Consider the following 50754-nt stretch of genomic DNA (forward strand, 5'->3'; position numbering starts at 1 on the left):
ATGATCATGCTCTAATTCTCTTCTTTTCCTTTTTCCTTTTGCATGACATCCGGGATTGCGAGGAGTCTCGAATGAGACTCGACTTTGCCGCGAGATCAAACAATTATATTACCTCCTCTCGAGTCAGCCCACCCGCAAAAAAAAAAAAAAACTGGGCTGAGGCCCATCACAGTGGCAGCGAACAGCAGCAGCCTCAAAATGGGCTGAGCCCATCAATTATATTCGCCCATCTACTTTATTTCATGCATTTAATTTGTAATTACATAACTAACATTTTACTTGTTTTATTTGCTTAGATTAGGTGAACCTTAGCGGAATTAGTGGGGTTGGTTTTAGTAAATGGGTAGGAAGAACCAATAATTAATTCCATAGTTCCATTTTCTTCTTTTATATTAAATTATCTATAACACCTATAATATTTATCTATATTAAAGCAATTGATTTTCAAGGGCGTGAAGCCATGAACACATATTTTGAATTATGTTTCATTCTTACTATATTGGAAATCTTAAGGTATTACTGATATATAAACATGAACTCAAATATATTTCATAAACAACTCTTCAAGTTTGAATCAATCACTTACATCTTTTAGCTAGGCGTAGTTAGTAAACATAATAAAAAGGAGAAAGAAAAATCCTATCTTGTCCGTACTCTTAAAACAAAATTAGTCAAGGCCTCCCCTTTTGAGTTATTTTCAACTATGTTTAAAACGTTACATATCTCGCGCTCTTTCAGTTTATAACTAAACTCTTTTATGTATATTATTATAACTAAACTCTTTTATGTATATTATTATTTCTTACAAGTCCTATTTTAAATAGCATTCTTATATATCTATCTATAACTTTAGCAATACTTACAAAACTATTTTCTTTTCTATAATATTATACTTACACTTAGCCTAATTAATTGTAAGTCCGGTCGGTTAACCATTATTAATGGAATTTAAAGGATGCCTAATACCTTCCCTTTAAGTTAGTTGAGCCCTTACCTAGAATCTTAAGTTTCGTAGACCTTAAAACAGAGTTAACTTTAAAAATAACTTTAATGAACTTTAGGTGCCCTAATTCACCATAATTATTTATGTGGCGACTTCTAACTTTAATTAACCCCGGAATTACCGGAATGTTGTAAACTATTTTGACTTCGGTTAAAATAGGGTATAACAAATATCACAGCTCTGCATAGTCCAACCAAAGTTATGTGACTGGCTACCAACTCCTACCATTGTTTCTTGTTGAAGTGTACCTCTTTGAAGCCCAATATTCATAGCGGGAAGATACGTAGTACCCCGAATATCAAACTCATCGTCAGTGGGTGCTTCAACATTAGTAGAGCGTTTAACAGTTGCATACATGTCAAGTGTGGCTATACTGATATGATTGCTAAATATATCAGGACTTCGAAGAAATAACGATAAGGAGTCATCGTCCGAAATAAGAGTTTCTTCGTAAATGGGAAATCCCCTAGCCGTAATTGATGTTGGATATCGTTCAGTGATAACCACTGAAAGGTTAGGATCAGATATGGCCATTTTGCTTATGAAAACACGCTGTAGACGATCGTATTTGAGGGAAATTGGAAACCTTTGTACGGCTCCCGGACGACGGTTATATCTCACTGAACCTTCTTCGTACACAACTTCACCACCCCAATATAAATTAACTCTTACATAATTTTACGCCATATTATTTTCAACAGAATACAAAAGTAAAAATTAATGGAGAGTGCAAGAGAGAAGTTGGGAATTCGTCAAAAATGAAGTCTACAATAGAGAAGTGTAGAATTCAGGGAGATATGCAGAATACAAATCTTAACTGGTATATAAAACAAATGATTCACGGACCTTTGAATGTCATAATGCTGTTGTTGAAAAAATATATTTACTGTTTGATTTTACGCAAAGCACGCTTGATTTGACGATTGCATGGCAGATTCGACGACTGCATGCATTCTGCGATTTTACACCAAAATTTTTACAAATTATTGATCGGTTTTGTTTTTACAGCTGCATGCGTGATTTGACGACTGCAACGATTCCCTGGCGCAATTTTTTTTTCAAGAATCAATTATTGCACGAATCAATTACCAATCAATAAAATTTTATTGTTGTAAAACGTTGGCAGGCCAATGATGGCAGGCCAACGTTTTTGCAATAAAATATGAATTGTTGTAAGAATTGTTGCAAAACGTTGGCCAGCCCACGTTTTACAGCAAAAATTTATTGTTGCAAAAACGTTGGCTGCCAACGTTTTACAACAAATTAATGACACACATTAAAAAAATGTAGTCTCTAGTTAAACCTCAGCAGAGTAAAATATACAAAAATGAAATGAACCTGATTCTATACAATCAGAAAATGCCAAGAACTAATGAGTTATGACTTTGGTTTATCAAACAGGTGGACCCCAGCATCATCAAACCAACTTTTTCACAATTCATCCACAGTAGCAAAAAGACACTGGCAAATAAAAACAGAAACGTGTCCATCTTTTTCCAATTGAATAAAGTTTAAATACTAATACTTCAACATGAAGTTACCCACTATACAATAAAAATTTAATTTTTACAGTGTCCCTTCCCCCCCCCCCCCCCCCCCCCCCCCCGTGCCACACCGAGTTTGCCGGTGCTCTCGTTTTGATCTACGTTGGTGAACCTCCTCTTGTATCACACCTGCATCCTGTAAATGCCATAAAAAAAATAGAAGTTATTTTTGTATGATAAATTTTCTTAGCAATTACTTTGATTGTCTACGTTAAATCGGGCAGCATCTCCCCTGTAACAAGGACTTCCTCCAATACCATATACTAACACAAACAACCAAAGCAACCAAGACAAAACACCACATAACAACCACAAGTCTCCAAAAACTTTGAATTAAAAGCTAACCTGTGGCTCTAAAGTTTGTACATCCAGCACAGGAATGTGTGAGGATCCAACATCAAATGCCATGGGAAACTATGCAAAATAAATAATATAGACTCATAAGGTAGCAATTACATTAAACAAGATACAAGCTATTTGAGTGGTTAGAATACTCATGTTGGTAAAACTCAGTCTCCTCCCAATTGAAGAACTCTGTCCAGTGAATGCAGGTAAAGGCCCCTCAGTCATCCCATAAGAGCTGCTTGTCTGAACACCAAACTGTTGGGCCATAACTGCGAGGTTAATAGGCTCAAACGATGCGAATGCCTGAAAAGGCCCCTCACTTTTGATTACCGTTGGTGATTGAACCTCGGGAGCAGACGTCGATGAGCTGGACATAAAATCTATTATTGGGTGATATGCATCATCAGCTGCAGGCATCGTTGAGCTGGGCATATCTTGATCAAAACGAACCTCTTCCTCATCAACCAACTAGTGATCCATGGGACCTCGACCCCGTCTGTTACCTGATTGGCGTCCTCTACCACGCGCCGCAGGTCTTGGTACATTAGGACGTTGATGACGAGGCACTTGCACTGTAGGCGGCTCACCATACTCTACCGGTGGTGTATAATTGGGAGCGAAACTCAATATCGTCCCCAGAGAAGCAGCAGCCATGGACTCTGTATTAATGTGGCTAAACATCTCTGCTATTTCCTTTACTTTATTAGACTTGGTTGGATCTTGGATAGTCTGCCGAGCCAACCTGTACGATTCTTGATGTCCTAAAGCCTAAAAAAAAAAATTACAATATTTGATAGTGGTCTAAGACACATATAAAGACATCAAACATCTAATGGAATGTAATGTACGTACCAGTTCCTCATGCCTGCCTGCCATGTGTTGGTATCCTCTATCCACTTTATGCGCAGGATTTCCTATGAAAGTGCGCGAGTGACGTCGATACCAACAAAAATACTCTATTAATGACTCTGGGTCTTGAGTTTCATACTCGGCCAGAATTACCCTTTGTCGATGATTTTCCCATAAAAAGTTCGTTTCTGCAAAATTTTGTTGATCCTCCACTGTTATAGCATACCGCTTGTCATGTTTGTAACGAAAAGGATCAATCTCAGCACATGGTCCCGGAATATGTTGCTTCCTACCGAACTGTCTGAGAACGCGGTCTACCATGTGCCATTCTCGATAGATCCCACAAATAAGGGGAACCTGCGCCATCCAAATATCTCGGCCACGCCGACACCACTCAGGGAGTCCATTAATGATGGCATCTGAATAAGGCTGCCACACAAACTAGGATAGAAAGAACATAAAATTACATGATAATAAAATAAATAAATTACACATAAGCGTAACTATTATATCAAAACGCCATTAACAACCATAATTATGACAAAATACCTGACCATCTGTTAGGTTGTTCAATACATCCCTACATATGGGTAGCACAACACGTGCCTCATTTTCTCGAGCTTTACGATGAGTCCACTTTCGTGCAAGAGCCGTGTGTGGCTGAAGGGCCCTGGGTGGTGGCTGCATCGGTATGATTCGCTCCCAAGCCCAAACCTATATTAAAAATTTAAAATAAATATATAAAACCTTATAACTATCAAATAGGACAACCAAATAAAATTATATAATTTTAAAGGTCACGTACCTGCAATAAGGAAATGAATCCACACACATCCTTGGCTTTCCTCAACGAAGCGCGGCATAAACAAGTATACAAATATGACAATGCAGCCGCTCCCCAAGCTTGTCTACTCATTGCTCTAAGGTCACGCATGTCAAGCAAATAGTCTAAATTAAGTAAGTCACCGGACTTATCCGGAAATATCGTGCCGCCACAAAGCCATAGCAAGTACAACCTAACCCGCTGTTGCACATCAATTTCTGGGGTCTGATCTGTAATTTAATTTAAGCCTCTAATATATTAAATTAATTTATGTTCTTCTAACCTACTAACACCATTAAAACAATCCAGATCGGGTGCCCAACCAGTAAGCTCATGGATCAATTGTTGCCACCCAACAATACCTATATTTCTAGCATTAAGATCATTCAAGGGATTACCATCAACAACCAAGCCAAACATGAGCTCAATATCTTGTAATGTGATGGTCGCCTCACCTGTACGCAGATGAAAGGTGTGCGTCTCAGGACACCATCTCTCTATAAGTGCAGTGATGACTGCCCAATCATATGATACACATCCTACCTCTACTACTCCCCTAAATCCACACAGGCCAAAGTAGTCAAGGATGCGAGGATGAAAAGGATGACACCTCACGTGCTTCCAAAATTCGGTATCCGCGCGGCGAGGAAACAGGCATCCGGTCGGTCCTCTCAAGGAACCATCCCACACAGCCTGTGATCGATGCTTCTCCTGGAGTGTTAACACATCGTACACTTCTAGCCCTGGATGTACGCATACCCGTGGAAACTCCATACCTTATATAAAAAAAAAATGAAGTTTAGATCAAGCTATTTGGAGTAACTCACTATTAAAAAAAATATATTATTCCAATTTTAGCATAACAAATATGCACTGCCTCGATAAAGCCAACTTCCATACGCCTTATTTAGAAACCACTGATAGTGGACCACATTAATACCTATAAGGTATAGACAAAATAATTGTCCACCCACTTAGACTTAGGTCCCATATAATAAAGCATTATCATGACATTTTAAGTATTTTTTTTGGGCTACTGAGGCATCAATTAAGTTTCACTTTTCTGGCTATATAAATATCACATTAAAGGTACAATGAAATATATTGTATAACAATCCATAACAAAATATATTGTATAACGTGGATCAGTCCACATTTTATAAATATCCACAAAAATAACAGCAACATAACAATCCATAACAAAATATATTGTTCAGTTATTCAGATCTTTTATATAACAATCCACAAAAATAACAACAACATAACAACAAATTTCTTCAAAAGTGCTACTAAACAAATCGGACCTTTTATATAATAATGCTTCTAACAATCATATCTTAAGTTCAAATTAAAATAACACAAACATATATCTTATTAAAATACACAAACGTATTAAAATAACACAAATAAAAAATAACAGTTAAGATATATAAGACAAACAAATCTACATCTACTATAAATATACAATATTATATGAGTTAGAAAACATACCTTAATTTAAATAGCAACAACAGATAAAGATGAAGAAGTTGCTCCAAAAATTAGACTGTAATGCAGGATTTAAAAAAAAATGGAGGAGAAGGAAAAGGAGAAGGAGATGGAGGTTCTGTAAGTTCTTAATGGAGGAAGAGGCGGAGGCTTTAGCTGAAAATTTTAGGGAAACAAATGTGAGTGAGTCGTGGACAGTCCACTTTACAAATATGTATTGTTATAACGTGGACTGATCCACGTTATACAAAATATATTGTATAACGTGGATCAGTCCACGTTATACATTTTTTTTTTTTAAGTTTTCGTTGATTTGGTTCTGACAACCGATTTTTTTTTTTTGGGGTATAACGTGGATCAGCCCACGATATACCCCTTTTGGTATATAAATTTTTGGTCATCCCTTTTTGGTTTATACCATATATTTTTATATCCTTTAGACTCCGGACTCCTCTTCTATGTATATGCTAAGAGAAGCACTAAACAAATGAGAAAAAAGAGGGACTAAACTAGAGCTTTATGCTCTAGTAGTAGCGGTGAGTCCTACATCCACTCGGGGTGGGTTAATTGTTCTCTTCTTATGGTCTTGGACAATTCTCACCACTTGAGCTAACTTCTTGGGTTGAGTTAAGCCCAATCTCTATTTCTTTTTCAAGCGAGACTACTTGTAAAGCACTACTGGAGCTTATATAAAGACTCATATATGTTGTCTAGTCTTTTTCCATATAGGTTCTGATTTTCTTGATAGAGTTTGTCTTACATATATATGTTGATATCGACTCACACTGTTACGGGTCTGAATAGAACATTTGATAAATGACTGTACGTACTGACTGATGAATTTAATATCTACTCCCTCTGTTTTTTCAATTTATATGAATCCATTTGACTGGGCATGACATTTAAGAAAGAGGGAAGACTTTTGAAACTTGTGGTTCAAAATAAGCCTTGAAAATTTGTGTGGCGGTAAATCATTCATAAAGTGAATTTGTTTCCAAATTAGAAAAGAGGTCATTTATTTTGGCACGGACTAAAAAGGAAATAGGTTCAAACAAATTGAAACAGAGAGAGTATATATATATATATATATATATATATATATATGGATCATCTTGTTTTCATTATATAAGTAGAGGATTCAGCATAATTTGACTTTTTTGCTGGTTGTGGATTGATCACAAGCTTTCTGCACTTTCAATTTATCCGGGTTTGGAACTGACTATGTTTTGCAAGGCTCACATATATAGCAAATCTCCAATTAAACATCGTCGACTAAGTCTTTGCAAGCAATTTAAAAATATGCATTTCATGTACTACTACTCTTTCCAGGAGTCCAAAACTATTCAAAGTAGATAAATTTCAACAGGAGATCTTAAAAGGTACTCACTTGACTTTATGACATGGTGAAATTAGCAAACTATTCTTACACTTTATGCGCATGAGCTTTGGATACAAAGAAAGCAACTATAGGAAATAGACTATAACATGAAAAAGATTTAACTTATATTCACTGACATTGTAAATATATTTTACTCTATCAGTGTAATTTAGGTAGCAAATTCATGCAAAGGTGTTTCTGCCGAATTAATTTGTTTAGTCGAGGTAGACATGAATGCTCTTATAGTTGGCTTAACCTTTACACCAGCCTTGACAAACAGCAAGAACAACAACCTGTATAAAATTATGATCCCCAGTAAAATGGCAAGATCCACCCACTTTGAGTAATCCATATCCATTTTAAATGTATTTCTCCGAATATCTTCCCCTCTGATCAAATGAATTTTATCCTTGTGCTCGCCATAAATTTTGAGTCCTTCAAACTCATTCTTGAACAGTGCCTCATAAGCAGAGGCGGATGGAGCTCTACAACTTGGGGTTCAATTGAATCCCAAACTTTCGATGCGGGGTATAAATTTATGTGTAAAAATTTACTAAAGTTACATAAATAGTAAATATGAACCCATAGCTTTAGAAATATAATGGTTTAGTAATAAAAATTTAAAATGTTGAACCCCTAAAATTTAAATCCTAAATCCGCCTCTACTCATAAGCATACTTATGAAACGCGACATAGTGTAAAGGATACTTCCAGAATACCTTGTAAAGGGTACTTCCTGAATACCTTAGGCAAATCACTTGAAAATCCAAAGAATTCGCCACTTAGCATCATAATTCCTTGTATTCCTGCCCCAGTTGTTAATCCCATGAGGAAATTAGGCACAATGGTTGCTACAATCATCATCAGGCTCTCAACTAACACCATCCAAGTGAAGAGGACTAGCACAAAGAAGATGAAATGCTCAAATCCATTTTGTAGCCCGGTGAGAAAATACGAGATAACTCCTGGAATAAAACATACCACTAGCAAGTACGGCACAGCAGAAAGTGTATTGGCATGAACCAGAGCCATAATGACCATTTAGTTTCTCTCTTTGAAATACCTGTGTTTTTTTTCATGTTTAGGAAACCTCTTATTAGAATGAGATAAAGGAAAAATGAAAGAACTTAATGTGAAATATGTGATCTACCTTGAAGTTTTCCACAAAAGAGGAGAATCCACCAATGGCCATAAAAGTGATGAATGTAGCCACAAACATAAGCATGGAACCTCTTGCCTATTTACACCATGCAATAAAGAGTACATAATTGGGCAGTTTAAAATATCATGGTAGAAGTGAAGAGGAAATGTTATGTGTCTCTCTCTGATATTACCTGAACTGAAGCTTTAGAAACGCCAAAATCAAAGTAGATAGTGCCAAGACCGACAGCTATTACAACATAAACAGCTAAACGTAGCCAGTAGCATCCAAGATCACGGAACATGTTCACATATGACCTTCTTGTCAAAACAAGGCTTTGAGTTGTGAAGCTGGCATGGGTTCTTTTTTCCAGTACTTCACCTTCCTGTACATGATTTTGAATGTCGTTGAGTAAGCAGTGGCTGTTATCAACCTGTATTCGAAAAATTATTTTAACCAGAAACTGAAAACTAAACAAAGCAGATTCTGAAATTTAGAAAAACAGTATGTTAAAAATATAAGGAATTAAATCGAGCCCACTGAATGCACAGTGTGTCCTTAAGGAAATTATTCCCCTCAATGTACTCGAGGTTGTGGAATATATCCTCCCAGGATAGAACGATTTACTCACCATTGTAGCGGTACAGCAACTCCGGTGACGACGAACCACTCGACGGCAGTATATCACACGAGAATTTATTTTAGTGCAAGAAAGAAGAGAGAAGTTCAGAATTTTCATAAGGAAAATCTGATGGACTGGCCAGATTTATATAGCAATTGGGTAGAGTTAAGTGAAAAGGTGCAACTCAAAAGTTGCAACTTTTCAGTTAAGTTGTATCTTTTCAGAAAAATTTCCCATTCACCTTAACATAAACCCAACAGTAGCAGAGTGGTTTGGAAGATACCATGACAATTTTATGCTTATACGCCTATGTCATTAGAGGTAAGATTGTAAGTTTAAAATTAAAGAGTTTCCAAATATAGAACATTCTGAAAAGGAAAGAATGTCATATAAAATGAAACAGGGAGAACAACTGCTAGAAGCATCTCCGGCAAGTAACCTGGGAATTGACAGTTGGAAAATACCATGTGCTGATTAATCATAAAAGAGTTTCAGATTATGGACCTGTTTGCAGATTTGAGCAACTCGGGTTTGAACTTCTTTGTACTTATCGGAAGCTTTGTATGACTTTATCAGGACATTAATCACCTCTTCTGTCGATTTCCTCTTGGTTGGACCTTCTTCAATGTCCTATTATTTGGAGACAAAAGTTCCATTTAAATCAGTTGAGGAACATTCTACGTATTCTAACACTAAAAGATCGAAACTTTCTACCTGATCAAAATCGCTGTTTATTGTTTTGAGAAAATGATCAGATGGATTCTGGAGCGTCGGGCAAGGAAAACCACTCAATGCAAAAAACTGCAGTCATTTATAAGGTATTACTATCAATGAAACTGATTAACTTTGAGCATACCTGAAATTTAAAGCGAGTCATTTCTAGTATTCAAAGCGGATTTAACTTATCCACGCTAACAGTCTTGTCAGTAACTTTGACCTGTCGGAACAGGTAAAACTCCTTATTCCTTGTTACTAATTCTACTTTTTATGGACAATTATCTTTTAGGTGACCCGGTATATTTTTTTACATTTATATAAGTCAAACTCATTCAAATTATATGCTTACTCCAATTGCTGCACTAGCAGGGCCAAAGTACACAGTTCTTCCAGAAGACAAAGGGCATAAAGAATGAAATAGACCGAAAACTTCAGCACTAGGTTGATAAATTCAGGCAATAATAGTTCTCCCTTGACATTGGCTTGCAATTGTTTTCATGACATAATAAGACGCTGCACTATCAAGTCCACTTGTTGGTTCATCGAGGAAGAGAAGCTTTGGGCGCGTTAGAATCTCTAAGCATATGCTGACTCTCCTCTTTTGTCCTCCGCTTATTCCTTTTCCGCTGCATCCTCCAATTCTTGTTTCCATGGCATCTTGAAATCCCATTTCCTTCATAGTCATGTCCGCTATTTCTTTTTTCTCTGATTTTGGCATGGAAGTCGGGAGTTGCAGTTCAGCAGAATAGTATACGAGTTCTTTTACTGTGAGAGTTGCAAGAAGAGTATCTTCTTGAGTCACATAGGCCTGATTGCATTAATTGTTCACCTTATGTTAGTACAAAATACTCATCTTGAGTCACAGAAGGATTTTTTTTATAATATACATGCTCCTACATTCAAAGGCCATGCATTCTCCTAGACAAACATACATTCAAAAATTTAAACTGATACTAAATGGTTTATTTTGATTGAGTAACTACATTATTTTGTCCAAATTTACTAACATGATTGTTAACATTCAATTATATGAATGTAAGACAACTGGTTACCTTAAGGTAAGCCTCCTCATGACTATATTAGGAAACACCTTACGATTATACAAGGTTCACCTTTATAAAGTGGCCTAAAGGGGTACTTTCTCTGTACAAATTTATATATGCTCTTTTCCTTTTGTAACGTTCTAAAACATTTGAAACCCTTACACTAATAATATTGTCCAATACAACTTTCACATCTTCAAGATCAATTGAATTTGTTTATATGTTCAAGTATAATGTGAATGTTTTATTGAACTAACTCTGCATCCGTTACTCAAATATTGTTACTTCTACCGCTGATATAAATTAAGTAATATGTTCAAGCAAACACCATCATATGAGATGAATCAAAATACGGGAATATATAAAATCAACGTGGGAGAACAGTGTCCATCTTCTTTCTCACTTGCACATTTTTTGTTTTGAAGATCTCCAACAGATAATACGTTGCTATCACAAATATTAAGAGATAATCTGATATTAGGACATCAATTAGTTCCCCTGTTTAATTCACAATCACAGAGGTTCCATATGCCAATGTCTATTCGCGGCCATTGATTAGAATATCTCCACTCTGCTTTGAGCTCGATCCTAATCTCCCTGATATAACATCAATATACATAAAGAGATGGTCAAAATAATACTAGTTTGCCCGAAGTGTGGTTGATTGCTGGGGTTTAACTTATATAGACTAACAATATAAAAGAATTTGTGACTATCAAATCACCTATCGGATCCCTAAAAAGTAGAATAACAAGACAGGTTGCCTGCTATAACAGTTAAAATACACTAATAGTGTAAAAAAAAAATTACGCTGTCAGTAGTGTATATAAAATGATCTCAATGGTGAAATATATACCTGCTATTGCGTCGAGAAGCGTTGATATGCCACAGCCAGAAGGGCCCATGATAGCCAAGAGTTCATCAGGCCTTGCATAACCTGTTAAACCTTTAAGAATGGCTTTGCTGCCATCTTTAAAACTCGAAGTCCTCACCCACAGATCTTACCATGTCAAGAAAAATCCTTCATTTTTTTGTCCTTGATTTGCCATGGTAGCAGTATATATTCAACTTGTAATCGTTGTCTATATGATTTAGGGAAGACTTAAGAGTGAGTGAGTGAGTTTATTGTCACTAACCTATATGCATGTGTCTGCATGTATATGCTAAGAGAAGCACTTTTTTTTTTTTTTGCTAAGAGAAGCACTAAACAAATGTGAAAAGAGGGGACTAGTGGTTTGTTCTGGTGGTGAGACCGCTGGTAAAGCACTACTGGTGCTTGTATAAAGACTCATATAAGCAGCAGGGTGGCTTAACAAATCGGTAGCCTAAAATCAAATTTTAATAAGAAATTTTAAATTTATCTTATAAAAGTTTGTATATTTTTATTCGATTTTTTTTTTTTTGGTAATGATAATATTGTGCGGACCATCGTCTTCGTATCTTAATCATTCACTCGATTACCTATTAGCTTACTCCATTGAAGAACATATTTGGTAACTCTACTCACTAAAGCTTAGATAATATCTTTATAAAAATTAAATATTGACGATTAAGATTAAAACTAAATTCACATATTAATCTAATAATCTCAATTTTGAACTACATGTCAAACTAATTTCATACATTTGGAATAATTCACGTCTACTTTGAAGTGAAAAAAAAAAAAGAATTAATCCAATCTTTAGAAGAAATAATCAACTCTAAAAGATACTACATTTAAAATTCGTGAGGGTTCAAGTCCCTCTATTCCCAAAAAGACAATTTGGCCCCCAACTGTTTAGCTGACCCCCTTTCTTTAGCAGTTAAAGATTTATTCTTAATTGTCAAAGTCGTCATCAAATTGTTCGTTTCATATATTGCATGTTTATTATAAAATTAAGGTCATTTATGAATAACCTCTATCACATCCTTAAAAGAAATAAAAGCTAAATGAACACTTTTTTTTATCCGGAGAAAATATAACATTTGTGTGACTATATAAATTTCCCATTAGGAATAAAATGGATGTTAGAGTAAACTCTTTGTAAAACAGACCAAACAAGAAATAGGTTTACATTAATTTAAATGGAGAGATTAGTAAATACTCCCTCCAGATAAAAAAGAGCGCCCCCTTAGCCATTTGCACACTCTTTAAGAAAATACTAACTCATATAAGGACAATTTTGGAAGAATAAGGTTATGTGTTTCTTGATTTGGTAAGTGAACACTCTTTTAAAACTTTAAAAAAAAAAAAAAAAAAAAAGGACAACATCCGGAGGGTAAGTTTAGCTGTCACAAAAAGACAAGTGATATAGCACTATATATGATTAATTTTGTGATGAGGAAAAAGCAAGTTTTTTTCCATTCTTTATTAATATGTAATAGGTAGTTAATGCTAAACTCTGATACGACATGCTTTCTTCCCATGTTTGATAAACTCCTCATTTATAGATCAAAGGTAACTATATAATTTTAATTCAGAACTGAAATTCTGTTACCGCAGTTTATCTGAGCTAACTGAATTTCTTATAAAGAACAGTGACTTGCATGACTAGTAAAGGGTACTCACTTGACTTATGACATGGTGAAATTAGCTTCTTACACTTTATGAGTTATCAGCTTTGAATACAAAGAAAGCAACTATAGGTAACAGACTATAATATCATGAAAAGGATTCAACTTATATATACTGACATTGTGAATATATTTTACCCTATCAGTATAATTTAGGCAGCAACTACATCCAAAGGTCTTTCTGCCAAATTGATTTGTTTAGGCGAGGTAGACATGAATGCTCTTATAGTTGGCTTAACCTTTTCATCAGCCTTGGCAAACAGCAAGAACAACAACTTGTACAAAACTAGCATCCCCAGTAAAATGGCAAGATCCACCCACTTTGAGTAATCCATATCCATTTTCCATGTATTTCTCAGAATATCTTCCCCACTTATCAAATGAACTTTACCCGTGTGCTCGCCATGAATTTTTAGTCCTTCAAACTCGTTCTTGAACAGCCCTTCATAAGCATACTTATGAAATGCGATATAGTGTAAAGGATACTTCCAGAATAAGTTAGGCAAATCATTTGGTAATCGAAAGAACCCACCGCTTAGTATCATAATTCCTTGTATTCCTGCTCCAGTTATTAATCCCATGAGGAAATTAGGCACAATGCTTGCTACAATCATCATCAGGCTCTCAACTAACATCATACAGGTGAAGAGGACTAGTGCAAAGCAGATGAAATTTTCAAATCCATTTTGTAGTCCGGTCAGAAAATAAGTGATAGCTCCTGGGATAAAGGATACCAGTAGCAAGTATGGCAGAGCAGAAAGTGTATTGGCAATGACAAAAGAACCAGAGCCATAGTGACCATTTAGTTTTTCGCGGTGAAATACCTGTTTTTTTTTTTCATGTTTTAGAAACCTATTATTAGCATGAGATCAAGAAAGGAGAAATCAAAAAGAAAATTGAAACAGATTAATGTGAAATATGTATTCTACCTTGAGGTCTTCCACAAAAGAGGGGAATCCACCAATTGCCATAAAAGTGATGAATGATGCCACAAACATAAGCATGGAACCTCTTGCCTGTTTTCACCATGTAATTAAAGAGTAAATAATTGGGCAGTTTATAACATCAAACGTTACTGTGTGTCTCATTTACCTGAATCGAAGCAATAGAAAATCCAACATCATAGTAGATAGTGCCAAGACCTACAGCTATTACAATATAAACAGCTAAGCGTAGCCAGTAGTAGCCAAGATCACGGGACATGTTCAGGAATGATCTTCTTGTCAAAACAAGGCTTTGGGTTGTGAAGCTGGCATGGTTTCTTTTCTCCAGTACTTCACCTTCCTGTACAGTGGCAGAGTCAAGAACTTAAACGAGGGGGATTCAAACAAATGCAAGAATGTAACACCTGGGATTCAAACGTGCAAACTAAAACGGTTTTTTGAGCAACTTATGCCACTACATTAGAAGTTTTATGATATATATACAAATTGTTTTACCCTATTTGCATAGAATAATTTTCTGACGAATTGAATCCCCTTCATTACATGTAGATTCACCGCTGCCCTTAATACTATTAAGTTGTCCTCTCTAATAGCTATACTAGAAGAAGTATCTTCAGAAGTAATGTGGGAAATTGACGGCAGTGGAATATCAGGTACTCATCAATCATACAGAATTTCAGATTTTGCACCTGTTGGCAGATTTCAGCAACTTCACTTTGAACTGCTTCGTACATATCGGAAGCTTGGTATGACTTTATCAGGATGTTAATCACCTCTTCTGTTGATTTCCTCCGAGTTGGACCTTCTTCGATGTCCTATTAGTCATATCCAAAAATTTCATTTAAAGAAATTGTGGAGCTTTCTAAGTATTCTAAATCTAAAATATCAAAACTTTCTTACTTGATCAAAATCACTGTTTATTGTTCTGAGAAAATGATCAGATGGATTCTGGAGCGTCGGACAAGGATAACCACTCAATGCGAAAAACTGCACGTTGAAAAGGATTATCAATTTGGCCGATTAACTTAAGTCATTTCAAGAATTCAAACAACATGCTCACCTCTATTGCTGCACTAGCAGGTCCAAAGTACACAGTTCTTCCAGAAGACAAAAGACATAATGAATGAAACAGACTGAAAACTTCAGTACTAGGTTGATGAATTGAGGCAATAATGGTTCTCCCCTGGCATTGACTTGCAATTGTTTTCATGACATAATAAGATGCTGCGCTATCAAGTCCACTAGTTGGCTCATCAAGAAAGAGAAGTTTTGGGCGCGTTAATATCTCCAAGCATATGCTGACTCTCCTCTTCTGTCCTCCGCTTATTCCTTTCCCGCTCCATCCTCCAATTCTTGTTTCCGTGGCATCTTGCAACCCCATTTCCTTCATAGTCATGTCTGCTATTTGTTTTTTCTCTGATTTTGGCATGGAATTCGGTAGTTGCAGTTCCGCAGAATAGTATACGGCTTCTTTTACTGTGAGAGTTGCAATTAGAGTATCTTCTTGAGTCACATAGGCCTGATTGTATCAAATGTTATGTAATTAGTACAAAATATGCAGGTACTTGTACATAATGAGTAAAAACTAGATAACAGTTGCTTTAAGACAAGTTACGCCATATCTCTCTCTCCCCCCCTCTCTCTTTTAAAGCTAAATTCACTCTTGTAATTTGTTTTTGGCGTGGAAGTAGAATTCCGTGATTAATTATATGTCTAAAATATGAACACCATATGCAAAATGGAATAATAATTTTAAGCATCTGCACTATTTTGAGTAGAATGCTCAAAATAGTTTAAGAAAGGCAGATATCAATCATTGTTGTATGATATACATGTTCCTAAATTCAAAGGCCATGTATGTTCATAACTAACATATTTCAAAATTTAAACTGATAACTGGTCAATTTTCGACTTACTAACTACACTATTTTGTCGGAATTTACAAACAAATCTGATTATTAACATTCAATTATATGAAAGTAAGACCACTAAGTTACTCCAAGGCAAGCCTCCTCATGACTGTTTTAGGAAAAACTTACTTAGTAGGCGTTTGGCCATGAGTTTTGAAACCATGGTTTCAAACCAGCGTTTGGACGTGCGTTTGAAACCATGGTTTCAACTTTTTAAAATATAAAATTTAACCCATAAGTTTATATTTTGTAAAAAAAACTCATAAGTTGATAGATATTTTTAACAATTAACCCCAACAATCATTTACCAATCTCATTAACTTCCACCAAATTTTATTTATGTCTATCAACCTTTTAATTTTGTAAAAAAATACCCATAGTTTAATTTTATTTATTGAACTAAAATTTGACCAATTGATGTTGTATTTTTAGAAAGGTCTTCTAATATTAATTTTGAGCCGGTTGTTATGAATTAGCATATTAATTTTGTTATGAACTATGACTTGCTCATTTGGTAAGATTGTATAAGAATTGAGAATGTTTTGATGATTTTCATAATTTGTGGGGTTTTCATGTTTATAAGAGAAAATACTCCTTAAAATATCCAAATTACATGTCCAAACATGATTTCAAATCAGGTTTCAAACCATGTCCAAACAGGGCCTTATACAAAGGTTCATCTTTATAAAGTGGCCTCAAAGAGCACTTTCTCTGTTCAAATTTATACATGACACTCTTTTCCTCTTTTTACCTTCTAAAATATTTGAAATCCTTCCAGTAATCATAAAATTATTCCAACTTTCACAACTTCAAGAATTGAATTTGTTGATATGTTTAGATTTTTTAAAGTATAATATGATTTTTCTTTATCAAATTAACTTGTCTTCCCTTACTCTTAACATATTTTTACCTCTACTTCTGATATAATTAATAATATATGTCCAATCAAATACCATCATATTTGATAAACAAAGGCAATAGATAAAATCAACTAGGGAGAAAGCTGCTCCTCTTCTTTCTCACTTGCACATTTTTCTTTTGAAGATCTCCAACGGACAATACACTGCTGATAATGTTTATAAGAGATTATTTCATGTTAGGTCCCCAGTAATTGATTCTAAAATAGGATAAAATTCTACTTACAGATGTTCCATATGCCAGTGTCTGTTTGCGGCCATTGATATAAATATCTCCACTCTGCCTTGTGCTCGATCCTAATCTCCCTGATAACATCAATATACATAACATAAGTAGTGTGCTAACCAAAATAACGCTACTTAGCCTGGGTGGGGGTGCTGCTCGAGTAAAGGTTTTATATACTGAAAGTATAAAAGAAATTTTTACTATTATGTCAACTAAAACGTGGAACCTGTAAACTTGGAAAATAAGGCATGTTACACGCTAGAACATGCTTAAATATACAATCTATGCAATCAGCGTATATTACTATATATAATAAGGGACGATACAAAGATTTTATAGTCCTTAGTTAGATTTCAACCATTTCGTTGTGTGTTTGCTAACTAAAAGAATTTTCCCTTTTAAATCTATCCTTGTACTTGTTATTTATTGCAGGATATATCAAAATATGTTTCAAATAAATCAAGATACTTCCAAACCTTTTTTGGTAATATTGTACATGGCCCCTTTGTTCAATTTTTTGTAAGTGAAATATGTACCATAACTTTTTTGTCATACATTTAGCCCTACTATATTCCTTTATTACTTAGGTTGCCGCATTTAATTTGATAAATACAGTAAAGTTTGAGACCCTTTAAAATGCTTAAAAAGTTATGAATAGTAATGATGTCATCTAAAAGAACCAACTATCCATAAAGATAAATAAATAATAGTACTCCCTCTGTCCCAATTTATGTGGCACCGTTTGACTAGACACGGGGTTTGACACATTTGTGAGCAGGCAGTTTTAGACTTTTAAAATTTATGGTCCAAAACAAGTTTTAGATATTAGTGTGGTTGTAATTCACTTCATAAAATTAAACTGTTTCTGAATGTAAAAAAGTGACATTCTTTTTTTAACAGACTAAAAAGAAAAGTGTGCCACATAAATTGTATTCCCTCCGTCCCAAAAAATTGTCCTCTTTTGACTTGGCACAAAGTTTAAGAAATAAAGGAAGACTTTTGAAATATGTTGTCCAAAACAAGCCTTTGATATTTGTGTGGATGTAAATCATCTCATAAAGTTAAATTATTTCTAAATATAGAAAAGGGATAATCTTTTTGGGACAGACTAAAAAGAAAAGGAGGACAATCTTTTTGGGATAGAGGGAGTACATAGGGAATAGTAACTTTGAAGAGCTCATTTGGTACTGAGAGAACTCTGTAAATGATATTTTCACTTTGTAAATTTTAGGATTATAATTAGATTTATCCCGATCTTATCTCTTAATAATCTTTTTATGTTGAAAATATAAATTAGGTATGATATTTTAACATAATTTTGTATAGTAAAGAAAATCAAAATTGATCCTTCAGAAAAATAAAAGCGAGAAGGAACAAAATTATTAGGTACGTCGTTGCATTAAGACAAGATTTACTTATTAAAATTTAGTTGATCCTAACATTCTTGGACTGATAGCATAGTTATAATATTATTATGACGTAAGTTATTAAAATAATATTCCACTTAGACTTTAAAAAAAGAATGGAAAAGAAATGTCATTTCCTCACATGCATCTTTTGAAAAGAAAAAGAAAATTTAAATTAAGAAAAGTAACAGTTTTTGATATTTTGTATGATTTAATTAGAGTTAGCATATATTAATATCATTTTAAAGTGTCAATTTTTAAAATTTTAAATTTTATATTTATTTAAAAGTAAATTTACCAATTTCTCAACAGGAGAATAAACGTAAAATATATGGTTTGATATTTTTTTTCTTAAACCAAATTATATATTATTATTATTATTATTATTATTATTATTATTTGTAAAAAGTAGTTTATAGTTCATAAAACGTGGTTTTTACTAAATCGTGCATATGTAAATCACCAGTCCTTCGAGCAATTTTTTTTTGTTCAGATTTTGCATTGAATCTTTGTGTTTTCTGGTGCAATAACTTTTAGTATAATATGGTATCAAAGCTTTCAAGAATTAATATATTAGGATCTTTGATTTTTTTTTTTAAAAGGTTTATTCAATGTTCTTAATTAAGTGGAGGAAAGAGGGGGGTTTTCGGAGGAGAGCAAAAAGGAGAGAGATGTAACTGTGTCTACTAAGTATCGGATCCTTAATCTATTTTTAATAACGTTTAACAGTTTTAATAATTTTGTAACCTTTGAAGTTTAATTTTGTTATTTGTTTTTTCTAACTCTTAAACCATTTTAGTTTAGCTGAACATAGGCTTTTATGGATATCAATATGATATCTTTTTAAGAAAATGATGCAAGAATTTGTGGTGAAGAATTAAAAGGATCCTTTTTACTTATCGATATCTTACCTGAAAAATAATAGATTTCTTTGAATCACTATGAAGAAGAAGCACTCTTATAGTCAGTTTGAAATTAGTTTAAATACTTCCAACAATGTTAGTTTACAATATATCAAATTAACTTTTTCTAATTAAACTATTATAAAGTTTCTTACATTGATCTTGGGCCCTGACTCAACATGGCTTCACAAGACTTGTAAGTTAAATGTGCTGAAGTACCTGATATTGACTCGAGAAGTGTTGATTTGCCACAGCCAGAAGGGCCCATGATAGCCAAGAGCTCACCAGGCCTTGCATAGCCTGTTAAGCCTTTAAGAATGGTTTTATTGCCACCTTTCAAGCTTGAAGCCGTCACCCACAGATCTTCCCATGCCAAGAAAACTTCGCCAGTTTGTGGTACAATTTCAGATAACTCGACAACACTACTATTTGGCCCTTGATTTGGCATCGTATATAGTAGTATTATCAACTTATACTAATCCTGGTTTCTCTATGATCAAAATATGACTTGATGAGGAAGTTTAAGAGTAATTTAGTTTATTTTCACTAACACGAGTCTCTATTAAAATACTAAGAGAAGCACTAAACAAATGAGGAAAAAAGGAAACTAAAGTAATGGTTTATTCTGGTAGTGAGAACACTGATCAGTATATAAAGACACATTTAATAACCAATCTAGTCCTTCATTTTCATATGGTACAGTGTTTGCTGTGACTTGTGAGTTTGTCTTCTTTACTATCAGTTCACACTGTTGTACTACACATACGTGTTTAAATAGAACAATAGTGAATTATGTTTAATACTAACACTAGTTCGGGTTGGTCGTATGAATCCTTTCAGTCCAACGTAACTTAAGTAAATAATTCAAAATAAAGGGAAAGTATAAGTCTATAACCTCATTCACAACGAAATTCTGCTTTAATTACGTCACTTGTTATATGTCAAGTTTATTAATGACTCATTCTTTCCAATATTAAGAGGTGTAGTTTCAAAAATTACAATAATAACACGATTATGCTAAATGAATAAAAAAAAAATACGAGCAATTACATAAAACCACAAGAAGTAAATGTTGGGAATGAGAAGAAAGGAAATGAAAAATAAATAATATAAAAAGAAAAATACATTTTAAAAAATAAAAAAAAAAGAAAAAAAATTAAAATAATAGAAATAAAAAAAAAACAAAAGAAATTAAAATAATTGAAATAAAAAATAAATTAAAAGAAACAGTAATTATACCCTCTCAATTACACTCAATTCTCACTAACTGTGTAATTAATTGGGAAAATAAATAGGTCAAACTGTATAATTACACCCAATTACAATTACCTAGGTGCTTTTCCAAACAGGCCCTAAAAGGTAGGCTTTCAATTCTAAGATTGTGATTTTTAAAAAAAAAAAATTAAAACTTGGCCCATTAGTTTAATTTCGCAAAAAAAAGACCCATAATTTTAATTTTTTTATAAAAAAACTCATGCTCAACATGAAGAAATTGTCCGAATCACGTGGGATTACTATGTAGTACTATTGTTGAATTATTGGATTTGTGAATCTTTGTAAAATTATGTGTATTTGAAAGTTTGTAATAGCATATAATCGCAAGTGTTTATTTATAAAAGCAATGTGGAGATATACAATTTGTTGATGCAACACCTTAGTATATTCTTATACCTTCTTCGAACTTATGGTTTGCTCATTTGTTAAAATTATAAAAATAGGAAATTTTTTGATAGCTTTCACAAATTGATTAGGTTTTCATGTTTATGAGAAAAAATAAAAACCTCTAAGATTCAAAATGTATATCCAAACAAATTTTAACTTCAAACAATCTGATTTTAAATTATGATTTGAAATCATGGCCAAATGGTCCCTAAGATATTCTCGTAGATAACAGCGTCAATTATCAAAACTTCTGGTCTTTGTTGAGTCATATGTTGCTTTCATCCGCATTTCACCATTTGTTTCCAAATCGAAGAAAATAACCACCTCTACTTCATTGTTATTTTACGTAGCTCTCTTATCAACAGGTTCGATTTTTTTGCCCTATATAGCAAACACAATACACTACTAATGTGTTACTCTCTTTAGAATATATGACCTAGTTTGACTCGATATATAATTTTAAAAAGAAAATTTGTATGGTACCATTCTTCTAGAAGTAACATACTACTAATACTAATAAGAAAATAATATCAAGAGGGGAGTACTAAATAGAGTTAGCCGCCCCACAAAAAGTCAAATGACATAGTACTATGATTAATTTGTGATGGAGAAGCCATTATCACGGACAGTTTTGTTGGTTTTTGAGAAGAAAAAAAGAAAAGAAGATATTTTCGACTCTTTGTGATAATCCGTACGGTTTTGTTGGTTTTTGCGAAGAAAATACAATAAGATATTTTTGACTCTTTAACGACAATCTAATTCGAGATTAATGTAATTCTGTTCAAGATTTTTTCGACTCTTTGCGACAATCTAATACGAGGTTAATGTAATTCTGTTCAAGATTTTTTCGACTCTTTGCGACAATCTAATACGTGGGCCTAAAACGTCCTTGAACTATCGTTTTTAGTACAATAATACCCTTCATTCACCTTTCGGGCCAAAAAATGCCCCCAACGTTAACGTTTTGGCTCTAAAATACCCTTATTGTTAACTTTCTCCTCTAAAATTAAAATAAATGAATTTATTATTATGTGGCGCGATTTCTATTGGCTAATTTTGAATTGATTCAAATTAATTAAAATTCCAATCCAAAATCCGGATCTGTCTAAGACCCATACCCGCCCCGCCTAAAATTCCCATTTAACTAAGAAAATAAACCTCAATTCCCATTGTGTTAATTGTTCGAAATCTCATTTGATCTTCAAAATGTTGATCATCGGTTGAACTCAACTTCAAAATCGATACAAGCCACCTTAATCCAGCTTCAGAGCACTCCTAAATTAAAATACAACTTCACAACTATGCTAAGAACAATAATATGAATCACCCACTTCAAAATAAGCAATAAATTGTGGATCGAAAATTCGAAATCTCCATTAGAGGTTCATTCGAGCTTCAATGGTGTTTAACAGATTTTAGAAATAGATTTTTTTTCTTATCAATATTCAGTTGATTTACAATGAGTTCTAAGTTTCAAATCCAACAACAATCAAATTTAAGCTCAAAATCGCACATTTACTAAAATCAAATCGGAATAGGGCCAAATATACGCCTGTACTATCGAAAAAGGGTCAGATATACCCCTCGTTATACTTTGGGTTCAAATATATCCCTACCGTTGTACTTTGGGCACAAATATACCCCTCTATCGTTAAAGTTGACCAAAGTTAATATTTTAATGACAAAAATGCCATGTGGCATGTCAACTCATTAACCTAATCCAATTTTATCCCTCCCTCCTTTCATGTCATCTTTCACCATTTGCACCTTCCCCTCCACCACTACTACACCACTAGGCCCCCACCATTTTCACAAAGATTATATTTGACCCTTTGCCAATATATTTGGACTCAAAGTATAATAAAGGTTATATTTGACCTTTTGTCAATATATTTGGACTCAAAGTATAATAAAGGTTATATTTGACCCTTTGCCAATTGTACAAGGGTATATCTCACCCTTCTCCGAATATCAAATTGCATTGTCATCACTCGAGATGATTTAAACGTGGTTACTTTAATTTTAAAGAACATATTCTAGAACTTGCGTCGAAATTGGAGATTTTGCTACTTCACTGTCAATTCATATATGTCAATAATTCTCAAACACAGAAGAAGTTTATTTACGTCAATCACATGAGACCTCCTATCCTACATTACAAATTTTGTAATTAAGTCCTGGAAACTTTATTATTTGTTGAGTAGGTCTAAATTTGCTAATGTACTATCCAAATTTGCATAATTTTTCCATCTTTTTCATGTTTTGGTCCATTCACATCCTTATTGTTAGCAAATCGTCTCATATTACACTTTTCATTAATGGAGCTCCAATTATGTGAACTGAGTGGACTTGTACATATCCAAATTCTTCGAGAAAATAATTTGATAATGTTTTAGGATTGCTTTCTAGTTGGAGCTCTATTAGAGCTAAGGGCAAAAAAAAAAAATCTTTCCTTAATGGGGTAATATTAAATCAAAGTTTAACAGAGGGCAGAATTAATCCTCAATCTGAGATAGTGCAGAAGCAAATTTGACAAATAAATCTTATTTATTTCTACAATAATACAAACTACCCTGGGTAATTGTAATTATATAGTATTTAATTTGTTAAGTGGCGTTGCTTATACAGCAATGCGTAACAAGTGATATTGGTATTAATTTTTAGATGGTTAAATCTTCTATAGTTGTTCTTGGTGTTGTTCAAGTAATCTTTTGACAGACTCCCGGTTGTTATTATTGTAAAGCTTTAAAAGTTGGAGTTTTAGTGCTTAATTGGAGATTTCAGATGTGTAGCCAGTGGCGGAATCAGGATTTTAACTAAGGGGGTTCAAAAATATAAAGAAGTTGAGAAATAAAGAAGCCAAGGGGGTTCAATATTTACTATGTATACATAAAAAATAATTTTCACTTTGTATAAACTGTGTAATTTTTCACCTAAGGGGGTTCAAGAATGAACCCCCTTGACCCTTACTGGCTCCGCCCCTGTGTGTAGCTACATGATCTTCTTCAACTCTTCCACTAAAATATTTTTGACACTTCTGGGAACACGTTGTTGTATTAACAACCCATTGAGGATATCATCTTTGAGGCTCATATATGACACTGTTTAGAAGTCGCACCGGTAAGTATGCACTTTGCTTGGGTTGGGTTGGGTTTAGGGTGTGTCAGGTCCTTAATAAATTCAAGCACTGATTTTATTTTATTTTTTATTTGTTTCTAAAAACTCACTGCTGCCACATCATTAATTAGGTACGAGAAATTATATTTCTGACTAAAATGACCATGAAGGCTAACTAGGCAAAAGTTAGATAACTTTTGGGAGACAACAAAGGTAATTGACTCTGATGGCCAATTACTATAAGTTGAATGGCCATTTAGGCCATTATCTCATAAAACAAGTTATATACATTTATGTCGCCATAAAAGCTTCTCATTTGGGATAAACTGTTTTCAAATAAAAAACGGTACACTCTTTATGAAACGGAATGAACAAGACATACGTTCACATCTATTGAAAGAGGGGTTACAAAATAGAGTTAGCTGCCACAAAAAGACAAGTGATACAGCACAATGATTAATTTGTGATGAAGAAAATAGCAAGATTTTTCCCACTCTTTGTTAACATGTAAAACGTAGGTAATGCTAAATTCTGATCTGTCATGCTTCTTCCTATGTCGATAATAAACTCCACATTTATATATCAAGGTTATCACATTTACATAACCTTAATCATAACTGAACTCCTGTTAGCAACTAACCTGTCTGTTTGTTTTATCAGAGCTATTGGATTTTCTTATAAAGAACAGTTACTTGCATGACTCTACTAGGAATGGGTCAAGTTTTAACTTAGAATTCATATATAATCAGCAGTAAGCACCAAGAGCAATTCTTTAAATCAACTTGCTAGCCTCAGACTTAACAAATAAAGGTGATGAGAATTGCATAATGATACCTAAAATAAGTGCACATATCTACTTGTGTCATCAAAATCCATGCTAGATTTATGGTAATCATCATCTGCTGGACTTTGGAGCGGGGAGAAAAAGAACAAGAACAGGAGATCAACTTAAAAGGTACTCACTTGACTTATGACATGGTGAAATTTGCAAATTATTCTTACACTTTATGACCATGAGCTTTGAATACAAAGAAAGTAACTACAAGAAAGAGACTATAATATAATGAAAATGATTTAACTTATATAAACTGACATTGTAAATATATTTTACTCTATCAGTACAATTTAGACAGCAGATTCATGCAAAGGTGTTTCTGCCGAATTGATTTGATTAGGCGAGGTAGGCGTGAATGCTCTTATAGTTGGCTTAACCATTTCGCCAGCCTTGACAAACAGCAAGAACAACAATCTGTACAAAATTACCATTCCCAGTAAAATGGCAAGATCCGCCCACTTTGAGTATTCCATATCCATTTGCCATGTACCTCTCAGAATGTCTTCCCCGTTGATCAAATGAATTTTACCCTGGTGCTCGTCATGCATTTTTAGTCCTTCAAACTCATTCTTGAACAGTGCCTCGTAAGCATACTTATGAAACGCAATATAGTGTAAAGGGTACTTCCAGAATACCTTAGGCAAATCATTTGGTAATCGAAAGAACCCGCCGCTTAGTATCATAAGTGCTTGTATTCCTGCTCCAATTATTAATCCCATGAGGAAATTAGGCACAGTGCTTGCTACAATCATCATTAAGCTCTCAACTAACTGTCACACCCCATTTTAACCCCGGAGAGTCGCCAAGCTGTCACACCCCATTTTAACCCCGGAGGGTTAAAATTAGAAGTACGACATATTGGAGATTCCTATTTTTTGTTTGTGTTAAGGAGTCGCCACCTAATTATTTATGGTGAATTAGGACACCTAAAGTTACTTAAAGTTATGTTTAAAGTTAGCTGTGTTTAAAGTCTGCGAAACTTAAGATTCTAGGTAAGGGTTCAATTAGTCTAAAGGGAAGGTATTAGGCACCCTTTAAGACCCATTAACAATGGTTAACCGACCGGACTTATGATTAATTAGGCTAAGGGTAAATATAGTATTATAAATGTTTGGGAAAGTTTTTTAAAGTAAAAGGTAATAGTGTTATTAGAAATAAGACATGTAAAATAATAAGTTGTATAAAAAAATATGTCTATTGTTACTTTGTAAACACGACTTATAAAAGTTATTAATTTTTAACGAAATGTAATAATAATGTTAAAATAATACTTGTAGAAAACGTAGTGATTTGATAAGAGTTTAATTATACATAAACCAAAAGAAATGGGATGAGTGATGTTTATATATATATATGGAGAAAAATGACTAAAATTTAAAAGAGTTATTTAATAAAAGTTTTAAAGGTTGTTTAGACAAATATGAATTTCAAGTGTTGGAAAGAAACTAAAGTGAAAGAGTTATTCGTTGAATTAGTTTGCCTTTTTATTCCTTAGATTAAGCTAATCGTTAGTGTAGGATTGGTGATGTTTTAAGTTTCTAACAATAGTGAGCATAAATTATTATTCCTTTAGCCAAAGATGTAATCATGCTATCTTTAAAAAAATCAATTATTCAAATAAATGTTATAGGTACTATAAATAGTTTTAAAAAAATAGAAATGAATGTAATTTGTGGACTTAACTACCCATTACTAAACTGAACCCTTTAATGTCCCTAAGGTTCGATCTTAATTAACAAACAAAGATGTTAGTTATACAATACACATTAAATACACACAAAAAATAAAATGGAAGAGTAGCTATAATATAAATGGGCTCAGCCCACTTTCCGAAACTGCTGTGGTTTGTTGACCATCTGTTGGGCCTCGGCCCAGACCCCTTTTTTTGTTTGGCTGTGAATTGGATTGATAGGGAGAGAATTTCGTGTTGGGCTCTTAGCCCAATACCGAATGCGGAATATTCATGCATAAGAACAAAAGGAAAAGGATTAGCATATAATCAACGAATGAGATTTAAACATATAAAATTTAAACTCAACAAATCAAGATTATACTAGTCATCTACGACATATATATATATACATATATATATATATATATATATATATATATAATCACATGGTATATTTGCAACGGACAGCCATGTAAGATATAAAAAAAAAGGGTACAGGATAAGACGAGGGCATGACATGATGATAGCATGGTCTAAATTTAAACAAGGGCAGCTTATCAATCAGCCAAGTAAGGAATGATATACCCTATATAATCAGATATACCAATTTACATATTCAAACGTATGCATGACTGAATATAACCTGTATATGCAGGGGTAAATCTAAAACTTTCAACTAGTACTACTGCGTGAATTTGTATTTTGATTCAAAATTATCATAAATATCAGGTCACAACTTCCAGGTAATGATGAACAAGCGTCATCTATTTCTGTCAAACAACAATTGTCACCATATTTCACTAAGTCAAGTTTCCAAAATATCGCGACAAACAGGGGCAGGACAGAGGGGGGTTTATTCATTCAGTTAAAGGGGCTGGAAACAGAGTAATCGTGTAAGGTTCTGATGCTACTTCTATGAGGAACACACACAGAACAACAGTAAAAAAAATGCTTAATCATGCATTCAATTTTTTGCAGTACTGACCCCTTAAACTCCAGTCTAGTATGGTCAGGTTTTTAGAAGCAGAATACCCACATTATACGAGTTCTAAAATAGTACATAAGTATATAAATAAAGAGACAACTGGATGTTCATGCTCACATATAAGTTCCAAGTCAATCATCCAGATTTGATTTAAATTCTCAGGGTTAAACTCTGTCAATCACCTAATGCATACAAAGTTCATATTAACCTAAGTGGTTCCCTTTCTTCACTATTTCAGTAGAAAAGCTCAAACCTGGTACATATTAGGAGGATGTCTTAACTCTTTGAGACTTTTCCACCTTATTAGACTCAGATGCAGACACACCAAGATAAACTAATATGTTCTTTGAAACCAGTTAAGCCTTATTTAATCACATCCAAACAACCTAGTCACATTACAAGACTTTACAAGCAGGCCTCAGACTTTGCTAAATCTGGCCTAATCAAACTTTCCTTAGTCAGCTCAATAATAGTTCATACAAGTCAACATGACAAATGCAGTAGACAGATTCAGACTAAGACAATATATATAAATCTCAGATCAGATTATTTAAGAACAAGAGAAGACCCAGTCTTATAAACCAAATTTCCTCATGAGCACCTCAATCTATCTAAACTGTGTCACCAAAACTCCATGGTCAAAATACTTGAGCTGTTATGATTCTAAATAAGGTTACAACAGTCATCAGAGGTCTTTTAAATCATCAAGCATCACTAATCACCTTAAGAGTGCACACAAGCAAATAACATTTCACATAGACTCTTAGTTTAAGGACAGTTATGTCAAGACCTCACATGGTCTAAACCAGTACTCAAGCAATCATTCCGAGTCAATCATTTGAACAGCTAAGCCAGATTTCCACCTAAGTGTGATAGCAGACTAATCAACTTGATTTCCAGTGCATATTAAGACAAGAATTATATCTAAATATGTTAATGCCTATCATAATTCCATAACAGAACATGCTACATACATAACTAAATGTGAAATACAATTACCAGTTCAAAGCAGATTACATTCATGACAGGATATATTTTTTGAACAGATGAGTAAAAGTGTATATCATATATATATTGAATGTATATCTTCTTCTTATCTTGATAATCCATTGTATATCCTATGTATATTCGGTTTAAATGCATCCTAAGTCCTGGAAATTTAGTCTTAAGCCATCCTAAATTACAATGTCCACCTTTCGGACTCACTTTAGCAATTACTATCCTTATCCTAACAATATCCCAAAATATCAGAAAATAATGTGACGACAAAGAAACTACATAACATAAAAATAGCAGAACCAGCTAAAAAAATTTAACCAAAGCAGAAATTAAAGACTCGAAGTAATAAAGGTATCGAAGTTTACCTGTTTTGTGCGCAATGAACTGGGGCGTCGAGGCCTCGAATCTACTCTCGAACGCGACAAACTCGAAATCGATTAAGGAAAACTAAAGTTTCAACAGAGAATGAAAGTAAAATAGAGTAGTTGTTCGTTGTCTTTGTTGATTAAAACTTGTGTTTTTGTGGGATTTTCGTGGTTTTTGGTCTTGTTTGTCTAAAGTTGATTCGGCTTTTTTTGCCAATCCCTCCTCCCTAAACGATTCAACTCCCCTGTTTTTTTATAGAATGGGGAGAGAGAGGAGCGGTGTGAGGTAAGGAATGATGAAGGAAGGGAATCGGGGAAAGGGCACGGCGTGGTCGGAAAAAGGGAGGATGAGCGGCGGTGGTGGGGTGAGTGAGACGAGGGAGATGAGGCGGAGAAAAGGGAGAGAAAAGTGGGGGACAAGGGCGAGTGGGGAGCGGAGAAGAAGGAGGGAAAGGGGGGGTGAGTGGGAGCGGCGGCGAGGGAGCGGGAAAGGAGGAGAAGGGGAGAGGGAGATGAGCGGCGGAGGAGGAATGAGGGGAAAATGAAGGGGAAACCCTAAAAGGGTTTCCCTTATTTTGCTGAAAATGAATTGGACCCGGTCCATTTGTGAACCGGGTCAAATTTTAGACTGGGTGTTTAAAAGAATGGACTAGTAAATTAAACATGGACTGATCTAAAAAATTGAGATAAAAATATGGTGTAGTCCAAAAGTATTAGGAATTAATCGAACTTTGATTTGGGGTCCGGTAAGTCAAAATACGGACTGAGTGCAAGAAATAGTTTGGCTTCTAAATTTGAATAAGAGACACATTTTGATTAACGATGTACTAAGGGTGCCAGAATATCACCTGGTACGAAAAAATGTGTAATTGTAAAAGACCCGGATAATAAAGTTATATCATGTTGCAATGACCGCGCAATAAAAAACGCTATCATTTAAATGTGCGAAATAAATGCGATGTGTATGCGGAAGTTGGTAGAACGTTGAGAAATGCAAGTTTCAATAATAGTAGCAAATAAATAGCGGTAGTAATACTGCTAAATAGCAATGATAATGGTAATAATGATAATGTTGATGATAATGGTGATAATAGATATAATAATAATGGTAAATAACAAACATTGATAATTAAAAAATGATAATAATTAATAATAATAATAAAGATGATAGAAATTAATAAATAAAAATAATAACGATAAATAACAATTATTGATTATAACAAAATGATAATAAATTAATAATAATAACAATAATGGGATAATAATAAAATAATAATGATAATAATAATAATAATAATGATAATGATAATGATAATGGAAATAACAAGAAATAATAATTAACGACAAAAAATGATAATTTAAGAATAATAATAATAATAATAACAATAATAATAATAATGATAATAATAAACTGCAGAAGAATAAATAAAATGTGGGTGTTAATAAAAGACTAATAATTATAGTAAAACTTAAATGCATATTTTTAATTTCTCGAAATACCAGAAGTATAAATAGGTATTTCGGAGGAGATGCGGGACAAAATTGGGTGTCAACAGATGCCCCTCTTCGACCGGAGGTGATGTAAGAATCTTCGGGCGAAGAAGTTGACGTAGTAGCCAATTTTGTTTGGACCGACGAGTATGAGTTTGTAAGAAAGTATGATTTAGGAAAAATTGATTGAAAATATTATGAGGGCCGAAGGAATTATGGAAAATTATGGCCGAATCTCAGTTTCGAGTTGCCTACATATCTCGGGTTGCACGAGAATTAGGCCATGTGTAGTTCGAAAGTTTTTGTGGATTCACAATCTTGCAGGGGGTTGTAGACAAGTGACGAGACGTTCAAGAATGGAACACGTGTTTATAGCCTCCTAATTATAAATGTGATGCACAACACACCCATAAGTAGGACTCTACTAGACACGGTGTAAATTCTTCAAAGATGCCCCAGTGTTGAGTTATGGAAACACTGGGGATGTAGAAAGGAATATGAGATGGTGAGAAGAGTAGATTTAGTAGAGTTTTAGCGGAGGATGTGAAAGAGAAATTAACCTACGTATCACGTGTTTGTGGACATAGGCGGAATTGACTTCGAGAGTAGATTCGTGACCTTTGCTTGTGAGTTTGGTATTCCTCTTTAGCAAATTTGCCCCAGTTCACTGCGTAAGATAAAGTTCCACGTTGTGTTGCATCTCTGCTGGTTGTATTTTCTGCCAAAACTGAAATTCATGTCAGAATTAGTAATAGAGTTAAAAAATGTAAAACTATAAAGAGTGTAAATGATAGTAAATATGATTGGGGGAATGAAAAATGAAGCCGTGTGGCCAATGTTCTCTCTGGTTGTCTTCAGGGACTTGAATGAATGTGTGATGCGTATGCTGAGGATGTAATAAGGTCTCTAGTTGCGGTTGGAGATGATAGTAGTAAGGCCTCCGACTGTCTTCCGGGACTCGATGATGTCTGCGAAATTTAAGGTAAATTCGTTAAAGTAGGTAAAGTAGATGATGAAATAAAGAAATAAAGTAAGGAGTAAAGCAAGTGTATAGCCGCTTGGCTTATGCAGATGAGGCCGTGTAGCCATGCGATGTCTCCGGTTGTCTTCGGGGACTTGATGCTGTGTCTCCGGTTGTCTTCGGGGACTTGATGTTGTGTCTCCGGTTGTCTTCGGGGACTGGATGTTGTGTCTCCGGTTGTCTTCGGGGACTTGATGCTGTGTCTCCGGTTGTCTTCGGGGACTTGATGTTGTGTCTCCGGTTGTCTTCGGGGACTGGATGCTGTGTCTCCGGTTGTCTTCGGGGACTGGATGCTGTGTCTCCGGTTGTCTTCGGGGACTTGATGCTGTGTCTCCGGTTGTCTTCGGGGACTTGATGATATTCCTGTAAAGTTCAAGGTAAATCGTTAAAGTTGATGATGTGTAGCCGTCTGGCTTATGCATATGAGGCAGTATAGCCAAGTGATGCCCGGTTGTCTTCGGGACTTGATGATGCATCTCCGGTTGTCTTCAGAGATTTGATGATGCGTCTCCGGTTGTCTTCGGGGACTTGATGATACATCTCCGGTTGTCTTCAGAGATTTGATGACGTGTCTCCGGTTGTCTTCGGGGACTTGATAATACTTCTCCGGTTGTCTTCAGAGATTTGATGATGTGTCTCCGGTTGTCTTCGGGGACTTGATAATAATTCCTGCAAAGTTCAGAGTAAAATGGTTAAAGCTGGTAAAGTATATGATAAAGTAATTGGTAAAGTATGGAGCAAAGCGGTAGAATAGCCGTTTGGCTTATGATGTTGATGGTATCGTGACAGGCTGAACTAATGACGTGCGATCCTGATTTAATTCGCCTCCAACTTCGTCAACCTACAAAACAGGTATATAAAGTCATAAAGTGATTGTGATAAAAATAAAAATTAAAGATAGAGTTAGAAATAAAGCCGTTTGGCCTTTTAGGCAAGGCCATATTAAGCCAGATGATGCTTTTCTGCCATGATTGATAGACTTGACTGTTGATCTCGCGGTCTTAAGTTCCTGCACTCAAAGAAAAATTCTTAGTTTGGGAGGGGGAAGTTGATTCGTGTTGACTCGAAGCTTGACGTGGTTGGCGCTCCATTCGTCTTGTTTGTTTGGATCTTGTGATCTCTGTTTAAGCCTCGGTAGATGAACAGTAATGAAAATGATTGAAAGAAAATATTTCATTTGAAAGGTAGGTATGTAAGTATATGTATAAGGGAATGTAACTATACGTATATAAGTTGTGAAATATGTATATGTAAACGCATGTATGTAAGGAAAGATATATATGTAAATATATGTATATAAGGAAATATATATGCGTAAATATGTGTATGTAAGTTGTAAAATATTTCTGCCAACTTCAGATTGTGACACTTCTAAAGTAATTGGTCTATAATACTTCCTATCTGGTAGCCTTAATCTTGTCGATGTCCAACTGTTCTTTTGTCTATATCTTTTCAAAATATGCCCCAGTTTCGGGTTCAAAAGGGTATGCTAAACTTATGTTGTGGTGTGACCGAACCTTGTATAGGTTGCCTACGTATCCGCCAAGGAATCAGGTCAGAGCGTAGTTCATGAAACATAAAATGGTCTGAAGTTTTCTAATAAAGGGACCGAACCCGATGTGGATTGCCTACGTATCCCACCAAGGGAATCAGGTCAGCGTAGTTCTGTTATATAAACGGTAAAAGGTTTGTTGGATTTTTATCTAAGTGCGACGGATCTGTATGTTGATAGTCTACGAATCTTGCCAAGGGAATCAGGCCCTGTATGGTTTTCTTTGTGTAATAATTTTAGATTTTCTGTTATAACGCAACCGAACCCTATGTGGGCTGCCTACGTATCCCACCTCGGGAATCAGGTCGGAACGTAGTTCGTAAGCATGCAAATGGGAAAAAATCTAACCTGGTATGACCGAGTCCCTATGTGGGCTGCCTAAGTATCCCCCATGGGAATCAGGTCAGAACGTAGTTCGTATGCATAAGATATTTTGGATTTTTTTTTTATTTTATTTTTTTTTTTTTTTTTTGTAAAGCAACCGAACCCTATGTAGGCTGCCTACGTATCCCCCATGGGAATCAGGTCAGCGTAGTTCGTATATAGTTGTTAAAGGAAAGGTTGCAAGCTAGTTTGTTTTACCTAATGTCGTCCTTTGATCTCTTCTTGGATTGCTAGCTTTCAGTCTTATGTCATCACCTATCGACTATTTCGATTCTTTTGAGCGGAATCTTGTCTTGTCCCCTAGTTTCTTTGTTACTCTCTCGGGATGTATGTTGTTTATTTATTCATTTCATGTCACAATCGTAGAGTTAGCAGATTTTGATAATTATTATAGTAGAAAATAACAATAACAGATGATTAAGGAAAATTAGAAATGCATTCATAGTTTTCACGATTAAGTTTCAAAAAGATGAAGCAAAGCAAACAAAAGTTTTGAGCATGATTCAAGCCTTTAAAAATAAAAGTTCACTACATGTTCAGTCTACCAAGACTCCTGGAGAATCAGGGACGGAGTACAAGTCCAGTTCTTCAGAGTCTCTCCTGGTTCTGCACCCTGGATGGTTGGTGTCTCAGTAGTTTTAGCAGCAATCTTCACTGGCACTTGTTTTCGGATCATCCCCACAGGCGCAACGAACGTTGATGACATGCCTCTCTCCATCTTTCCCAATTGGCGCAACGACCTCCTTCCGATTCTTAACCTTTCGATAATTATCATGTTCACGTTGGCGTTTTCGTGAGTAGGCAAATGGATGGGGATCCATATCGGGTCGAGCTCCAGTGAGCTGGATCGCTCCTTCCTTAATCAAGGTTTCGATTTTGTTTTTGAGGCCATAGCAATCCTCAGTGGCATGCCCAGGAACTCCAGAATGATATGCACAATGCTTGGAACTATCAAACCATTTTGGGATAGGCTCGGGAATTTTTCCTTCAATCGGTTGTATTATGCCTGCTGCTTTCAGTCTTTCAAATAGTTGAGCCAAAGGTTCAGCAAACCGAGTATAATTACGGGTGTTTTTTATGACAGGATTTGGACGGACTTTATGTGTGGTATGTGGTCGATTTTGGTAAGTGGGAGCTTGGACAAGTGGGTTTTGATAGTGAGGTGCTCGAGGTTGGCAATAGTTTGCTTGGGTGTTGTAGACAGGGTAATGGAATAGTGGAACTTGGTAGGGTTTGGCGTAGTGGTAAGGATAGAAAGGCTGTTGTGGATGGTCAGAGTATGTAATGGCTTGTTTTAGAGGAGTAATTGTAGGTGGTGGGTTAGTGTTGATGGGTAAAGGAATGTAAGGAGTATGACCTAGTGATTGGTTTGGTGAGTTGGGTGGTGGATCAGGAGTAGCATGGGTAGTGTAGGTTGGAGGTAAGTTGTTGTGGGTAGGTATAGTGTTTTGCGGAGGAAAATGTTCAGGGGCTGGAGATTCAAGTGATGGAAAACGAGGCGGTTCTGGTGCAGTATTGCTAGGTTCAGAAGGTGAATTTTGAAGTGTGATGGATAAATTGGTCAAGTCCCTAACCCGATTTAGTTCTCCACGTAGATTCTCAATTTCTTGAGTCAGGCGGGCGATATGTTCATCCCGTTGAATAGCAGTTCCATGTTCGGAAGTTTCAGGCGGATCGCTAGCGATCACGAGGTTTTCTACACCAGTTGGAACAGATGCGGCCGGATCAGACATAGTAATTTCATTTCCTTGGACAGCCCAACTACGTTCAGGTAACGATGACGTCTTTGACCTCGTGATATAAGGATGGTCGGCCATCGAGCGTCAACACGAATCAACTCTCTGTTCGGGAATAAGATAAAATAGACATACAGTATAAACGATGTTAATCTCACGAACATATCTAGGTAAAGTCATGGTCACGTAAAGTCGAGTAAGGCATGTAGCAAATAATTTATCAAGTAGAGTCAAACAAGTTGTCAAACAAATGTAAACAATTATATTAAACAATAATAATGCGTCCTAATATGCATGTGACCTCTTTGTGCCAGAGGTAGGCCTAACGTTTGTTTGAAGGATAAAGTGTGCCATAATACGTCATCCCGTTGCTTTGATTAATTAAACAGATTCTATTTCTCAAAATAAAGTACAAGATAATGTAATATTTATTACATGTCAAATGAATACAACATAAAGTGTTTCCTAATCTAAATAAAGTAAATACAATTTTGCTATATCTAAATTTCAGCTCCGTTTTGTGATGTCATTGATCTTTGTCATTTGTTGTACTCCAATGCAAATCCATACCTGTCATAGAAATGTTAATCATTCCCTCCTTCCTAAAGTTTAATTAATTAGAGCAAGTAGTCAATATTTAGGCACAGTTATCCTTCAAACATGCACATAAAGTATGATTGGTGTCACTCGGGGTCGTGAACCCGCTTGGACGTTTGGGTAAAGTCATCTAATGGATTTAATGCACTAAGGGTATTAAACCTCCTAGGTCATGAAATGTATGCTCTTAATAAAGGGTGTTGGTTTAGCTCTATCTTAAGCTGACTAAGAGTTGGCTTCCTATGACACAAGGTTCTCCCAAGCGGACAACTTGGGAGTGGAAAGTCCGTGGCCGTCGACTGCACCGCTGATCGACTAAATCCACAAGATCAATCCAACTAAAGGGGTAATTTAGTAGTGAACGGGCGCGAACCGCGAAGCCGTTTTAAGTGTGTGAATATGTGTGAGTTTTCCAGAAGTGGAGGAAATATGAACGGAATGACAGTTTATCAAAGCAGTAACACATAAACAGTTTATATCAAACAAACAGTTCATATCAAGCAAACAATTAATAACATGTAAAAACAGTTAACAAACAAATAAAGTAATAAAAATAAGCACACAAAACCTATTTAAACTAAGTCCGTTATGGTTAGAACCTAAGTGATTCCCCAGCGGAGTCGCCAAGCTGTCACACCCCATTTTAACCCCGGAGAGTCGCCAAGCTGTCACACAAGCTGTCACACCCCATTTTAACCCCGGAGAGTCGCCAAGCTGTCACACCCCATTTTAACCCCGGAGGGTTAAAATTAGAAGTACGACATATTGGAGATTCCTATTTTTTGTTTGTGTTAAGGAGTCGCCACCTAATTATTTATGGTGAATTAGGACACCTAAAGTTACTTAAAGTTATGTTTAAAGTTAGCTGTGTTTAAAGTCTGCGAAACTTAAGATTCTAGGTAAGGGTTCAATTAGTCTAAAGGGAAGGTATTAGGCACCCTTTAAGACCCATTAACAATGGTTAACCGACCGGACTTATGATTAATTAGGCTAAGGGTAAATATAGTATTATAAATGTTTGGGAAAGTTTTTTAAAGTAAAAGGTAATAGTGTTATTAGAAATAAGACATGTAAAATAATAAGTTGTATAAAAAAATATGTCTATTGTTACTTTGTAAACACGACTTATAAAAGTTATTAATTTTTAACGAAATGTAATAATAATGTTAAAATAATACTTGTAGAAAACGTAGTGATTTGATAAGAGTTTAATTATACATAAACCAAAAGAAATGGGATGAGTGATGTTTATATATATATATGGAGAAAAATGACTAAAATTTAAAAGAGTTATTTAATAAAAGTTTTAAAGGTTGTTTAGACAAATATGAATTTCAAGTGTTGGAAAGAAACTAAAGTGAAAGAGTTATTCGTTGAATTAGTTTGCCTTTTTATTCCTTAGATTAAGCTAATCGTTAGTGTAGGATTGGTGATGTTTTAAGTTTCTAACAATAGTGAGCATAAATTATTATTCCTTTAGCCAAAGATGTAATCATGCTATCTTTAAAAAAATCAATTATTCAAATAAATGTTATAGGTACTATAAATAGTTTTAAAAAAATAGAAATGAATGTAATTTGTGGACTTAACTACCCATTACTAAACTGAACCCTTTAATGTCCCTAAGGTTCGATCTTAATTAACAAACAAAGATGTTAGTTATACAATACACATTAAATACACACAAAAAATAAAATGGAAGAGTAGCTATAATATAAATGGGCTCAGCCCACTTTCCGAAACTGCTGTGGTTTGTTGACCATCTGTTGGGCCTCGGCCCAGACCCCTTTTTTTGTTTGGCTGTGAATTGGATTGATAGGGAGAGAATTTCGTGTTGGGCTCTTAGCCCAATACCGAATGCGGAATATTCATGCATAAGAACAAAAGGAAAAGGATTAGCATATAATCAACGAATGAGATTTAAACATATAAAATTTAAACTCAACAAATCAAGATTATACTAGTCATCTACGACATATATATATATACATATATATATATATATATATATATATATATAATCACATGGTATATTTGCAACGGACAGCCATGTAAGATATAAAAAAAAAGGGTACAGGATAAGACGAGGGCATGACATGATGATAGCATGGTCTAAATTTAAACAAGGGCAGCTTATCAATCAGCCAAGTAAGGAATGATATACCCTATATAATCAGATATACCAATTTACATATTCAAACGTATGCATGACTGAATATAACCTGTATATGCAGGGGTAAATCTAAAACTTTCAACTAGTACTACTGCGTGAATTTGTATTTTGATTCAAAATTATCATAAATATCAGGTCACAACTTCCAGGTAATGATGAACAAGCGTCATCTATTTCTGTCAAACAACAATTGTCACCATATTTCACTAAGTCAAGTTTCCAAAATATCGCGACAAACAGGGGCAGGACAGAGGGGGGTTTATTCATTCAGTTAAAGGGGCTGGAAACAGAGTAATCGTGTAAGGTTCTGATGCTACTTCTATGAGGAACACACACAGAACAACAGTAAAAAAAATGCTTAATCATGCATTCAATTTTTTGCAGTACTGACCCCTTAAACTCCAGTCTAGTATGGTCAGGTTTTTAGAAGCAGAATACCCACATTATACGAGTTCTAAAATAGTACATAAGTATATAAATAAAGAGACAACTGGATGTTCATGCTCACATATAAGTTCCAAGTCAATCATCCAGATTTGATTTAAATTCTCAGGGTTAAACTCTGTCAATCACCTAATGCATACAAAGTTCATATTAACCTAAGTGGTTCCCTTTCTTCACTATTTCAGTAGAAAAGCTCAAACCTGGTACATATTAGGAGGATGTCTTAACTCTTTGAGACTTTTCCACCTTATTAGACTCAGATGCAGACACACCAAGATAAACTAATATGTTCTTTGAAACCAGTTAAGCCTTATTTAATCACATCCAAACAACCTAGTCACATTACAAGACTTTACAAGCAGGCCTCAGACTTTGCTAAATCTGGCCTAATCAAACTTTCCTTAGTCAGCTCAATAATAGTTCATACAAGTCAACATGACAAATGCAGTAGACAGATTCAGACTAAGACAATATATATAAATCTCAGATCAGATTATTTAAGAACAAGAGAAGACCCAGTCTTATAAACCAAATTTCCTCATGAGCACCTCAATCTATCTAAACTGTGTCACCAAAACTCCATGGTCAAAATACTTGAGCTGTTATGATTCTAAATAAGGTTACAACAGTCATCAGAGGTCTTTTAAATCATCAAGCATCACTAATCACCTTAAGAGTGCACACAAGCAAATAACATTTCACATAGACTCTTAGTTTAAGGACAGTTATGTCAAGACCTCACATGGTCTAAACCAGTACTCAAGCAATCATTCCGAGTCAATCATTTGAACAGCTAAGCCAGATTTCCACCTAAGTGTGATAGCAGACTAATCAACTTGATTTCCAGTGCATATTAAGACAAGAATTATATCTAAATATGTTAATGCCTATCATAATTCCATAACAGAACATGCTACATACATAACTAAATGTGAAATACAATTACCAGTTCAAAGCAGATTACATTCATGACAGGATATATTTTTTGAACAGATGAGTAAAAGTGTATATCATATATATATTGAATGTATATCTTCTTCTTATCTTGATAATCCATTGTATATCCTATGTATATTCGGTTTAAATGCATCCTAAGTCCTGGAAATTTAGTCTTAAGCCATCCTAAATTACAATGTCCACCTTTCGGACTCACTTTAGCAATTACTATCCTTATCCTAACAATATCCCAAAATATCAGAAAATAATGTGACGACAAAGAAACTACATAACATAAAAATAGCAGAACCAGCTAAAAAAATTTAACCAAAGCAGAAATTAAAGACTCGAAGTAATAAAGGTATCGAAGTTTACCTGTTTTGTGCGCAATGAACTGGGGCGTCGAGGCCTCGAATCTACTCTCGAACGCGACAAACTCGAAATCGATTAAGGAAAACTAAAGTTTCAACAGAGAATGAAAGTAAAATAGAGTAGTTGTTCGTTGTCTTTGTTGATTAAAACTTGTGTTTTTGTGGGATTTTCGTGGTTTTTGGTCTTGTTTGTCTAAAGTTGATTCGGCTTTTTTTGCCAATCCCTCCTCCCTAAACGATTCAACTCCCCTGTTTTTTTATAGAATGGGGAGAGAGAGGAGCGGTGTGAGGTAAGGAATGATGAAGGAAGGGAATCGGGGAAAGGGCACGGCGTGGTCGGAAAAAGGGAGGATGAGCGGCGGTGGTGGGGTGAGTGAGACGAGGGAGATGAGGCGGAGAAAAGGGAGAGAAAAGTGGGGGACAAGGGCGAGTGGGGAGCGGAGAAGAAGGAGGGAAAGGGGGGGTGAGTGGGAGCGGCGGCGAGGGAGCGGGAAAGGAGGAGAAGGGGAGAGGGAGATGAGCGGCGGAGGAGGAATGAGGGGAAAATGAAGGGGAAACCCTAAAAGGGTTTCCCTTATTTTGCTGAAAATGAATTGGACCCGGTCCATTTGTGAACCGGGTCAAATTTTAGACTGGGTGTTTAAAAGAATGGACTAGTAAATTAAACATGGACTGATCTAAAAAATTGAGATAAAAATATGGTGTAGTCCAAAAGTATTAGGAATTAATCGAACTTTGATTTGGGGTCCGGTAAGTCAAAATACGGACTGAGTGCAAGAAATAGTTTGGCTTCTAAATTTGAATAAGAGACACATTTTGATTAACGATGTACTAAGGGTGCCAGAATATCACCTGGTACGAAAAAATGTGTAATTGTAAAAGACCCGGATAATAAAGTTATATCATGTTGCAATGACCGCGCAATAAAAAACGCTATCATTTAAATGTGCGAAATAAATGCGATGTGTATGCGGAAGTTGGTAGAACGTTGAGAAATGCAAGTTTCAATAATAGTAGCAAATAAATAGCGGTAGTAATACTGCTAAATAGCAATGATAATGGTAATAATGATAATGTTGATGATAATGGTGATAATAGATATAATAATAATGGTAAATAACAAACATTGATAATTAAAAAATGATAATAATTAATAATAATAATAAAGATGATAGAAATTAATAAATAAAAATAATAACGATAAATAACAATTATTGATTATAACAAAATGATAATAAATTAATAATAATAACAATAATGGGATAATAATAAAATAATAATGATAATAATAATAATAATAATGATAATGATAATGATAATGGAAATAACAAGAAATAATAATTAACGACAAAAAATGATAATTTAAGAATAATAATAATAATAATAACAATAATAATAATAATGATAATAATAAACTGCAGAAGAATAAATAAAATGTGGGTGTTAATAAAAGACTAATAATTATAGTAAAACTTAAATGCATATTTTTAATTTCTCGAAATACCAGAAGTATAAATAGGTATTTCGGAGGAGATGCGGGACAAAATTGGGTGTCAACACTAACATCATACAGGTGAAGAGGACTAGTGAAAAGCATATGAATTGCTCGAATCCATTTTGTAGCCCGGTGAGAAAATATGCGATAGCTCCTGGGATAAATGATACCAGTAGCAAGTATGGCACAGCAGAAAGTGTATTGGCTATGACATATGAACCAGAGCCATAATGACCATTTAGTTTCTCGCGCTGAAATACCTGTTTTTTTTTTTTAATGTTTTAGAAACCTATTATTAGCACGAGATCAAGAAAGGAGAAAAAGAAAAATGAGGAGTACCACTTAATGTGAAATCTGTATTCTACCTTGAGGTCTTCCACAAAAGAGGGGAATCCACCAATGGCCATAAAAGTGATGAATGAAGCCACAAACATAAGCATGGAACCTCTTGCCTATTTTCACCATGTAATTAAAGAGTAAACAATTTGGCAGTTTAAAACATCATGGTACAAGTGAAGAGGAAATGTAATGTGTGTCTCTCTGTTATTACCTGAATTGAAGCTTTAGAAAGGCCAACATCAAAGTAGATAGTGCCAAGACCTACAGCTATTACAATATAAACAGCTAATCGCATCCAGTAGTATCCAAGATCGCGGGACATGTTCATAAATGACCTTCTTGTCAAAACAAAGCTTTGGGTTGTGAAGCTGGTACGGCTTCTTCTCTCCAGTACTTCACCTTCCTGTATATGATTTTGGAAATCCTTAAGCACATCATACTTATACGTTTTCCTGTCTAGTACTCGGTCGATTTTATTTGATATGGTGGTGTTTGATTAAAGAAGTCGTTTAGAAAAGAGAAAAAAAAAAATAGAGAGACTTTCCCCACATACCAAAAGTAGGCACTCTTTGAATTATAGTGGTTTGGAACATACCATGACAATTCTATGCTTATACACCTATGTCGTTAGAGGTAAGATTGTAAGTTTAAAATTAAAGAGTTTCCAAATATAGAGCATACTGAAAAGGAAAGAGTGTCATATAAAATGAAACAGAGAGAACAACTGCTAGAAGCATCTCCGGCAAGTAACCTGGGAGTTGACAGTTGGAAAATACCATGTGCTGATTAATCATAAACGAGTTTCAGATTATGGACCTGTTTGCAGATTTGAGCAACTCGGATTTGAACTTCTTTATACTTATCGGAAGCTTTGTATGACTTTATCAGGATATCAATCACCTCTTCTGTTGATTTCCTCCTAGTTGGACCTTCTTCAATGTCCTATTATTCATAGAAAAAATTTCATTTAAATCGATTGAGAAACAGTCTATTCCAATACTAAAAGATTCAAACTTCCATACCTGATCAAAATCACTGTTAATTGTTTTGAGAAAATGATCAGATGGATTCTGGAGTGTCGGGCAAGGATAACCACTCGATGCAAAAAACTGCACATTGACAAGGATTATCGATATATCTGGTTGATTAACTTAGACATTTCGAAAATTCAAATAATATGCTAACCTCAATTGCTGCACTAGCAGGGCCAAAGTATACAGTTCTTCCAGCAGACAAAAGACATAAAGAATGAAAAAGACTGAAAACTTCAGCACTAGGTTGATGAATTGAGGCGATAATGGTTCTCCCCTGGCTTTGGCTTGCAACTGTTTTCATGACATAATAAGACGCTGCGCTATCAAGTCCACTAGTTGGCTCATCAAGAAAGAGAAGTTTTGGGCGCGTCAAAATCTCCAAGCATATGCTGACTCTCCTCTTCTGTCCTCCGCTTATTCCTTTCCCGCTCCATCCTCCAATTCTTGTTTCCATGGCATCTTGTAACCCCATTTCCTTCATAGTCATGTCTGCTATTTGTTTTTTCTCTGATTTTGGCATGGAATTAGGGAGTTGTAGTTCAGCAGAATAGTATACAGCTTCCTTTACAGTTAGTGTTGCCATAAGAGTATCTTCTTGAGTCACATAGGCCTGATTATGTCAAATTCTATGTAATTAGTACAAAATATGCAGGTACTCACCATGAGTTTCAGTTTCTACTTTATAATATACATGTTCCAAAATTCACAGGTTATGCATGTTCATAAGCAAACATTTTTCTTTTGAATATCTCCAACAGATAATACTCTGCTGGTAGAATGTTTGAAAGAGATTATTGCATGTCATGTCCACAGTAACTGATTCTTAAAATTTACTCACAGAGGTTCCATGTGCCAGTGTCTGTTTCCGGCCATTGGTTAGAATATCTCCACTCTGCCTTGTGCTCGATCCCAATCTCCCTGATAACATTAATATACATACATAACATAAGTACCTAATCAAAATAATAACACTACTTTTCCTGGGTCGGGGTGTTGCTGGAGTTTAACTTCTATATACTCACAGTGTAAAATATTTTTTACTATCATGTCAACTAAATGAGAAAAAGTAGAATCTGTAACCTGCAATATAAGCCAGGTTACCTGCTACATCAGGCTGAAATACACTACTAGGGTAAAAATTCTTTACGCTGTCAGTATATAAAATCTCCGTGGTGAAAAATATACCTGCTATTGTGTCGAGAAGTGTGGATTTGCCACAGCCAGAAGGGCCCATGATAGCCAAGAGTTCACCAGGCCTTGCATAGCCTGTTAAGCCTTTAAGAATGGTTTTGTTGCCACCTTTCAAGCTTGAAGCCGTCACCCACAGATCTTCCCATGTCAAGAAAACTTCGCCATTTTGTGGTACAATTTCAGCTAACTCGATAACACTACTATTTGGTCCTTGATTTGTCATGTTGGTAGTATTCAACTCTGTAATCTTGGTTTCTTGATGATCAAAATATAATTTGAGGGAGTTTTGAAAGTACTTTAGGTTATATTGTTACTAACATGAATGTAAGTAAGTATATGCTAAGAGAACACTAAACAAATGAGAAAGAGAGGGAACTATAAACTAATACTTTGTGTTCTAGTAGTGAAAACACTGATAAGTATATAAAGACACATATAAGCAGTCTAGCCCTTTGCATACGGTAATCTAATTTAATTTCCTTGTACAAGTTTGTGTTGAGTTTGTCTTCTTTTTTACGGGTTTCATGAATAGACTAATAGTAGTGGTAAATGATTGTACGCACGTGTGGAATTATGAATTATGTTTACTTTTGAGTCTAGTTTGGGTCGGTTATATGAATATTTGTGTCCATTGTTTTTCCGAGTATTTAGAAGATTCAATGTGATTTGAGTCTTACCTTGGTTGTTAACCTATCACAAGTTTTCAACTTTGCATCTTTTTCTGTGTTTGGGAGCGACTATATTTAGTGAGGCTTATATTGTTTCACCATTCTTTTCCAAATCCAAGAAAATGTCATCCATATTTCACTGTTATGGTCTTTGTTGAGTCAACTTTTGAGTCATCTGTTGCTTTCATCCAAGTTATAAGTTTGTTGTGAGTTTGTCGTCTTTTTACTACATATACGTGTTTCATAAATAGAATAATAAATGTTTGTACTTACGTATTGAATCATGAATTATGTTTAATTCTCAAACTAGTTTGGATCAGTTATATATATCAATCCTTTGTTTTAGTACCGTTCTGTTTTTTCAAAGTATTGAGAAGATTCAAGGTGATTCAGTCTTATGTTGATTGTCAACATATCACAAGTTTGTGACTTTGCATCTTCATCTGTGTTTGGAACCGACTATGTTTAGCAAGGTCCATATTATTAGTCTAAAACAGTCAAAAATTAAATAATATTTTTATAAGAATACTGAAAAATTATATATTACTACGATAATATTTTAGATGAATTAATGAATTGGCTTGAATCGTGTTACCCATTGTTCTAAAAAACTATTTTAACTAAAATATTTCCCTAGAATTACACAAGGCCACCTCTAATTATAGAGGATAGAGCAATTATAAAAATACTAAATTACAACCCCAGCTCAATTAATATGAAAAAGGAAGTAAGGGAAGGTGAGCAACTAATATTTTATGTGGAAATATTAAAAAGAGGAAGAGGACGTGTGTTAGATTATCTCAAGGCAAAGGAAAGCCTCTGTGCCGGGTAAAACAGTTGTTTCTATAGGTCCAAAACTTGCTTTGTAAATGGACATTCATCCCTTTATTTTCATAAGTAATTGATAACATTTACCCTCTCTGTTTCAATTTATGTGAACCTATTATTATTTGAGAAGTTTACGAAGTGGTTCATTGATCACGTTTTTCTTATTTTTTTTCTTAATTATATGAATTATAAATTATCATGACTTATAGTACTTTTTATGTAGTTCCTAAATATATAAATTTTATTTTTACAAACTTAAAAAATTCATGTCAAAATTTATGGTCAAAGTTATGAAGTTTGACTCTCGTACTCCGAAAAGGTCACGTAAATTGAAACGGAGGGAGTATGATACTTGGACTACTAATTTGCCAATCAACATTTTGAAATACTACTACATATGAATCCTTTGTGTCTATTTTTTCAGAATATTTAGAGAATTCAGCGTCATTTGAGAATTATGTTGGTTTTCAACCTATCACAAGTTTGCAACTTTGCATCTTTATCTTGGTATGGAACCGACAATGTTTAGCAAAACTCATATGATTGGTTTAAAACAATTTAAAGATACTCTTGACATAATGTGATATCGTCTGTTTTAGGCAAAATCTACACTTTATAAGCTTTCATTACTTTTCAACTACCAATATCGTATTTTGTCACACACCCAACACATATATTATAAATTTCTAATTAAACAACTACCAACTACCAACTACCAACTCCCAACCTAATTTGTTAAGTGTAGAAGCAATAAATGGAAGGAAGAAACAATATTATTGAAATGCTAAAAACATGCAAGTCACGGCAGCTAGAGCAATTTTCATATGGAAAATAAGTCTTAGACCATGAAAAACACACCGACCCTACTGGACCTGGATACCATCTTTTTTAGTGGTAGATAGAATACTAAGATTATTCGTGTACACTACTTAGTCAATTAGCATAACTATGGTCTTTGTTGAGTCATATGTTGTTTTCATGCATATTTCACCATTCGTTTCCAAATCTAGGATAATATCGGCCTCTACAGGATTAAATATCTTTTGCTCAATATATATATATATATATATATATATATATATATATATATATATATATATATATATATGATTATTCTTGTACGTTACATAGTCAATTAGCATAACTTATGGTCTTTGTTGAGTCATACGTTGTTTTTCATGCATATTTGACCATTAATTTCCAAATCCAGGATAATATCGGCCTCTACAGAGTGAAATGGAGGAATATAGACCATATATTTCCAAATCCATGAACTTATTTGATTGTGGCACAGAGTTTTTTAAAAACCTGTTTTAACCATGTCACCAACTAGCTCGCAGAACACACCTCAATTATCAGTTGATCACTTTTCCTACTCGAACCATCACCAACTAGTTTACAAAAAATGTTCCAATTTACGACTTCATCTGTTCCAGTTTATGGTAATGATATATGTTAAATTTGCAAACATTTATCTTCAAACTTTTATAAATGTTAGAGATAAGTGCCAAAAACACACCTCAAGTATCACATTTTTTTTTATTTTCCTACCTAAACTATTAGATGTGAGAGTTTCCTACCTAAACTATCACCAACTAGTCTGCAAAACACACCTCAATTATCAGTTGTTCACTTTTCCTACATGAACTATCACCAATTAGTTTGCAAAACACACCTCATTAAAAGCGAGCAACTGATAGTTGAGGTGTATTTGCAAAGTAGTTGGTGATAGTCTAAGTAGGAAAAGTGAACAACTGATAGTTGACGTGTGTTTTACAAACTAATTGATTATAATCTAGGTAGGAAACTTTTACACTTGAACTAGGAAACTCATAAAAATGAGATACTTGAGGTGTGTTTTTTTGACCTTTATCTCTAACATTATAAAAGTATGAAGATAAATGTTTTCAAATTTAACATTTATCATTATGGAACAGATGAACTCCTAAATAGAGTTAGCTGCCACTAAAAGACAAGTGATATAATACTATGATTAATTTGTGTTGTTAAAACGCATCACCAGGGACGGAGCTAGCTCATTGATCGTGGGTTCGGCCGAACTCAATAGTTTTGCTCCGAACTTTATAAGTTCATTAAATATTTTATTGAATATGTATAAACTATTAATTTAGAACTCAATAACTACAAACAGCTAGAATCTCGAACCCATAAACTCCAAATCCTGACTTCGCCTCTTCCTATCACGTACGATTTTGTTGGTTTTTCAGGGGGAAAAGCAACATTTTTTCTTACTCTTTGTGACATGAATATACGTAGTTAATGCTAAATTGCATTGTCATTACACGAGATGATTTTAAACGTGGTTAGTTTAATGGAATAACTACATGACATAGCAAACATATAGTGGGTATTGACATTTAATAGTTATAGTTTAACTTAATTACTTTTCATAGCAAACATTTGTATATTAATATCATTTAGTAACTAATAAAGTAAAATACATAACTTCTTCTCCTCATCCCCTCTCTCACTCTCTAAGATCTAACACTCCCCACATTCTCTCTCTCTCTCTCTCTCTCTCTCTCTCTCTCTCTCTCTCTCTCTAATATCTTCTTCTCCTCCACACTTGTCGGAGCTCCGACGAAAACTACCATAACCGTCGTTCTCCCTCCGTCCTCCCTCCGCTGTCTTTCTCCCTCCGTCCTCCCTCCGCTGTCTTTCTCCGGCGAAAATGATTTCGTTCGTGGTGGAGCTCGTCGGAGTTTTTTCAGATCTGACCGGAAGTTTTTTTTCCAGATTTGTGTGTATACATACGCTATATATAATATTTTTTCAGATCTGACCGGATGTTTTTTCAGATCTGACCGCTGTCTTTCTCCGGCGAAAATGATTTCGTTCGTGGTGGAGCTCGACGGAGCTCCGGTCCGTTTTGTCGGAGAAGATGACCTGGAAAAACAGTAACAAAATTTAAAAAAAAAATGATCTGAAATTTTCAGATTTGATACATACATTTGATCGGAATTTTTCAGACCTGATACATAGATTTGATCGGAATTTTTCAGATCTGACCGGAAGTTTTTTTACTAGATTTGTGTGTATACATACACTGTATATAATATTTTTTGGATGTTTTTTTTCCAGATCTGTGTATACGTACACTGTATACAATCTTTTTCGTGTTTTTAGAAGAATATCTTGTTGTATATAAATGAATACAGTGATTTCGAAGTGTATACAGATGAATATAGTCAATTTTATTTCTTGTATTCACTATTTGAGTGTATTTGTTAGTTTTTGGTTTATTATGTTGTATACAGTGTTAATATTTTAGTGTATCTATGTTGTATACGCCTGTATTTGTTGTATGCATAGTGAAAAATATGTTTTTTTTTTGTTTTTTTTTTTTGTTTTTTTAATTTTTGATGTATTCATTTTTACTCGTTGTATTTATGAGTACAACAAGCCAATTTATGAATACAGATAGTCATTTTCATGAATACAATGAAAAAATAATTTTTTTTTGGTATACATAAATACATCAAAAATAAAAAATGAATACAGTGAAAAAAAACGTATACAACTGCTGGTAGCTAAGTTGTTGCTACAAAATGTAAATATTGAAACATCTGCTATGTGGCTTGGTTAAAGCCCAAATGTTTGCTATTTATGTAAAATGCCCTAGTTTAATTTGGTCATTAAAATTTAAAGAAATATCACATGCAATATTCCAGAGCCGTATAGAAATTGGAGATTTGCTACTTCACTCTCAATTCATAATTAATATATGTGAAAAATTCTCAAACGCAGAAGAAGTTTATTTGCATTTGATTTTTCACGTCTACCATATGAGACCTCCTATAATAAAATGACAAATTTAAGTCTTGGAAACTTTGTCATTTGTAGAAAAACAGGCAAATTTGTTCATGTACGTATAAAAATTGCATAATTTTGTCATCCGGTTCACTTTGGTCAATTCATACCTTTGGTTGTGAGTAAATCTTTCGTATTACACTTGTCATTGATGAAGCTCCAATGTGTACTGAGTGTTACTTATATGTAGGGTGTACAAAGTAAACCGACAAACCGTATTAAACCGATACACTGAGTCAAATCGAGAAAAAAACCCGACTAGTGGTTTGATTTGACTTGGCTTGGTGTTAAGCAAAAAAACCCACCCATAATTGGTTTGGTTTTAGCTAAATAAAGTCAAAGCGAACTAAACCAACCCGACATTACATGTATTCAATTTTAAAAATATTTCATACATAAAAATATTTATTTGTAATGTAATTTATAAATATTTCTTCGATTTTTTCATAATTTTTTATCTATTATCATATTATTCAAACTTGAACTTATAATATATATATATAGTCCAAACCAAAATCAACTCAACACCAAGGGCCCGTTTGACTTAGCTTAAAAAAACCAGCTTATAAACCAAAAAAGAATAAGTTGGGCGTCAACTTATTTTTTTGGGCTTATTTTAAGCACAAAATAGCTTATAATTTGCCCAGCCAAACACTCAAAAAAACTGAAAACAACTTATAAGCTAAGCTAATCAGGCTCTAATACTAACAAAAGGAATTCAATTTACCACTAGGAATGACAATAATGTTAGATATCTATTCTCTAGGTTTGCATAATTTGTTTAGAGAGTGAAAATACATAACTTAAGTTTTTTTTCTTGTCATGTAATTAATACTTATTAGCCGTACTTATTTAGCATGACTTAGTATTTTTAGATTATGGTCATTTTCTTTATGACTTATTAATTAGCAATATTTATTTTAACCGATTTTATTATCTTTTATTGAATATTTTAATACAATGTCCTCACTCTTCTCACATTTTGTGTTATTTTCTTATGAAACACCTTAATTATATAGTTGTATCTTACTAAGACTTAAGAAATATTTGAATTAAAAGTTATATGTTTTGTATCAAGATTATTCCGAAAAAAAAAATCGAAAAACCCGAGAAAACCCAATAACCCAAGAAAACCCAAGGTCGAAAAATCTGAATTTTATTGGTTTGGTTGGGTGTATAAATTTAAAAACCCGACGCAATTGATTTGGTTTGATGTT

The 50754-nt window shown here is 34.4% G+C and overlaps 2 protein-coding genes and 1 pseudogene across 2 annotated transcripts; all 3 read right to left on the reverse strand.

Annotated features, from left to right (window-relative positions):
• Nucleotides 1-7599: 7599 nt before the first annotated feature.
• Nucleotides 7600-12002, reverse strand: LOC132644633 (ABC transporter G family member 1-like; annotated as a pseudogene).
• Nucleotides 12003-13475: 1473 nt separating this feature from the next.
• On the reverse strand, nucleotides 13476-20388 carry LOC132598809 (ABC transporter G family member 1). Its single transcript, XM_060311908.1, has 8 exons — nucleotides 20031-20388; nucleotides 17504-17583; nucleotides 15511-15969; nucleotides 15351-15437; nucleotides 15140-15265; nucleotides 14599-14790; nucleotides 14436-14522; nucleotides 13476-14330 (listed from the first exon to the last, which is right to left on the reverse strand). The coding sequence occupies exons 1-8, from the start codon at nucleotides 20257-20259 to the stop codon at nucleotides 13659-13661; spliced, it is 1932 nt and encodes a 643-aa protein (XP_060167891.1). The 5' UTR covers nucleotides 20260-20388; the 3' UTR covers nucleotides 13476-13658.
• Nucleotides 20389-25533: 5145 nt separating this feature from the next.
• On the reverse strand, nucleotides 25534-44632 carry LOC132598808 (ABC transporter G family member 1-like). Its single transcript, XM_060311907.1, has 9 exons — nucleotides 44205-44632; nucleotides 43858-43937; nucleotides 43171-43629; nucleotides 43008-43094; nucleotides 42802-42927; nucleotides 42197-42388; nucleotides 42012-42098; nucleotides 41710-41906; nucleotides 25534-26190 (listed from the first exon to the last, which is right to left on the reverse strand). Exons 1-9 carry the CDS (start codon nucleotides 44431-44433, stop codon nucleotides 25716-25718), a joined length of 1932 nt encoding a protein of 643 aa, XP_060167890.1. The 5' UTR covers nucleotides 44434-44632; the 3' UTR covers nucleotides 25534-25715.
• Nucleotides 44633-50754: the final 6122 nt, after the last annotated feature.

The sequence above is a fragment of the Lycium barbarum genome, chromosome 6, assembly GCF_019175385.1.
Source record: "Lycium barbarum isolate Lr01 chromosome 6, ASM1917538v2, whole genome shotgun sequence".
In the NCBI taxonomy this organism is placed as follows: Eukaryota; Viridiplantae; Streptophyta; class Magnoliopsida; order Solanales; family Solanaceae; genus Lycium; species Lycium barbarum.

Bases quoted from the DNA above. Each gene is read 5' to 3' on its own strand.
- LOC132598808 (XM_060311907.1), bottom strand. From the start codon at position 44,433: ATGACAAATCAAGGACCAAATAGTAGTGTTATCGAGTTAGCTGAAATT. The intron at 43,630-43,857 runs GTGAGTAAATTT...TGACATAATCAG, and splicing joins CACTGGCACATGGAACCTCT to GCCTATGTGACTCAAGAAGA. The intron at 42,099-42,196 runs GTAATAACAGAG...TGGTGAAAATAG, and splicing joins TTTCTAAAGCTTCAATTCAG to GCAAGAGGTTCCATGCTTAT.
- LOC132598809 (XM_060311908.1), bottom strand. From the start codon at position 20,259: ATGCCAAATCAAGGGCCAAATAGTAGTGTTGTCGAGTTATCTGAAATT. The intron at 15,438-15,510 runs GTGAGCATGTTG...TTCAACGTGCAG, and splicing joins CTGCTAGTGCAGCAATAGAG to TTTTTCGCATTGAGTGGTTA. The intron at 15,266-15,350 runs GTAAGAAAGTTT...TATGACTAATAG, and splicing joins TAAACAGTGATTTTGATCAA to GACATCGAAGAAGGTCCAAC.